The sequence below is a fragment of the Callionymus lyra genome, chromosome 19, assembly GCF_982586985.1.
Source record: "Callionymus lyra chromosome 19, fCalLyr1.hap1.1, whole genome shotgun sequence".
NCBI lineage: Eukaryota > Metazoa > Chordata > Actinopteri > Syngnathiformes > Callionymidae > Callionymus > Callionymus lyra.
Genome location: NC_141836.1, coordinates 1410263 through 1482351, shown reverse-complemented (window position 1 = coordinate 1482351; position 72089 = coordinate 1410263). Strand labels below are relative to the sequence as shown.

The window sequence follows — 72089 nt, the reverse complement described above, 5'->3', positions numbered from 1 at the left end:
AATATATCTTTATATATTATTATTAAACATGTTTAGAACCTCCCTCTTATAACATACAATTATTATTTAAATATATCTTTATATATTATTATTAAACATGTTTAGAACCTCCCTTTTATAACATAAATTATTATTTAAATATATATTTATATATTATTATTAAACATGTTTAGAACCTCCTTCTTATAACATAAATTATTATTTAAATATATCTTTATATATTATTATTAAAAATGTTTAGAACCTCCCTCTTATAACATAAAATTATTATTTAAATATATCTTTATATATTATTATTAAACATGTTTAGAACCTCCCTCTTATAACATAAATTATTATTTAAATATATCTTTATATATTATTATTAAACATGTTTAGAACCTCCCTCTTATAACATAAATTATTATTTAAATATATCTTTATATATTATTATTAAACATGTTTAGAACCTCCCTCTTATAACATAAATTATTATTTAAATATATCTTTATATATTATTATTAAACATGTTTAGAACCTCCCTCTTATTACATAAATTATTATTTAAATATATCTTTATATATTATTATTAAACATGTTTAGAACCTCCCTCTTATAACATAAATTATTATTTAAATATATCTTTATATATTATTATTAAACATGTTTAGAACCTCCCTCTTATAACATAAAATTATTATTTAAATATATCTTTATATATTATTATTTAACATGTTTAGAACCTCCCTCTTATAACATAAATTATTATTTAAATATATCTTTATATATTATTATTTAACATGTTTAGAACCTCCCTCTTATAACATAAAATTATTATTTAAATATATCTTTATATATTATTATTAAACATGTTTAGAACCTCCCTCTTATAACATAAATTATTATTTAAATATATCTTTATATATTATTATTAAACATGTTTAGAACCTCCCTCTTATAAACATAAATTATTATTTAAATATATCTTTATATATTATTATTAAACATGTTTAGAACCTCCCTCTTATAACATACAATTATTATTTAAATATATCTTTATATATTATTATTAAACATGTTTAGAACCTCCCTCTTATAAACATAAATTATTATTTAAATATATCTTTATATATTATTATCAAACATGTTTAGAACCTCCCTCTTATAAACATAAATTATTATTTAAATATATCTTTATATATTATTATTAAACATGTTTAGAACCTCCCTCTTATAAACATAAATTATTATTTAAATATATCTTTATATATTATTATTAAACATGTTTAGAACCTCCCTCTTATAACATACAATTATTATTTAAATATATCTTTATATATTATTATTAAACATGTTTAGAACCTCCCTCTTATAACATAAAATTATTATTTAAATATATCTTTATATATTATTATTAAACATGTTTAGAACCTCCCTCTTATAACATAAATTATTATTTAAATATATCTTTATATATTATTATTTAACATGTTTAGAACCTCCCTCTTATAACATAAATTATTATTTAAATATATCTTTATATATTATTATCAAACATGTTTAGAACCTCCCTCTTATAAACATAAATTATTATTTAAATATATCTTTATATATTATTATTAAACATGTTTAGAACCTCCCTCTTATAACATAAATTATTATTTAAATATATCTTTATATATTATTATTAAACATGTTTAGAACCTCCCTCTTATAACATAAATTATTATTTAAATATATCTTTATATATTATTATTAAACATGTTTAGAACCTCCCTCTTATAAACATGAAATTATTATTTAAATATATCTTTATATATTATTATTAAACATGTTTAGAACCTCCCTCTTATAAACATAAAATTATTATTTAAATATATCTTTATATATTATTATTAAACATGTTTAGAACCTCCCTCTTATAACATAAATTATTATTTAAATATATCTTTATATATTATTATCAAACATGTTTAGAACCTCCCTCTTATAAACATAAATTATTATTTAAATATATCTTTATATATTATTATTAAACATGTTTAGAACCTCCCTCTTATAACATCAATTATTATTTAAATATATCTTTATATATTATTATTAAACATGTTTAGAACCTCCCTCTTATAACATAAATTATTATTTAAATATATCTTTATATATTATTATTAAACATGTTAAGAACCTCCCTCTTATAACGTAAATTATTATTTTAATATATCTTTATATATTATTATTAAACATGTTTAGAACCTCCCTCTTATAAACATAAAATTATTATTTAAATATATCTTTATATATTATTATTAAACATGTTTAGAACCTCCCTCTTATAAACATGAAATTATTATTTAAATATATCTTTATATATTATTATTAAACATGTTTAGAACCTCCCTCTTATAACATATATATTATTTAAATATATCTTTATATATTATTATTGAACATGTTTAGAACCTCCCTCTTATAACATAAATTATTATTTAAATATATCTTTATATATTATTATTAAACATGTTTAGAACCTCCCTCTTATAAACATGAAATTATTATTTAAATATATCTTTATATATTATTATTAAACATGTTTAGAACCTCCCTCTTATAAACATAAAATTATTATTTAAATATATCTTTATATATTATTATTAAACATGTTTAGAACCTCCCTCTTATAACATAAATTATTATTTAAATATATCTTTATATATTATTATTAAACATGTTTAGAACCTCCCTCTTATAAACATAAAATTATTTTTTAAATATATCTTTATATATTATTATACAAAATGATTAGAACCTCCCTCTTATAATAGTTTTTAATTTATAATTTTTAATTCTATATAAAATGAAAATTCTATCCTTTAGTCAACCGCAACTTAAACCTCGACGGTGCTGCCATCTAGTGGTCATCTTGTTGTCTAACATGTACTATGAGTATCAACGAAAACATTTTCATTTTTATCTTCACACACATTTTCACCTGAAGAACAGGTGATGCGTTCAAGGTCAGTCTTACTTTCTCATATAAACTCAGATCAGAACATGTGTTTTTGTGGTGACGACAGAATAGAATAAAAAGAATGAAATAAAAAGAGATGAAGAAACTAAAAACTCATAAATTATAACTCAAATTAAAATGAAATAATACAAACTGTTATGAACCAGCTGAGATGTTCTTGTGCGTTTATTGATCTTCATGTTCAGTGATCAATGATGGATAATAATGATTCTTTTTCACTGCAGATGACACCACACTGTTACAATATCACAATATAAGTGTTGAATTTAACATTTGACATGTTTTATTGAGATGTTTTAAAATATTTCATTAGTTCATGAATCATTTAATTACACAGTTTCTACGATTAAAGGTTGAACTAGTATTTTATTTGTCGTTTATTTTTAAAAATGGTATATTTCCAACATGGATGGATTCACTACACGTGAGTTTTGACATTGATTAAATAATTCAAAAATGAATCTTTCTTTTTGTTTGTCTACTTCATTTATAGTTTTACAATGATTTGTACTAGGAGACCTTTAGGAGATAAAATATTATTATTTCGTCTAATATGTATTTATGTTTCTCTTGTCGTTCCTTCAGTGTAAACGTTGAAATGTTAATATGTTAAATATCTCGATGATTTCCATGTCGTTGACACTGATTTCCGTCAGTGTTTCCTGCAGGACGTCATGACCTTATGTTTGTGTTGGACGAGGGTCTGAAGGTAACACGGCTCCACTTACATCTGAGAAGCCACTAGTATTACCTTCCTGTGATGAGTCTCTGCTGTGAATGTGCTGAGCCGGGGATATCTCAGGGGGGTCACAGACATGCTTACTGCCCCCTTTTAGAGACATCACTTCTGCACGATCGATACCAGCTGCCACTCCACGCCAGAGAGCCTCCGTGTGGGGGGGGGGGGGGGGTCGGTGGACCCTGAGGTGGGGGGTCAGTGGACTCTGAGGTGGGGGGTCAGTAGAGACTGAGGTGGGGGGGGGTCAGTGGACCCTGAGGTGGGGGGTCAGTGGACTCTGAGGTGGGGGGGGTCGGTGGATCCTGAGGTGGGGGGTCATTTGACCTGAGGTGGGGGGTCGGTGGATCCTGAGGTGGGGGGTCAGTAGATACTGGGGCGGAGTCAGTAGTTACTGAGGGGGGGGGGTCAGTAGTTACTGAGGTAGGGGGTCAGTGGACTCTGAGGGAGGGGGCAGTGGACTCTGAGGGAGGGGGGCAGTGGACTCTGAGGGAGGGGGGGCAGCTGCACCAAGAGGTGAAGAAGGTCCTGCTGCGTCAGGCCTGCAGCGAAGATGCAGTTTGTGCTGCTGAAGAAGCTCCGGAGGTTCAGACTGTGACTCACAGAGAAACATCAGCTTCTATTCATCCTTGTATTGACCTTTTTAAAATAAGCTACACTTGTGTTTGTTGACACTGGAATAGATTCACGTGGGATTTTTATCCTGAACTTTACTGTTTTTTTAATGTTGACTCGTTAATAACATGTTTCACAAGATAAAGCAAAAGCAAAACTAGAAACACTATTAAGAAAATAATAATAATAATAATAATAATGATGATGAAAAATGTCCCACTTTGTTCAGGCTATTTAATAAATAAATTAATAAGCCAAATTATTACATTTAATATATAATATTGTTTAATCTAATTTGTGTTTAACGTTCAATCTTTGTCCATTTTTCTTTCTTTATCTCAACTTTCACCTCTGAGGGTCAAATCACGATCATATGTTGAAAACATTCATAGTATATGAATATATACTGTATATACTGTGTATACAGTATATATATATATATATATACTGTACAGTATATATATATATACTGTATATACAGTATATATATATATATATACAGTATATATATATATATCTATATTTACTGTATATACTGTATATACTGCATATACACTATACAGTATATATATATCTATCTCGTGTATCTAATATTCATGACATCTTGTCTCCAGGAGGCTCCATGTTAAGGCTGAGGCTCAGCGGCTCGACTGCAGGACGGGGCAGGATGTGGTGCAGTGAAAGCCTCCCCTTCCCCCCTGTGCTCCGGTCGCTGCTCATTTGTCAAGTTGCTGTAGAACCTGAATGGTGCATTGCTGCTAAAACAGAGTGAACAAAACACCTCCAGGGAAGAGTTCCAGGTGGAGGAACAGACTTCCTGGGAGCGACTCGTGCAGATGTGAATCTTCGCAGCTTCATGGTTTCATATTTCAGCACAAATAACTTATTGACTCGAGCGGAAGATTCATCTCGTGAAGCAACTCAACTACACAAACGTTTTCACGTCCATTCTATTCACGGCGTTGAAAAATTAAACTTCTGCAGAAATACTTTAATAATGAATGACATTTATACATTTATATGTTGGCGATTCAACACAAAGTACACACACTGTCCTGATACAAACACACACTTCACCTCATTTATTTTAATTTATTTAATACGATGTATTTCGATGCTTCCTCATATCTTCTCATGAATCAAAACCTTCTTTCATTCCGATCTTCTCTCTGGTCCTCCAGCTTCGACTGTGATTGACAGTTTTCGACTCCGGGCCAGAGCTTGATCCACATCATCATATTTAAAGAGTAGAAAATAATGAAACTCGTTTGTCAGAGAAGATTATTCTGGACCGGCTGAGGTCGAGCTGCAGGACTTTTATCATCTCTGTGATTTACATTCATTTCACCTCATGAATCCACACATTCTTCACAGAAGCACTTTCTTAGATCCGCTGTTATGTACCTGCATCTGTGATGATCCTGGAGCAGGTGTTCCTGGAGGCTCCACACACGAGGTCAGGAAAGACCCTCAGACACGGACTGACCCACTGAACCGATCCTTCCAGACCCACTAACCTTCTTCATCACAGGTTCTTCGCTCGGATCTGAGCCGTCACTCGGGCCTGAGTCAAGAGTTCTGTGAATTGATGTGTAAACCACGTAAGTTGCTGAGCAGGCGGATCAATGTGGCTATTATCTTCTGTGGACGGATCAATGGAGGCCGCGAGGAGCCGTGAGCGGCACCGACAACCCCTGAGAAAACACTGGGAATCATTAGTCGACGATTCAAGACGAGCCCAAGAATCTGAAGAAAAACGGTAGATTTTCTCTGAAGATCTGCGTCGTCATCGCCTCCCGCGAGGCCTGTTTCTACTGTTTCTGCTGTTTCTACTGTTTCTGCTGTTTCTACTGTTTCTACTGTTTCTGCTGTTTCTACTGTTTCTACTGTTTCTACTGTTTCTGCTGTTTCTACTGTTTCTACTGTTTCTACTGTTTCTACTGTTGCTGCTGTTTCTGCTGTTTCTGCTGTTTCTGCTGTTTCTACTGTTGCTGCTGTTTCTGCTGTTTCTGCTGTTTCTACTGTTTCTACTGTCTCTACTGTTTCTGCTGTTTCTACTGTTTCTACTGTTTCTACTGTTTCTGCTGTTTCTACTGTTTCTGCTGTTTCTACTGTTGCTGCTGTTTCTACTGTTTCTGCTGTTTCTACTGTTTCTACTGTTTCTGCTGTTTCTACTGTTTCTGCTGTTTCTGCTGTTTCTACTGTTTCTACTGTTCCTACTGTTTCTGCTGTTTCTACTGTTTCTACTGTCTCTACCGTTTCTGCTGTTTCTACTGTTTCTGCTGTTTCTACTGTTTCTACTGTTTCTGCTGTTTCTACTGTTGCTGCTGTTTCTGCTGTTTCTACTGTTTCTACTGTCTCTACTGTTTCTGCTGTTTCTACTGTTTCTACTGTTTCTACTGTTTCTGCTGTTTCTACTGTTTCTGCTGTTTCTGCTGTTTCTACTGTTTCTACTGTTTCTACTGTCTCTACTGTTTCTACTGTTTCTACTGTTTCTGCTGTTTCTACTGTTTCTGCTGTTTCTACTGTCTCTACTGTTTCTACTGTTTCTACTGTCTCTACTGTTTCTGTTGTTTCTACTGTTTCTACTGTTTCTGCTGTTTCTACTGTCTCTGCTGTTTCTACTGTTTCTACTGTTTCAACTGTTTCTACTGTTTCTACTGTCTCTACTGTCTCTACTGTTTCTGCTGTCTCTACTGTCTCTACTGTCTCTACTGTCTCTACTGTTTCTACTGTCTCTACTGTTTCTACTGTTTCTACTGTTTCTGCTGTTTCTACTGTCTCTGCTGTTTCTGCTGTTTCTACTGTCTCTACTGTTTCTACTGTCTCTACTGTTTCTACTGTTTCTACTGTCTCTACTGTTTCTGCTGTTTCTACTGTCTCTGCTGTTTCTGCTGTTTCTACTGTTTCAACTGTTTCTACTGTTTCTACTGTCTCTACTGTCTCTACTGTTTCTGCTGTTTCTACTGTCTCTGCTGTTTCTGCTGTTTCTACTGTTTCTGCTGTTTCTGCTGTTTCTACTGTTTCTACTGTTTCTGCTGTTTCTACTGTCTCTACTGTTTCTACTGTTTCTACTGTCTCTACTGTTTCTGTTGTTTCTACTGTCTCTACTGTTTCTACTGTTTCTACTGTTTCTGCTGTTTCTACTGTCTCTGCTGTTTCTGCTGTTTCTACTGTTTCAACTGTTTCTACTGTTTCTACTGTCTCTACTGTCTCTACTGTTTCTGCTGTCTCTACTGTTTCTGCTGTTTCTACTGTCTCTGCTGTTTCTGCTGTTTCTACTGTCTCTACTGTTTCTACTGTCTCTACTGTTTCTACTGTTTCTACTGTCTCTACTGTTTCTGCTGTTTCTACTGTCTCTGCTGTTTCTGCTGTTTCTACTGTTTCAACTGTTTCAACTGTTTCTACTGTTTCTACTGTCTCTACTGTCTCTACTGTTTCTGCTGTTTCTACTGTCTCTGCTGTTTCTGCTGTTTCTGCTGTTTCTACTGTTTCTACTGTTTCTACTGTTTCTGCTGTTTCTACTGTTTCTACTGTTTCTGCTGTTTCTACTGTCTCTGCTGTTTCTGCTGTTTCTGCTGTTTCTACTGTTTCAACTGTTTCTACTGTTTCTGCTGTTTCTACTGTTTCTGCTGTTTCTACTGTTTCTGCTGTTTCTGCTGTTTCTACTGTCTCTACTGTTTCTACTGTTTCTACTGTTTCTGCTGTTTCTGCTGTTTCCACTGTTTCTGCTGTTTCCACTGTCTCTACTGTCTCTACTGTTTCTGCTGTTTCCGCTGTTTCTGCTGTTTCTACTGTTTCTGCTGTTTCCACTGTTTCTGCTGTTTCCACTGTCTCTACTGTCTCTACTGTTTCTGCTGTTTCCACTGTTTCTGCTGTTTCCACTGTCTCTACTGTCTCTACTGTTTCCGCTGTTTCCGCTGTTTCTGCTGTTTCTACTGTTTCTACTGTTTCTGCTGTTTCCACTGTTTCCGCTGTTTCCACTGTCTCTACTGTCTCTACTGTTTCTGCTGTTTCTGCTGTTTCTGCTGTTTCCACTGTCTCTACTGTCTCTACTGTTTCCGCTGTTTCCACCGTTTCTACCATTTCTGCCGTTTCTACCGTTTCTGCCGTTTCTACTGTTTCTGCTGTTTCTACTGTTTCTGCTGTTTCTACTGTTTCTACTGTTTCTGCTGTTTCTACTGTTTCTACTGTTTCTGCTGTTTCTGCTGTTTCTGCTGTTTCTACTGTTTCTGCTGTTTCTACTGTTTCTACTGTTTCTACAGTTTCTGCTGTTTCTACTGTTTCTACTGTTTCTACTGTTTCTACTGTTTCTACTGTTTCTACTGTTTCTGCTGTTTCTACTGTTTCTGCTGTGTCTACTGTTTCTGCTGTTTCTACTGTTTCTACTGTTTCTGCTGTTTCCACTGTTTCTACTGTTTCTGCTGTTTCTGCTGTTTCCACTGTTTCTATTGTTTCTACTGTTTCTGCTGTTTCTACTGTTTCTGCTGTTTCTGCTGTTTCTGCTGTTTCCGCTGTTTCTACTGTTTCTGCTGTTTCTACTGTTTCTGCTGTTTCTACTGTTTCTGCTGTTTCTGCTGTTTCTACAGTTTCTGCTGTTTCCACAGTTTCTACTGTTTCTGTTGTTTCTGCTGTTTCTACTGTTTCTACTGTTTCAACTGTTCTACTGTTTCTGCTGTTTCTACTGTTTCTACTGTTTCTGCTGTTTCTACTGTTTCTACTGTTTCAACTGTTTCTACAGTTTCTGCTGTTTCCACTGTTTCTACTGTTTCTGCTGTTTCTGCTGTTTCTACAGTTTCTGCTGTTTCCACTGTCTCTACTGTTTCTACTGTTTCTGCTGTTTCAACTGTTTCTACTGTTTCTGCTGTTTCAACTGTTTCTACTGTTTCTACTGTTTCTGCTGTTCGTCTTGATGGTTCTTCACGTCCTCTGAACATCTTCATCACGAACAGGTGACAATAATAACAAACATTGTTCTTGTTCGACACTGTAGAAAACTGACCAGTAACTGTTTCCTTCAACTGAGAAAAATCTCAAAATTTAGGAAAATGTTGTCGGAACATGATCTGGATCTTATAATCCATGTGTTTGTTTCTTCTCGTCTGGACTATTGTAACAGTTTGTTTTCATGTCTAAACAAGAAGGATGTGTCTCGCCTGCAGTTGATACAAAACGTTTAAGATGTTTCTTAAAGGAGTCAGTAGACTGAATCAAGCGCAAAGAGAGAGAAGATCGTTCCAAAGCTTAGGAGCAACAGTCTGGAAGGATTTCTCTCCTCTGGTCCTGAGCCGTGTGCGTGGAACCATAAGTAGATTCTGATCCACAGACCTCAGAGCCCGAGCTGGGGTGTAAGTCTGGATCAGATCACTGATGGAAGGTCTGACCATGAATAGATCTGAAAGTAAGAACCAGAATTTTAAAATGATCCTGAAAGAAACTGGCAGCCAGTGAAGAGTTTGAAGGAGAAATGTGAGTTCTTCTACTAGAGCGGCTCAGAATTCTGGCTGCAGAGTTTAGTATGAACTGCAGGCGAGACACATCCTTCTGGTTTAGACACTATATAAACTGTTACAATAGTTATTTGAGTCACATGATTATATCATGCAGGAGCCAAGGTCTCAAGCAAGAACATGATTTGATGTTATTTATTTTGGAAGATAAATTAGGGCAGTGAAGCGCCAACGTATCTTTTTTATTACTCTAATGTATTATTATGTAGTAACTTTTATTTTTAAAGCAAATGCATCTCTCTCTCTCTCTCCATCCCAGCTGAGCCGCACACACACACACACACACACACACACACGCACACGCACACGCACGCACACGCACACGCACACACACACACACACACAATTGTATTTTTTATTTGATTTTATAAATATGGCCCGTATATGATAATGTAGTAACAAGTATATATGTGTAGTATTGTCCAGTACTTGACTCTGGTGTTGTGATAGTGTAGTAACAAGTATATATGTGTAGTATTGTCCAGTACTTGACTCTGGTGTTGTGATAGTGTAGTAACAAGTATATATGTGTAGTATTGTCCAGTACTTGACTCTGGTGTTATGATAGTGTAGTAACAAGTATATATGTGTAGTATTGTCCAGTACTTGACTCTGGTGTTGTGATAGTGTAGTAACAAGTATATATGTGTAGTATTGTCTAGTACTTGACTCTGGTGTTATGATAGTGTAGTAACAAGTATATATGTGTAGTATTGTCCAGTACTTGACTCTGGTGTTGTGATAGTGTAGTAACAAGTATATATGTGTAGTATTGTCCAGTACTTGACTCTGGTGTTATGATAGTGTAGTAACAAGTATATATGTGTAGTATTGTCCAGTACTTGACTCTGGTGTTATGATAGTGTAGTAACAAGTATATATGTGTAGTATTGTCCAGTACTTGACTCTGGTGTTGTGATAGTGTAGTAACAAGTATATATGTGTAGTATTGTCCAGTACTTGACTCTGGTGTTATGATAGTGTAGTAACAAGTATATATGTGTAGTATTGTCCAGTACTTGACTCTGGTGTTATGATAGTGTAGTAACAAGTATATATGTGTAGTATTGTCCAGTACTTGACTCTGGTGTTGTAGTATTTACAGACCACATTACTCTTGACGAAGTCGTAACTACTTTCATTTGTTTTTAAACCAAAATATGTCCAAACATCAACTTTAAAAACTGCTGGACTCACTGTATCCTCTCGTCCTCAGTCATCATTCTTCCTTTAGCTGTAGAGGAAGTAACGACTGCTTCCATCTAGAGGCCGGAAGTTGAATTGCAACACAAAAGTAAACAAATGTTTTAAAAAGATACAGAGCTACTGAATAAGAATATGATATTGTTAAGTGTCTCAATATTTTCTTACACACCTAGTTAACCTAGTCTAAATATGAAATTACAAAGTGAAGAAAAATAATTGCAGGATCATTGTTTTTCTTAGAAATGAAGAGAGGAAGTGTTCATGGTTGATTCCTCTCTTTGACGGCATCAGTGAGTCTCTGAAGGATCTAACGTCTCAGATGCAGCTGCAGCTCCAGGAATGCAGTTTGTGCATGAAGGGCTGGAGAAGTGCTGAGTCAGCAGATGCTGATTAATGGAGAAACGAGAGTTTAAGTTTCATATCAGGAAACACCTCACATCAGCTGCATTAGTGCTGCACCGCTGCAGAAATCCAAAAACGCTGATGTTTCTCCTGGAGCCACCATCAGCGTCCACTCAGTGTCCGGCCAAGTGTGAACGTCATCAGCGAGCGAGAGGACTTTGCAGAAGGAGAAGTTCAAGCTCATTGGTCGAGCAGATGATGGATGGTTTCTCTCACAGAACCAGAAGAATTGGCTTGATTGGGAGACGTTTCTTTTTTTTCTGTTTCCCAGAGCGCACTGCAGCTCACAGATAACTAGCGCTGCATTTTGGGAAGGTTGGCAGCAGAAGTGCACGTGAAGGGTTCGAGTCAAGGAGACTCTGAACAAACGTGGAGTCGACACAAGTCACTTCCTGGATTATTAACCGCCATCAACGTCGGGCTCGAGAGGAAACATGAGTTCGAATTATGAATTCACGCCCATTGCAGTGCAATAAATAATAACGTCGCGTGTAAGGAAAGCGTCCCACGTCGACTTATACGTCGCGACTCATTCCGCAATTTTACAACAACTCCATGTGGAACGACCTCTCGGCGACGCTGAAGCGAAACACACGTATGTTGAGTAAAATATGTTGAGATTCAGGAGAATTAAAATGATGCTGAATGTGTTCGGGGTCCTGAGATGAGGGGGAGGCGGGGGGAGGCGGGAGGAGGAGGGGGGCGGAGAGGGGGTGCAGGCCGACCCCGGAGTCCTCGTTCCCCTTTAAAAAGTCCCATCCCACTCAGATGCGCAGAGCTCATGCAGGATCTGCTGCGGCAGTGAGGAACACTGCTGAGCTGTGCAGTTTGTGCTGCCAGCGAGCGAGCGGGGGGGAGGAGGGTGAGCGAGAGGGGGAGAGAGAGAGGGGGAGCCGGTGCGTACAGGAGGAGGAGTGAGTGCAAACAATGTCATTCTGTTCAGGAGGCGATGCTGCAGTCAAGTTGGCCATCAAAGCACATCGGAGGAGAGACCGGAGCGAGAGGACACAACTTTTGCTGCTCCACCTGCACTTCACCGCCTGAAGGTACGTATTCCTTCGTTCTTCTCTCCTCACGCTGGGACGATGCATCACTCCAGCCTCACTCCAGCCTCACTCCAGCCTCACTCCAGCCTCACTCCAGCCTCACTCCAGCCTCACTCCAGCCTCTGCAGCAGCGTGTGATCGTGGCGACAGCGGCTGGAAATAGAAGCGAGTCAGAGAAGCTCTCGCTGAGACTTGAACCTAGAAACGTCTGCGCGTCTTCACCTGATTATGGGATGTTTTTAGAACAACCTCCGACGCGCTGAGAGCGTCCAGCGCTGCAGTCTCGACACGGCAGGAAGTAGAATTCTCCGGCAGCATTTAAAGCTTAGAATCGAGTGAGTGACGCTGCGTTTAAAAAAGTTTGGACGTTGAGATTCAACTTTCGTCGTCACTTATCAGGAGCTGTTTTTAAAACTACCGAGTGAACGATCGCCGTTTCAGGATCAGCTGCGGTCCAGAGGGTTTTGAACTCACATCCTTCTAGACAACTTGAAACCCACAGCCTTTGAGCAAGACTTTAGTTGAGAAGATTCTTGTAACCTTCACTTCCTGTTTGAAGTTCAAAGAAGGTGTTGTTGACGCCGAGGGTTCACGTCAGGTAACTGTGCTGAGACCTTGAGAGTCGGCCCTGCGGCATCAGCTGGTCCACCTGAGTCCAGACCCCCCACCACCCCCCCCTCTCGGTGCAGGCCCTGATAGCGAAGTGTTCTTGAAGCTAGCTCCTGACATCATCCAGGAACATCTGCAGTTCTCACTCTGAGGATCTGCTGCACAGCCGGGAGAGGAAATTGCCGCACTCACCTGATGCCCCCCCCTCTGTCTCTCAGAGGTAAAGTGGCCCCTCAGCAGCATGCTAGCATCCCCCCCCCCCCCCCCCCCCCCCCCCCCTCTGGTGAAGAAGTATGCAGCACATGCTCCACCATCCTCCTTCATCTCCCTGAGTGAAGAGAGAGAGAGAGAGAGAGGGGGGGGCGAGCAAGAGCCGGCAAGACAGCAACGATCCTGCAACGTCCTGCAGCAGCTATGCAGTGTCGGACACACACACACACACACACACACACACACACACACCAGCACACCCAGATGTTCTCAGACAGAGCAGCAGTCACGTGACGCAGGAGACAGAAAGTCAGCACAGGACAGTTCTCACACACACTCTCACACACACACACACACACACATTGGTGCATTGTCCCATTCCAGCACTCTGATGATGTAATCAATGCAGCAAGACTAGAACCTGCTGGGTGAGGGGTTGATCCCCCACCACCACCACACACACACACACGCACACACACACACACACACACACACACCTCACCTCGACTGACACAGTGTCAGGCCCGGCTGCTGATATACGACCCCGGCTAGCAAGGGTGAATCGATGACTGCGATTAAAGTGAACTTTATCAGCAGAGACGCACACTTTACGAACACACAATTTAAGTTACACACTCAAGTATAAGATGGTGAAACAATAGCATTTGTCTCGTGCAGTGAGCTGCGGTAGATTCATCTGGTTTATCTATCTTTTGATTTCTTTATTTTAACTAGTAACTATTTAAAGATACATTTTATCCACGAGTGTGTGTGAGTGTGTGTGTGTGTGTGTGAGTGTATGTGTGAGCAGAGAGAACAGACTTAACAGATAATATGATGACGCACCATAAAAGTTTAACTGTTCCATTTAAGCTTATTAGTAAAAATCAATTCAATTTTCTTAAGTTATGTTCTTGTTACAAGACACACATTTTTTTCATACTTATGACACAACAGTGTTTTAGATGAATACTATAATTAACACATTTTCTTCTAATAATAAGCTTTGTCTTATCAGTGAAATAACCAAAAATAATTACATTTAATTAGTTTTGATTTTTAAAATTTGGTTACAAGGAAAATAACATCTTAAACATCCTTTCTTATAATATTACGACTTTAATAGTAAGCATTTTGTACAGTTTAAGAACTGATTTAATTTTATATAGATATAGATATTTTTGATTAAACATATTGTTTCATCATACCGTCCATAATATGACGTTTAAAGTACGAATTGTGAGTAAAAATATAGATTAAGCGTCTTAAAGATATACTTGCATAAAAAGTATTAAGTCTGTGTTTCCAAGACTATCACAGCAGGTGAGTTTGGTTCTTACCTGTGAGCCTCAGAGACGAACGAGCTTCTCTTATATCTCTACAAATATATTAAAAAGTTTAAGAAAATAAAAATATTCAGAGAACTACACGGTGGATAGTAACCCGGAAGTAGAATCTCCATCCTCGAGTTCCGTGAGTTCACTTCCTGTAACGAGTTTAGATTTTATTTTATTTTCTTTAAATGTATTAAATTCTCACACGTTTTTCTACTCACTTAAATAATGTATATAACATCTAGAAAGAAGGAAAAAATGTTTTTAAATATTTCTCGTAATCTGTGCTGTTTAGCTGCTAGCTAGATGAGCTAACACACTTAGAGAAACATTTAGTAAAAAAAATTTTAAAGTTATAACTACTACAATAACAGGCTCTGATAGAAAGCGCTGCAGTCAAAAATGTTGGAAAAAAACAACCAAAAACGTAATATTTTTAATTAAACCTCTTCCTAGCAATTGACTTACTGAATATATTTAATAAACTTGTGAATATCACCTTCATAAACTAACATTTTAATGTTTGCATGTAATTTTTTATTCTTGCAACAACAGTCTCACTAATATTCAACAGTACGAACATCTTTTTGATTATTGCTGCTGATATAATATATTATTGGCTATAAAAGGCTGATTATTTTTCATGGCTGTGAGTTACGACTGCAGTGTTTGCTTCTGAATCATTGACATCATTTGAAAAGATTCTATTTGCTTGTCCGACCTCTTTGACCCCCACGTATATGAAGGGTCACCTCAATAATAACATTACCATCTTTGACATTGAACATCAGTTTCTAATGTCGTCGCTGATATTAACAAGAACTGGTGAATTAAACGTTCTTGTGCAGGAAGAACTGATGAGTCAGCAAACCCTGCAGTAGATCCTGTGACCTTCGTGACCTTCTGCTGCATTAAAAGAGTCAATACGAGGTCGTCGGTTCAAACGTTCGTGAACCTTGACCCTATATTCTCTTGATTATTCATCGCTTTTCATTGAGCCTTTAGTGATTCAGTCCAAATTAAAGCTCACTAATTAAACTCATGAAAGAGTCAATTATAAATAGACATTATTATTATTATTATTATTACATTTTATTATCAATATAATTATCATCATGAAGAATCAACTTTCCCAGATTTTCTTTTCTTCATCAAACATTTCAGGATCAAACTGTTTGAAATCAATAAATAAATGAATTAAGTTTTAGATAAACACAGATTTAATGTTTTTTTTTATCTTTAGTGTGTACTATAGACTTAAATTAACAATTCATTCATTCATTTTCTTGTGGCGGTCGTGGGACACAGGAGTCTATCCCAGTATCATAGGGCGAGAGGCAGGGGACACCCTGGACAGGACGCCAGTCTGTCTCAGGACACACAAAGACAGACAACCATTCACACACACACTCATACCTACGGAGAATTTCTTCAAGTTGTCAATCAACCTCTGTATGTTTTTGGACTGTGGGAGGAAACCGGAGTGTCCGGAGTAAACCCACACAACACGGGAAGAACAAACTAACTACACACACAAAGATCACAATATTTGATTTAAATACTTTAGCTAAGGTACGACGTTGAATCCACTATTTAAAATAAACCTTTTAATAACAAACTTTACTGGAATATTTAAGTGTATTTTCTCTAAATCTGGTGTTTTTTTAATTTAAACATGTTTTAAAAGGTTTTAAAAGAACTAATACATGTATTTTCAAACATGGTCGTGTACAAGAACGTGTTGATGTGATTCTCCAACATACAGTCTATTCTCAGGATCACGTATGTTGCACTTGTGTGAGAGAGTGAGTCACGCTCTGGGTTTCCCCCTCTGACCCTCTGCTCCTCCCCCTCAGGACCAGAACATGCCTTGACTTGTCGCTGCAGAGCCACAGAGAAGTCCATGTGCTCCAGTCCCAACAACAGCTGGAGCTGCTGGAGAGACTGGAGGAGCTGCTGGAGAGACTGGACCAGAGGGTGAGTGTGAGCAGGTGAGTGTGAGCAGGTGAGTGTGAGCAGGTGAGTGTGAGCAGGTGAGTGTGAGCAGGTGAGTGTCTTCTGAGTGTGTGATGATAACTTACAAGGAAATGCTTAGATCAGCACTTTTTTCCTGCAGCAGCAGTTACTGGAGATGAAACTTCATCATGACTTGATTCAAAGGCACATCAACACTGAAGCTTCTCAGGACAGAAGAACTAAAACATCTGCAGAGAACCTAGAGACCAGCAGTGACACACACCTGGTCACTGAACCATTGTTGAACCATTGTTGTGTTACACCTTCAACACAACAATAGTTCAGTGACACACACCAGGTCACTGAACCATTGTTGAACCATTGTTGTGTTACACCTTCAACACAACAATAGTTCAGTGACACACACCAGAACACTGAACCATTGTTGAACCATTGTTGTGTTACACCTTCAACACAACAATAGTTCAGTGACACACACCAGGTCACTGAACCATTGTTGAACCATTGTTGTGTTACACCTTCAACACAACAATAGTTCAGTGACACACACCTGGTCACTGAATCATTGTTGAACTATTGTTGTGTTACACCTTCAACACAACAATAGTTCAGTGACACACACCAGGTCACTGAACCATTGTTGAACCATTGTTGTGTTACACCTTCAACACAACAATAGTTCAGTGACACACACCAGGTCACTGGATCATTGTTGAACCATTGTTGTGTTACACCTTCAACACAAAATATTCAAACACAAACAAGGTCTGGAGACACAAGTGAAGGTGAAATGTGTCTCATCCGACCTTGAGGACACTTTCAATCAGGAGCAGATGTTTGTGTGTAACGTTGATCTACTCTGTGGATCTACTCCGAGTCTCTGATGACGGAGCTTCAGCTGCAATAACATTGAAAACATTAAACATTTGATTCAAGATTCAAAGCGTTGATTGTCAGGTACAACCATGACATTCTTCCTTTGTACCCCCAACTAAAGTGCACAGTATAAACATATATATATACATACATATATAAATAACTATATATACATTTGAAAGAACTAAAAACACAGCAACAAAAGTACACGTAGTGCATGAGGTCGATGTTAACTGTTGAGTCTGATGTTGGAAAGAAAATGTTTGAAGTATTTTCAAGTTCTAGGATTTAATAAATGATGGATTTTGTTCAACTATGTTCTGTAAAGTCATAAATCTGCATTTTTAAAACTGATCAAAAGTGACTTCACTGATTTTTACTTTTCATGATGACTAGTTAACTTGTTAACGTGTTAACTTGTGAACTAGTTCAACCACTGAGCAGTTATTATTGTCATGTGACCGCAGTGAGATAAAGTCAAATGAAAGAAGGTGCTGAGCTGTGTGTGTGTGAGTGTGTGTGTCTGTGTGTGTGTCTCTCTAAGTGTGTGCGTGAGTTTGCGTCCCTGTGTGTGTGTGTATCTCTGTGTGAGTGTGTCTCTGTGTGAGTGTGTGTCTGTGTGTGTGTGCGTCTCTGTGTAAGTGTGTGTCTCTGTGAATGTTCGTTTCCGTGTAAGTGTGTGTGTCTCTGTGTGAGTGTGTGTCTATGTATGTCTGTGTGTGTGTGCGTCTCTGTGTATGTGTGTGTCTCTGTGAATGTTCGTTTCCGTGTAAGTGTGTGTCTCTGTGTGAGTGTGTGTCTATGTGTGTCTGTGTGTGTGTGCGTCTCTGTGTGAGTGTGTGTGTTATCTGTGTGAGTGTGCATCTGTGTGTGTGTGTCTCTGTGAGTGTGTGTTTGTGTCTCTGTGTGAGTGTGTCTATGGGAGTGTGTGTCTGTGTGAGTGTGTGTGAGTGTGTCTCTGTGTGTGTGAGTGTGTCTCTGTGAGTGTGTCTATGTGAGTGTGTGTTTGTGTGTGTGTGCGTCTCTGTGTGAGTGTGTCTATGTGAGTGTGTGTTTGTGTGTGTGTGCGTCTCTGTGTGTGTGCGTCTCTGTGAGTGTGAGTGTGTCTCTGTGTGAGTGTGTGTGAGTGCGTCTCTGTGTGAGTGTGTCTCTGTGTGAGTGTGTGTGTGAGTGTGTGTTGAATGTGGTTCTTAACTACTACATAAATGGTGTCGTTGTTACACTAAGACGATTACGTTGCTGAGGAATGAGGATTAAAACGACTTGTTTCTCTGAACAAACATCAAAAGTATTTTAACTTGTAATGATTCATATCTTTATAAACCTACAATAATGTTTATTATTGATCCAACAATTCTACTTCCTGTTTTAAATGTGTTCAGAAAACTAAATAAACTAATTTATACAAGAAGAATCTTTATAAACAAAACATTCATACAATCATTGTGTTACATTGTTTAAGAGATATTAACACTTTTGTGTGTTTTTATTCTTAAAATAACTTCTTTATTTCAAGTGTTGAATAAAACATTATTATTATGATATAGTTGAATTAAATGTACACTTTATTGAAATACAAGCACTAAACTAATGATGATAATAAACATATATATATTATGCATAATAATAATGTAATTATTATCATTATGATGATGAACTATTTGCTTCAGGGTTGTTAGTATTGATCATGATATTATGGGATGTTTGTTCACACCATCCATGTGATTTACCTCCTGGATCTGCTGAGTCATCAGAAGCAACATAAACATCTCATGATGTTCTTCTTCTCTGCAGATCCTTCATCGTCGTCCTGGTGTTTGTGTCGTCAGCACCTTTGAAATAGAAGCTCAGTGAGAAGAGACGACACTGATAGCAACGGTATGTTACATCAACACATGTCTACACACATGTACACTATACACACACACACATATATACACTATAGACACACACATATACACTATACACACACACACATATATACATTATAGACAAACATATATATACAATATACACACACTCATATATACACTATAGTCACACACATATACAGTCTATTGACACACACACACACATATATATACACTATAGACACACACATATACACTATACACACACACACATATATACACTATACGCACACACACACACACACACACACACATATACACTATAGACACACACATATACACTATACACACACACATATATACATTATAGACAAACATATATATACAATATACACACACTCATATATACACTATAGTCACACACATATACAGTCTATTGACACACACACACACACATATATATACACTATAGACACATAAATATACACTATTGACACACACATATACAGTCTATAGACACTCACATATGCACTATAGACACACACATATACACTATATACAAATATACAGTCTATAGACACACATATATACACTATAGACACACACACAGTCCAAAGACACACACATATACACTGTAGACACACACATATAAAGTCTATAGACCCACACATATAAAGTCTATAGACCCACACATATACAGTTTATAGACACATATACAGTCTATAGACACACACACATATACTCTGTAAACACATATACAGTCTATAGACACACACATATACACGATAGACACACACACAGAGTATATACACACAAACACATATATACAGTCTAAAGACACACAGAGAGTTTACACACATTCACACACATTCTATAGACACACACACACAGTCTATAGACACACACAGAGTTTACACACACACAGTTTACACACATTCTATAGACACACACACACAGTCTATAGACACACACACACAGTCTATAGACACACACATATATACAGAGATAAATCTAAGTTCTTGGCGGCAAACATGAGTCATGGTGAGTCTATTTTTAGTTTGTTGTGTTTGTGTTGCCAAAGTTGTTTCAATCAAAGTCGTGCAACACAAAGACTCAGGTGTTTGTTCATCAGATGGTTTGCTTCACTTGAACTTGAACCACGACTGCAACTCATATCTATCTTGTTTTCAAGCACCTGTATGTGGATGTTTAATATATGTTCTTGAATATCTTGTTTTCAAACACATGTTGATGTTTAAATATATATTCTTGAATATCTTGTTTTCAAGCACATGTTGATGTTTAAATATATATTCTTGAATATCTTGTTTTCAAACACATGTTGATGTTTAAATATATATTCTTGAATATCTTGTTTTCAAACACATGTTGATGTTTAAATATATATTCTTGAATATCTTGTTTTCAAACACATGTTGATGTTTAAATATATATTCTTGAATATCTTGTTTTCAAGCACATGTTGATGTTTAAATATATATTCTTGAATATCTTGTTTTCAAACACATGTTGATGTTTAAATATATATTCTTGAATATCTTGTTTTCAAGCACATGTTGATGTTTAAATATATATTCTTGAATATCTTGTTTTCAAACACATGTTGATGTTTAAATATATATTCTTGAATATCTTGTTTTCAAACACATGTTGATGTTTAAATATATATTCTTGAATATCTTGTTTTCAAACACATGTTGATGTTTAAATATATATTCTTGAATATCTTGTTTTCAAACACATGTTGATGTTTAAATATATATTCTTGAATATCTTGTTTTCAAACACATGTTGATGTTTAAATATATATTCTTGAATATCTTGTTTTCAAACACATGTTGATGTTTAAATATATATTCTTGAATATCTTGTTTTCAAACACATGTTGATGTTTAAATATATATTCTTGAATATCTTGTTTTCAAACACATGTTGATGTTTAAATATATATTCTTGAATATCTGGTTTTCAAGCACATGTTGATGTTTAAATATATATTCTTGAATATCTTGTTTTCAAACACATGTTGATGTTTAAATATATATTCTTGAATATCTTGTTTTCAAACACATGTTGATGTTTAAATATATATTCTTGAATATCTTGTTTTCAAACACATGTTGATGTTTAAATATATATTCTTGAATATCTTGTTTTCAAACACATGTTGATGTTTAAATATATATTCTTGAATATCTTGTTTTCAAACACATGTTGATGTTTAAATATATATTCTTGAATATCTTGTTTTCAAACACATGTTGATGTTTAAATATATATTCTTGAATATCTTGTTTTCAAACACATGTTGATGTTTAAATATATATTCTTGAATATCTTGTTTTCAAACACATGTTGATGTTTAAATATATATTCTTGAATATCTTGTTTTCAAACACATGTTGATGTTTAAATATATATTCTTGAATATCTTGTTTTCAAGCACATGTTGATGTTTAAATATATATTCTTGAATATCTTGTTTTCAAACACATGTTGATATTTAAATATATATTCTTGAATATCTTGTTTTCAAACACATGTTGATGTTTAAATATATATTCTTGAATATCTTGTTTTCAAGCACATGTTGATGTTTAAATATATATTCTTGAATATCTTGTTTTCAAGCACATGTTGATGTTTAAATATATATTCTTGAATATCTTGTTTTCAAGCACATGTTGATGTTTAAATATATATTCTTGAATATCTTGTTTTCAAGCACATGTTGATGTTTAAATATATATTCTTGAATATCTTGTTTTCAAACACATGTTGATGTTTAAATATATATTCTTGAATATCTTGTTTTCAAGCACATGTTGATGTTTAAATATATATTCTTGAATATCTTGTTTTCAAACACATGTTGATGTTTAAATATATATTCTTGAATATCTTGTTTTCAAACACATGTTGATGTTTAAATATATATTCTTGAATATATTGTTTTCAAACACATGTTGATGTTTAAATATATATTCTTGAATATCTTGTTTTCAAGCACATGTTGATGTTTAAATATATATTCTTGAATATCTTGTTTTCAAACACATGTCAATGTTTAAATATATATTCTTGAATATCTTGTTTTCAAGCACCTGTATGTCAATGTTTAAATATATATTCTGGAATATCTTGTTTTCAAGCACATGTTGAAGTTTAAACATACATGTTCTCTAATTCCAGACTAACTGCTCAGAAGCACAACATGTTTCCTCGGCTGCTGTGAGTCCTTCTCTGGCAGTGTCTTAGCTGGTTGTTGTGAGGAGTGAGAACGAAGCAATCAGCAAGTATACTGCCGCAGAAAGTCTTGACAATAACAAGCAAACGCCTGAAGAAGAACCTGCTGGTGACGGCGATCCTCTGCTGCCATCTATCGACCGAAGACACGCATCACACCGTGTTCGACAAAACCTGAATTAGTCATTTTTCAACTGAACGTTTTTCATTCATCACTTTCTTCTCTTTGGAATGATGTCCTTTTTTACGGGATTTTAATGCAAAATACGCCAATAAAGTCAATTTAATTTAATGTTAATCGATTGTTATTCCTTTATTCTTCCTACATTGTTCAATTTGTTTTTCAATGAGTTGTTTTCAAGAAAACCAACACATATTAGAAACAACAATAACAAAAACTAAACTAAACAAAAATAATAGTATCAAATAAAAATGCATAAAATAATAAAGCAATAAATAAAACCTAAATCATTCTAAATAGATCAACAATACAAATGTATAGCAGGACAATCTAGTAGATTTTTTTAAGCACACAGTTAAGTTTATTAAAAAGAAAGTGGGATTAAAGAAGTCATTAGAAACTGTTTAATCTATTGAAAGACCTGAACTCAGTGGGAAGGATAATAAGAGTCATATTCTCAATAAAGAAGTTTGTTTACATCTCAAGTTGAAGAAGTCAAAGAGCCTCAATATGAGGAAATGTATAGCATTTAATTGTTTGTTTGTTTTTTTAATCATATAATTCAATCAATTGTAAATATTTAACTTAATTTCTTTTTTAATCATTCAATCAAAAATTTGAATATTTTCAATATTAATACTTTTTTTAAACACAGAATTTGATGTTGATATTTAAATACATGTTCTTAATGCACTGTTTTTTTTATTGGTAGCGCTTTAATGCAATATAACAATGTTGGTATTATATACATTTTTATATTAGATTGTAAAAGCTAATAATTCCACTACACATGAATAACTTCTATTACGAGTCATGACTGTGATGTGTTCAAGTGTGATAAGGAAGGAAGAGAGTGAGCATGAGTCAGCTCCACGAGGAGACGATATTAAACAACTATAGAAACAAAGTACACCATTGTTATTATTAAGTTAAGAAGAGGAAACCAGCAGACAAATAAAACCTTAAATAAAAAAATCGTATTAAGTGTCGTTAACTTTGAAATATGAAGGTGTTTCTGAGGAAGAAGAAGAAGAAACTTTAAGAAGTTTTAAGTCGTGGTTTAAGTTCCGGTTGTTGCTCAGAGGTGGTAAGAAAAGAAGAAGAAGGAGGAGGAGGAGGAGGAGCAGCAGGAGTGAACATTTTGTTTTCACCTCCATGAGTCTCGCACTGACGCCTCAGATCATGGAGCGGCTGGAGCGCGTCTAGCCTCGTGACGTCACAGCATGAACGCCACGGTCGTGATGTTCTCGGAGAAGGTGCTGGTGCTGGGCTCGTGCGCGCTGTCGCTCGTGGGCTCGAGCCTCATCATCGTCACCTTCCTGCTGTGGTCGCACCTGAGGACCACCCCGAGGAAGCTGCTGGTCTTCCTGTCGGTGTCCGACCTGCTGTCCGCGGGCTCCTACGCGTACGGCGTGTGGAGCGACTTCCGGTCAGACTCCACGGACTGCGTGGTCCAGGGAGCCATCTCCACCTTCGCCAACACCAGCTCCTTCTTCTGGACCGTCGCCATCGCCGTCTACCTGTACATCTTCATCGTGCGCTCCAGCCAGAGGGTCGCGGACAGTCTGCAGCTGTCGTTCCACCTGGTCAGGTGAGCGCGCGCTTCGACACCAACTATTTCTGACAGAAGTGACGGAGAGAAACCATTGTGTTGCTCTTTTTGTGTTTGTTTCTTGATGGTGTAGTTGTTGTGCAACAACCGAATTCTTGTTGGTTAATGTGCGAACACAAAACACATGTGTTTACTAATGTGTGTGTTTATGAAAGTTGTATTTGTTGTGTGTGCAGATGCTTGTATGTGACAACATTTGTGTTTTTATATTTGTGTTGAGTCCAGAGTAGATTTGATGCAGCCTGAGATGATTAAAACGACATTATTTAACGTAATAAAACAACATTTAAATGCCACACAAGTCAAATGGAAAGAACACAAATCAAAACTAACTTTTAAATAGTTATAAATGCTGATGATACCGAAGCTTTTATTTGTCACTTGTCGCTGATGATAACTTTAAGATGTTTGTTGTGATGAAGTTGTGTTTACATCAGATCTCTGGACGAATGGATTCAAACTCGTGGCTGGGATTCAAACCTTCCTCACACCGATGACACTGTTGAGTGAAATAAACAATGTGAACCATGTTGAACATTCGACGGCAGCGAGAAGTAAAAACAATGAAGTCTTTTCTCTCCTGAAACAAACAACAAACACTATTGTGAGGAAAAGTTCCCGTAAACAAGTCGACTTCATCTAAACTAGAAACTAGTGTTTTATACACTTTACTAACAGTTTCAACTGGATAAATATTCAATACTTGATACAGTTTTTTAAGCCAGAAATGAGGAGGAAATAGTTTCATTAACAAGAACAAATCTAACCTGAGAACATGTTACAATCAAACATTCAATATTTATCATTAAATAAATATTTATAAGTATAAATATACTTTTGAAAATGAATTTTTTAATATCAATATTTCGTTTTTAAACTTTTGAAGACAATAATATAACTATAATTAAACCAGATTATGTTAATTAAGACAGAATAAATACATGTAAATACATTTTCTAAACAAAAACAAATCGTCACACGACCGACTATTAATAAACTGTGCGACCAGAAGTATTTGTAGTGACGATGAAGTTTCAAATCCTCTTTTCAACATCTGCTCGCCAGCATCAGCAGACGATTCACAGGAAACAAGAGTTGCTGTCGTCACGTAGCTGCACGGGAACTGAGACATTCCTGAGCCAGAGTAAAATCTTCTATGACGTGTCGTTTTAAAGTCGTCAGGTCAACATTCTTCTTCTCCAACAAAGTCTCTTGTGAAGGTGCCCAGAGGTCACGTGACCCTGAAGATAATCCGTCACATGACGAGGTCACATGTTCCTGAAGCCCCTCCACTCAGACTTCTTCTCTCCTGCAGCTGGGGGGTTCCTCTGGTCATCACCGTGGCCGCCGTGTGTCTGGGCAAGATCGGCTACGACGCCTCCGAGGTGTCGGTGGGCTGGTGCTGGGTCCGGATCCAGGCCCGGGACCGGATCATGTGGATGCTGCTGACCGGGAAGATCTGGGAGTTCCTGGCGTACCTGACCCTGCCGGTCCTCTACATCCTGATCCGGAGACACATCCACGTCGCGGTGAGGAACAGCGTGTTCGTGGCTCGGATGATGTCGCGAGATGACCCCTGACCTTGTGTCCCGGCAGCACGCCGCCCTGTCCGAGTACCGACCCATCCTGGCGCCGCGGCTCCAGTCGCATCCCTTCGCCTCCATGGCCGACGTGAAGCTCACGCTCATCCCCGTCATCTTCATCGCGCTGAGGATCTGGAGCACCGTCAGGTTCCTTCTGCTGCTGGTCGACTCCCCGGCCCGACAGAACCCGGTGCTGGTGACTCTGCACGTGAGTTGGTTTTCTGGTCCACGACCCACAGACGTGTGTCTAATGCCTCACACACACACACACACACACACACACACACACACACACACACACACACACACACTTCTACAGGGCATCGGAAACACTCTCCAAGGAGCCGCCAACTGTGTGATGTTCGTGTTCTTCACTCGACCCGTCCGACAACGACTCTGCTCCGCACTCTGCTGCTGCTGCGACGCTGAGGAACCTGTTCAAGGTGCTGAGCACGAGGTCTCCAGAGAAGAAGAAAGATGACGACAGATGACGACACATGACGACCGATGATGACACATGACGACCGATGATGACACATGACGAGCTCAGAAGAACGTCGACTCCTCGTCGTTCTTGACGGAGGAAGATTGACTTTTGTTGTAGATACTGTTGTTCGACTCTTTTGTTTTGTAGAAGAAGATTATTTTCATCCTTTTGTACGTTAGTTTGTGAAGAAATAAAAGTGAGAAGAATATTTCTAATTATTACTGTCTGAGAGGGGTTTTATTTTGAAAATACTCAAAGTAGTGCCTGACTTTTGTTAAAATGCTGTTTTTGGTCATGTTTATATTTAAAAAAAAAAAAATTAACAGGTTTTTCTAATAACTAACAGTGAACTAGCAAAAAACACTGGAAACACAAACTCAATCTCATCTTGTCAATCAGACAAAAATTGTTTTTTTTCCAATAGCCAGCAATTTTTCATAAACAATAAAAAATAAAAAATAAAATAAGAAGAAGAACATAAAGAGAAAGAACAAGATGACACAATCTAAGTCTAAAGATAAAGATAAAGAACATAGGTCAAAGAAAAACAACAACAAAGGATACAAAGACTAACATAGAACAGAACATCCAGATACTCTCACTCCTGCCCCCGAACTCAGAATTGTACAATTTAATAGCCCGAGGAATGAATGAGTCCCTGAGTCTATTAGTGTTGCACCTGGTAGGAGCATTCGTGCTTCATCTGCTTCTCTGCTCACTGATGACAGTGTTCAGAGGATGATGTCATCATCATGATGGACAGTAGTTTGTTCAATGATCTCAGCAACTGTCACCAGTGAGTCCAGCTTCATTCCAACCACAGAGCCAGCCCTCCTGATCAACCTGTTGACCTGTTGACCTCTTGACCTGTTGACCTCCTCTTGGACACATTTCCACCCCAACACACCACAGCATAGAACACTGGCCACCACAGACTGGTAGAACATGCAGAGGAGCTTCTTGCAGATGTTAAATGATGGAAGCCTCCTCAGAAAGTACTTCTACTCTGAACCTTCTTACATACATGGTCTGTGTTGCAGGACCAGTTTACTGTCCAGCCACACAAATACATGATACATAAGCACTCGTAAAATCTACAACATACAGTATATCTTGAATTCTTATATTTCAAAATACAGCATGATTTATGTATATTATAAGCAGATATCAATATAAATACAAAATATGTTTATTAACTCTTTACATATATATATATATATATATATTACTCTGATGTTATTGAAATATAACCAGTTTATCTTTCATATATTTATTCAGAAATATTATTTTGCTCGTTTATTTAAACACATTTATATTTCGTTCTGTCTGCAGATTGTTGTCACGATGTTCACACAACAATTAAAACTAGTGAAGGTGAAACTCTTTCTGGACCATCGTGTGGCAGAGAAACCAACAGCTGCTCATGTTGAGATTTTCATGGATTAAATATCTTCTACATAAAGACAAATGATGTCACTGAGAAAGTCTTGTTATGAAGTTTTATATTAAACCTTCAAAGCCCCTTCAACGCCTGTTTTGCCTTGTGTTGTCTCAGGGTCAAAGGTGAACGACCTCCACCACTGTATTTGTAGCTATGGAAGCCAGGCAGTGGTTGACCTTTGACCCTGAGAGAACACAAGGTCAAACACGAAGCTGCTACAATCCTAGTGCACATGAACAGAACCTGACTCTTGACCCAGAGCTGATGAAAACATTGTCCCGACAAACATCAAAACCTGCTCAGTTCATTTATATTTAAATATAATTGTGAAGTTAAAACAAAAGAAAATCAACTTTGTGGATTATTTTATGAAGGTTTTGACACAAGAGCTTAAGTTAGAAATGAAACGTTTGTGACGTCATCAGCTGGATTTAACAGGTTCTTTACTTGATAGACTTTATATTCAGGGATCCAACAAGTGTAGTTCGGGTTATATATATTTATTATATACAATAAAAATCAATATCGTCACCATATAAAAGATGAACTGACTTTTATTTCAGGCATTTATGATTATTATTTCTCGTTACTGAGGTGACAAACCACCATGCTTGACCAATCACAGCAGAGTGGGTGTGGTTATGTGGTTCAGTGGGCGGAGCTTAAGATCATTTTCTAATGTCAATATTTAATAAAACACACACTGATGATACAATAGAGTCACACATCACAACAACACACACACACACTGATGATACAATAGAGTCACACATCACAACAACACACACACACACTTATGATACAATAGAGTCACACACCACAACAACACACACACACACTGATGATACAATAGAGTCACACATCACAACAACACACACACACTGATGATACAATAGAGTCACACATCACAACAACACACACACACACTGATGATACAATAGAGTCAAACACCACAACAACACACACACACACTGATGATACAATAGAGTCACACATCACAACAACACACACACACACTGATGATACAATAGAGTCACACATCACAACAACACACACACACTGATGATACAATAGAGTCACACATCACAACAACACACACACACACTGATGATACACTAGAGTCACACATCACAACAACTCACACACACTGATGATACAATAGAGTCACACATCACAACAACACACACACACTGATGATACAATAGAGTCACACATCACAACAACACACACTGATGATACAATAGAGTCACACATCACAACAACACACACACACTGATGATACAATAGAGTCACACATCACAACAACACACACACTGATGATACAATAGAGTCACACATCACAACAACACACACACACTGATGATACAATAGAGTCACACATCACAACAACACACACACACTGATGATACAATAGAGTCACACATCACAACAACACACACACACTGATGATACAATAGAGTCACACATCACAACAACACACACACTGATGATACAATAGAGTCACACATCACAACAACACACACTGATGATACAATAGAGTCACACATCACAACAACACACACACTGATGATACAATAGAGTCACACATCACAACAACACACACTGATGATACAATAGAGTCACACATCACAACAACACACACACTGATGATACAATAGAGTCACACATCACAACAACACATGCTGATGATACAATAGAGTCACACATCACAACAACACACACACACACTGATGATACACTAGAGTCACACATCACAACAACACACACACACTGATGATACAATAGAGTCACACATCACAACAACACACACACACACTGATGATACAATAGAGTCACACATCACAACAACACACACACTGATGATACAATAGAGTCACACATCACAACAACACACACACTTTAGTTGTCTTTGATCAACAAAGCAAACATTGTGTTGATTCATGTTTGTGATTGAATCAAACTTTTCAAAGTAAAGTTTTGTGTTTTATTGAACACGTTGTGTGAGGAGACAAAACAACCTTTGCTAGGATTTCATCATTCGTAAAAATACTCTTCTATTCTGGTGTCACAGCGACGGCTAAATTTATCTGGACTCGACGTCACAGGAGTGTGTGATCGACCATCACATGTGCTTCTTCCTCTGAAACCTGATCTCCTGGTGAACTTGTTCTCCTGCTGTCGGCTGAGCCTGAACCCACTGAACCACTGGATGGATGTTGAAATCATACAATAAAAATATTTATTCTTAACTCCAACATTGTGTCATAATGTAAGGTTTGAAATGTGTTTTTTTAGTTTAATGATATTTATTTGAGATATTAATTTAGTTTTGTCTCATTTTCGGTAATAAAAACGTAAAAACAACAAATACAAATTGACACATGAAATAAATATTACATTCATTTGTATGTTTGGCTTAATCAAGGTTGTCACATAATAAAACGTTTAAATGTATTAAGTTGTTGCTTAGCAACACGTTCGATGACAGTCAGCTATGCTAACGGTGAACATGTGTGAGCTCAAGAAAATGAACACTATAATTGGTGAGTAACGACCTGTTATCAACTGCTATAGTTGATAACAGTATTTAACACTCAAATTCAACTTCTCTTTCAATCTTAAAACACATTTTTCTTTTGGGTAAAACGATCGTTTTTCAGCCGTTAGCATAGCTTGCTAGCTTATTTGTTAGCATAGCTTGCTAGCTTATTTGCTAGCTCTCTATTTTTAGTTCGTTAGAGTTGGCGAATATTAAAAACAAGTTATTTAGAAAAAAGTGCCACTAACATGGTTGTTTAAAATGAAAATGAAACTTGCTCTTTAATAAGATGTCCGTAATATTTTAAAGGAGAAATATGAGTAAATATTATAAATGCTACATTTGAAATAAAAGTGATGAATGCAAACATTGAGTGAATAAATTATTCTATTATTATATATGAAATATAATTAACATTAAATCATAGTTTAACTAATCATTGGTTCATCTTAACAAAAATATAATAAGTTCCAACATGTGTCGTGTGTAACAACATGATCACAAATCATTACTATAATATACTATATACTATATATATATATATATATATATATTATAATCAAAGTTTAGGTCAATTAATAAAGCTTTACTCACAGAATAATTAAGAACAAAAAGAATAAAGACGAAGATAAAAATGTAACATTCACAATCATTTACATATTAAAAATTGAGTTTCTTGTTTGATCAAAAATATTGAGAACATTGTGAACAAATATATTGATATATATAAGTTAAACGTGAATATAAACCTATATATAAACAGAGGTCGACGATGGCGTGACTGAAGAAAAAAAAAGCGATGACGATGCGTTAAAACTGCCGCGTCAGCAAACATCACGTCCTCTAGGAAGTCCGTGGTGAGGCTTGACTTTGAGGAACCTTCATCAGGTATTTATGAAAGAGCTGCTGGAACTCTGCCCGATCAATCCATCGAGGTGTTCGATTTCATCCTCACGTGACGTCACACTGGACTGCGATCACGCAGGTGAAGGTGACGAGTTATATTCTGAATTAAACATGTTTCTAAAGTCGTGACCACAGGAGAAACTTCACTATTATTTTGATTAAAGTTCTTTGTTTGTTCAATATAATTGAGCTGCAGAGATGCTTCAAGCTACTCTGGGGCCCTGAGTCAACTCTCATTTGGGCCCCTAGCACCTTCACACCTTCACACCTTCACCACAACTCCAGAGTCACCAGAGTCACCAGAGGCTACACTGTGTGTCGCTTGTTCCAAAAACACATTTGACAAATAAAGTGTTTAGTCATTTATTTTAGGTCGAATTGTTACAACAAATCAAAATTAAATGACATTACATTAGAATCTTGGAAAATGAAATCCAATAAATGAAATACTATATAGTAGCTAAAAAACAACACGCACACACACACACAGCCAAACACACTTACATGCGCACAAACACAAAAACACATTCACATGCGTGCACACAAAAATAAATAAACACACATGCACACACACCCACACTCACTCAAACAGGCAAGCACGTACACAGACACACACACACAACATTTAGATTTTAGATCCTTCCTTGTTTTTCTGGTAACAAAGTCATTGATGACATCATGACAAACGTCACAGCAACGTTGTGTTTGTCAAACCTTAAAAATACACAATCAAATGTTGGAATATTTGATGTTGAAAACACAACATTCAGAGAAGTTTATGACTTCATAGATAAGAATCATAAATTATTAACATGTCATTATCTGTTCAAGTGTCAGCGGAAACACAAAGTGTGAAACTGTGTGTGTCGTGTCCAAAGTGCACAATTCCTCGACAGTCTCCGCGAAAGTGACGACAACATGGCAGAGACGCAGGAACCGAGGAAGACCGTGGAGAACGAGGGGGTGAGAGTCTGACTTCATGTTGATCCTCAGAGACGACCAGGTGTGTGTTTGTCGCTCAGAGGTTGACGTCGGTGTTGCTGTCGGCGACGCTGATCTCCGCCTTCGGCTCGTCCTTCCAGTACGGATACAACGTGGCTGTGATCAACTCTCCGTCCAAAGTAACCGCACACTCTCGCACACTCAACACAACCATCACGTGTTTGTGAAGAAATGATGAGAAGATCTTGTGTCGACATCATAACTGAGTTTTTAGCTGTTTTTTTATTCAGCGTCAAACAAGGAAACCATTGTTTAATAAACGTCAGAATCTGTCAAGACGTGTCAAAAATCTGGATCAAAACTGTTGATTTTTATCAGATATAAACCGTGAAAAACTGCAAAAGTCATGTGATTTAAAATATGTTATGGTTTCATTTACACGCTTGCATCGTACGAAAGATTCTGAAAGATGCAAAAAGAACAAAATGACAACAAAAGACTTTAACTCGACTCATACTTGAGAACTTTAACCAGATTTCGTTCTAATCGTTCCCTGGAAAGAGACGAAGAAGAACGATTGACTTCTTCACTGTTGAACTAATAATAAAGAGTCGTGACGACCTCAGCCTCGTCGTCCTCATCAGTTCATGGTCATTCTGAGCTCAACAAGTTCTCTGAAGGATCATGTCGCACCTGTGAGAGTCAGGACTTGAACAAAGAGAAGACATCAGGTCTGGTTCAGATCCAATAGATCCAATCAATCTTTACATATTTTGAAATGAATGTTTTGTCACAAAAATGTCTAATAATTACAAGTGGGTCATTATTATCTTCTTCTCCTCAGTTCATGCAGGACTTCTACAACAGCACTTACCTGGACAGGTACGGCGTGGCGATGGAGGAGCACCTGCTGACCCTCCTGTGGTCTCTCTCCGTGTCCATGTTTCCCTTCGGGGGCTTCTTCGGCTCCCTCATGGTGGCGCCGCTGGTCAACAGGCTGGGCAGGTAAGGTCCGGTGGCGGCAGGTTCTTGACTCGTCACGTCCGCCGTGTCCCTCCAGGAAGGGGACCCTGCTCTTCAACAACGTCTTCTCCATCGTTCCCGCCATCATGATGGGGGTCAGCGAGATCTCCGGGTCCTACGAGGTCATCATCGTGGGCCGGTTCATCGTGGGCATCTGTGCAGGTCAGGACCAGTCGGACCCTCGTGTCTTAAAACAGGTTTATTCTGGTTGAACCTCAGACGAGCCACCGAAGATCTTTGGTGCTCACGGTCTCTTTGGAGGCTCAGCAGACCTGAGGTCAGATCACGAGGAGCATCTGAAGGAACATGTGGCTCTGAAGTGAAATGTGATTTAAAGATACAACATTTATAGATGTTTGATTGAACAACTTTTCTTGACCATTCTTGAACGTAGTTCCAGCAACATTTAGTGAATCTCTGTCAAACATATTTCAAACATGTCTTCAAAGACTCACAATAATGGACAATAAAAAACTCCCTGGAGCAGGACTTGTTGTGAGAGTGTGTATCAAAGCCTGCACTGTCCGCACACCCTCACAAGACTCGTTACGTCAGCTTGAAAATGGTCTTTTCGGTTCAGTAAACAAACGATGATGTTCCTTCAGGTCTGTCGTCCAACGTGGTCCCCATGTATCTGGGAGAACTGGCCCCCAAGAACCTGAGAGGAGCCATCGGCATCGTCCCTCAACTCTTCATCACCATCGGCATCTTGAGCGCTCAGGTCGTGGGCATCAGACACTTCCTGGGCAACAGTTCAGGTGTGGGTTCAGAGGTCACGACCCGTGACGGGGACTCAAGACCATCCTCTGTTCAGGCTGGACCCTCATGCTGGGCCTGACCGGGATCCCGGCCCTGATAGAACTCCTGCTGCTGCCGTTCTGCCCGGAGAGTCCCAGATACTCTCTGATCCAGAAGGGGGACGAGGCCTCGGCGGAGAAAGGTTTTTACATCTGAACAAATCTTCTCTGGGGGGTCTTCATGTTGTGGTGTCAGCTCTGAGGCGTCTGCGCGGCTCGGACGACGTCAGCGAGGAGATGCTGGAGATGCGTCTGGAGGACCAGTCTGAGAAGGCGGAGGGTCGTCTGTCGGTGGTCTCGCTGCTGTCCCAGCCCTCGCTGCGCTGGCAGCTGGTCTCCGTCGTGGTCCTGAACATGGGTCAGCAGCTGTCCGGGGTCAACGCGGTGAGTGAGACCGTCCGGTCGCTCCTCGTCCACCTCTCACCTGGTGTCGCTCCCTCAGATCTACTACTACGCAGACAACATCTACTCCAGCGCGGGAGTCGAACCCAACGACATCCAGTACGTGACGGTGGGAACCGGAGCCGTGAACGTTGTCATGACGATCGCTGCGGTGAGTTTTATTCTCATCACACTTGAACCAAACTTCATCTTCAACTTCTCTGACAGGTTTTCATAGTTGAAGCTTCAGGCCGGAAACTACTGCTCCTGCTTGGATTCGGGATCTGTTGCGCTGCCTCTGCGCTCCTCACGGTGGCGCTCAACTTCCAGGTAAAATAAAGAAGATACATTTTTAGTGTTCTCTTACTGCCATCTAACGGTCAGTGTGTGTTACTGCGCCAATGAGTTGCATCTTTTTTTGCAGCTTCTTTATCACATTTTATTAAATGAATGATTTACTTTCATGTCATATTTTCTGATGTTTCTTCTGCATCATTTAGTTACCAGATGGTTCAACTGAAAACACAAATGAAGGGCTTTACAATGGAAGTGTCGTAGTCATAGTAACACTTTCTTCATAATATTGAATTGAACATTTCAAACTGATTTTTTTCTTTTCTTTAAATTGTAATGGATTTTTCGCGTTTAATCTTTTTTTTTAATAATTTAATTTATTAGTTTATGTCTTGACACAAATAATTTGTTTTCTATAAATGACTGAATTAAACTATTTGAATATTTTTTAATGAATTTTAATATTTCACACGTTGACACAGTTTTATATTATAATTATAAAATAACGTTTTCTAAATTCAATATTTTTTCATTTGTAGCCTTTTAAATTCAATATAAAATATAAAATATAGGTATCATGATGCCAGACAATATTGAATTTAAAAGGCTACGAATTAAATATATTTGATTTAGATTTTTTGAATTATTGTTATTATTAGAATTACAATATTAAACTCTATATATGTGTAAAAGAAAATGAATTCATTTAACAAATATTCAACTTATTCTATTCTGAAATGATTAAATTCAGTTATTTTTGTTGTTACGTTAATGTTAACTACACAATATTGTGATGACACTGAGATACTTGAGTTGCTACACAACTTTGACATCTTCTCCTGTCGCGACCCCAGGACAGCGTGACCTGGATGCCGTACATCAGCATCACCTGCGTCATCATCTACGTCATCGGACACGCCATCGGCCCGAGTGAGTCTCAGCCGCCGCCGCCACGACGGCGTTGGCAGCCGTGACAGTCTGGTGTCGACGACAGGTCCGATCCCGTACGTGGTCACCACCGAGATGTTCCGGCAGTCGGCCCGACCCGCCGCCTTCATGGTGGCAGGATCAGTGCACTGGCTCTCCAACTTCACCGTGGGCCTGGTGTTTCCCTTCATGGAGGTGAGTCTCACCTGGACTCAGGTGAAGGAGCATCATATGTTTGAGAACAAACACATCATCATCAGACTCTAAGATTAATGACATTATTTTCTTACAGTCTCTTTATATGTTTTACCGAAAATGTTTCTGGAAAGTAAAGAGAAAACTTTCACTCTCAGGATTATTAGTTGAAGGTTCAAGCAGACATTTAGCCTAATACTTATAATACAAATGATCTTCTCTTCAATATTGGTTCGAATCATTTGAATACAATACGTTTCTGTTTTTGAATAATAGTTTTAATGAGAAAAAAATGTTTTCTTATATAAAACCTCAGTTTATCAGATTGAGTCAGTTTTATTGACATTATTTGGTCTAAAATGCTCCTAAAAGTCTCTTAACTCGATAAAGTTTGTCGACTCATGAGAATCTGAAGAGAATCAATTCTTTATGAAACTACGAAGTAATACAAACATTTTACAGACGATTCATGGAAAATGCTTTTATTTCAGGTAAGTAAGTAAGTTAAGGTTATTAGTAAAGATGTTTCTAGACCAGGGTCACAAAGAACTTTAACAATCAGATTCTGATCCACAGACCTCAGAGCCCGAGCTGGGGTGTAAGTCTGGATCAGATCATGAAGGTCTGACCATGAATAGATCTGAAAGTAAGAACCAGAATTTTAAAATGATCCTGAAAGAAACTGGCAGCCAGTGAAGAGTTTGAAGGAGAAATGTGAGTTCTTCTACTAGAGCAGCCAGTGAAGAGTTTGAAGGAGAAATGTGAGTTCTTCTACTAGAGCGGCTCAGAATTCTGGCTGCAGAGTTTAGTATGAACTGCAGGCGAGAAGATCCTTCTGGTTTAGACACTAAATAAACTGTTACAAGAGTGTCAACGACACAAACACATGGATTATAAGATCATGTTGTTTCATTTAAGTTTATAGATTTTTCTCACTTGAAACAGTTTGTGTCCGTTTTGTTCAGTGTTGAACGAGAGACGTTTGTCAAAAACAACACCAGGTTTCTGACTTTGACAGACTGACCTCAGTCACTCAAGCACGTTCCTCTGCTGCAGAGAGGTGTGGGCTCCTACAGCTTCATCATCTTCTCCTGCGTCTGTCTGGCCACGCTGATCTACATCTGGCTGCTGGTCCCTGAAACCAAGAACAAGACCTTCCTGGAGATCTGCCAGATGTTTGCCAGCAGAAACAAGGTGGAGATCAAGCTGGGCGACGCAGATCTGAAGGAGAGACGAGAGAGTCTGCAGGAGGGCGGCAGGGTCACGGCCTTCTGAGGTGGGAACGGAAGTCTTCACGCTGGGGGACGTCGTCAGGTCTTTCAAGTCTTGTTTTGGTCCAAGGATCGTCTCTCGAGCTTCTTTTTTATCGCTGCAGTAAAAAGCCAGAGAACCTGCTCGAGCCAAGAGTTGGAACTTTCTGTTCTTTCACTGAAGAACTTCATGGTCCAAATGTTTTTATCACCTGTAGGGGAAGTTTTTTTCTGTACATATGTTAGTTCATTTAATTTATTTTGTAATTCTTGTAGTTTATTTATAAAGCACTTTAGTGAGGATTTATGGAATAAACCTCGATTGTAGATTTTACTTTTAAACTGTAAACGATTGTTGAGAAAAATAACAAATTAGTGAAGCTTTGTTAAGGAAAAATACGTTAAATGAAGTTTTAAAATACATTGTTATGTTGATGTCAAAAGTGCACATATGAATTCAGCACCTTTGTATCAGATCATAAATGTGTTTTTAATACGATGTTGATGAAGTCATGCATTGATAAATGTGTATTTTTGTTAATGAATGTTAAACGTCATCATTTAAAAACACTTGTTCCAGACGCTTGTGTTCAGAGACTTTATTGATGACACTGTAAACAATGTGCGGATACATCTTGAAGATAAAAAATTCTTAAATATTGCTGCAGGACTTTTCTCCTCCTCAGCTGACATCACGGGAGCAGCTGCTCAGGAACATCTGTACTGGCTGTCCAGCTGCACGCCTCCGTAGAGACTCAGTTTGGTGGATCCCCAGCTCAACACGTTCCCCACCGTGGAGCTGTTCTTCTCGCAGGACATCTGGTCCCGGATGTCCGCCATGGTGAGCACATAGTCCCACACGTTGACGTCCGTCATCTTCCCGGCGAAGGCGTCGCCGTTGGAGATGCCCAGGAACCCGTCCTGGTCCTTGCCCAGGATGAAGACGCCCCCGGGGGTGACGCTGTAGCCGCTCTTCAGGTAGCGCTGCTCCCCGACCATGCCGTTGATCCACAGGTCGGCGCCGCCCGTGTGCGACGACCAGGTGACGCAGAAGTTGGTCCAGCCCTGAGACCTGAAGTTGTGCGGCAGGTTGACGAACTCGTTGCCGACCCACAGTCCCACCTCGCGGCCGTCCCGGTCGCCGGTGATGGAGATCATCAGCTCGTTGTCGTTGCCATTGCTGGCGTAGGAGAGGACGGTGTGGACGCCCTCCACCTGCGGCAGGACGTGCATGCAGGCCGTGAAGGAGTCCAGGTCCATGCGGTGCTCCAGGCGGGCCAGAGCGTAGCTGCCGTAGTCCTGCACCTCGAAGTTCAGCACCAGAGGGAACAAGGCCCGGGACTCTTCAGGTAAGAAGGTCACTTTAATGTCAACTCTGGAGCAGCTTAGGTCAAATTTACTCACCGTATTTTGTGGGTCTTGGTTTGTGACCACCTAGAGATCGAAGACACTTTAGTAAGTCTCCATCATAGAGACGTCCAATACAAAATACATCATTCATGCATTGCATCATGGGATCTTGATGTATTAGTTGACAAGTGTGAGGATTTTCTGTTTATATTTTTAATTAAGATGCTTTTATTTTGTCACTTCCTGTTGTCCCGCCAGTCTTCTAATGACACGCGGCGGTCAAGACGCCTGCGTCCATCCAGACCTTTGAGTCGATCAATGATGTTTCTGCTCTAGTTTGTAGTCGTTATTCTCGTTGGATGTGTTTTGTTTCTTTGACCCTTTGACCCTTTGACCCTTTGACCCTTTGACCCTGACCCTGTCCTGAAACCTTGTTTTCTTTGATGTTTTTCATGTTCCTTTTCCTTTCCTTCTGTTTCCTGTTTATGCCTCAGTTCCAGGGGCGCTTTGGTTGTTGGATGTTTGGACATGAACAGACATTAAACTCTAGGTTTCTTTGTTTAGTATTTTTGTTCATATATTGTTTGGACTCAGTGATGATGTTGTTTTAATTGTATTGTTGTCTTTTGGTGACTGTCATCTGCACATGGGTTTGACATTTATATACAGTATATCGTGACAAAAACATACAACAAAATAAAGAAATCTCATTTTTAATGAGTCCAGAAGAAAAGAACTGAAAGACTATTTGAACCGAAGCGTTCGTTACAAACCTCAGCGAATCAAGACGAGATGTTGGTCTATTTATAGACAAACGTTATTATTATATTTGTTCTAACTACAGTCGTACCGGAAATCATGTTCTTTCCAAGCGACGTGATCAGACCTTCGATCTTCTGAAGCTTCGACTCGATCTCATCCTGTCGACAAAAAGCTGAGGAGACATGGTCGTCATGACGTTATTATAGAGTTTTATATCATCCACAGACGCCGAGACAAACTCACTTCCTTTCCCGAGGCGTGGCAGGAAGGACGACTCCACCACGCGCTGGTTCAGGGGTTGGGCGATACGGTAGTCGTTCCACAGGGTCTTGTTGTCCATGTCCATCAGCGTGCTCTCCAGCTTACGGATCTGAACAGTGCAAAGTGTGAGAATCCACTCGAGGTGGAGAGACTGGTGGTCAGAACCTGGTTGTGCGAGAGGGTGATGGGCGTGTCGAACACGGTCCACAGGATGCTCTCGTAGCAGGGCGGCGTGGTCAGCGAGCCCTGGTACCTGAAGAAGTGGTTGAGGTTCTCGGGCAGCATGGAGCGCACGTCGATGCTGGAGATGTTCATGTTCTGACCTGAAGAAGAGTTTTTCCTTCGTGACGGAGACTCTGACCGACGACGCCGTCAAAACTCACCGGCGTACTTGATCTTCTCCAGGTTGGAGATGAAGTCGCTGTAGTAGGTGTTTTCAAAATGGCCGTCCTGTGAACACAACACTTGAGGTGAGGACCTTCATCTACTCCGGGTACTCCTCTCTGCTCTCCTGTCGTCGTCTCTTCAAATATTTATGTTTCCTGACCAGACTGTTCCTGTGTCTCCCTGAACTTTTAAACCTCAACAGTTCTCTGTGGAATCATTCCGACTGGATGACTGAACGTTTGCAGCTGCAGATGTAACAAATGTTTTCTGCTTCAAAGACTGTTTGTCTTCCGTCGTAAAGAAACATTGAGTGAACGACGTACGTCATAGAAGAAGGCGAGGACTGCCAGCCCGTCCGGCTTATCTCTGGCCTCCGTGAAGCTCTTGTACTTGTCAGAGTTGTAATGGACGACGTGGAGCTGGAAGAGAAGCGTGTTGAACTATGAGTCACGATCGTATTTGTGGACAAACAACATCACCGGTCGTGGTCGTCTATCAAACCATCAACAACTAACTTTGATCTTGAACGTACAATTTGAGCCCAAGACGAGCAAATACTTTGATCTTAGTTCAATTCATTTGATCTAGAAATATTTTTAAAATCTTTTGATAAATTTGAAACAAAAAACCCTTTATGTTCTTCACTGATCAGAAATCTTTTTTCATTTTGGTTTTATTGTTTAATATTGTATTTTATTAGCACTTTATCCCTTTTTATGTCGTGTTTTTTACAATTATATTCACCTTCCCGTTCTCATAAAATTACAATAAGGAATAATATATTTTCTTTTTCTGTATTTTAAGCTCTAATTGTATTTTTTAAACAATTCAACACATACATTGAGACATTAAATAATCCTCTAATAATGTTGAGAAAAGTGTTAAATAATAAAATCACGTTTCTTTTTCTATTTCGATGAAAGCCTTTTATAAAAAAAGTATTTCCCTCATTGTGTATTTGCTCTAAAATAAGATACACAAAAAAACGGATCAGTTGCTTTTAACTTGTTTTCTTTCACTAAAGTAAAGTTGTTTCTTTGTCTCTGTGTAGTTTTACGGTGTTTTCCTGAGGGTTGAGCAGCTCGTGGATTAAAGTAAAGCAGGCTCTGCTGAAGCTTCTTAAATATTTCAAGCACCTCCGCCATGTATCGGGTGCCGTCCAGGGTGTGTTCCGCTCCGCTGGCCTCCAGGTCCCAGCCGCCCCAGTGCAGGTGCATCTGGACCGCGGTGTACGTGCCCGGCAGACCCGAGGTGATGCTCATGGAGGCGGGCAGGTCGATCTGGACTGAGGGACAGGAGACATCAGAGGCGTCTCTGGGGTGTCTGGTTCTGGTGTTCTGGTCCTACCCGAGTGACCGTTGTTGGACATGAGGAAGTTCCCTCTCTGCGCGTCATACCCGCGGAGCTCCAGCTGCAGCATGTCAGGGTTGTGTCTCACGCTGCGTCTCTGGATGTCGATGGGAGACTGTTTCTCACCCCCGCAGGCTGGGTACTTGTCTGCCCAGTGCATCTGGTCCAGAGCCCCCTCTGAAGGAGTGAGCTGGTCAGACCTGGAGCTCAGGTTAGAGACATTCTCTTGGATTCTCTTGAATAAACTAGAAAACTCTTTTTAAATTCACACGAAAATCCGATTTTAAGGTTTATTTCTCAACTTTGAAATATATTTATTATCCTTCCATCCTCTTTTAATGTTCGACCGGTTTTAATATAAACCTTCTTAACCATGTTTTAAGTAAGTAAAGTAAGTACGTAATTTTTATTTGTATAGCGCTTTTCTAGACCAGGGTCACAAAGCGCTTAAACAATCAAAACAATATTCAATAAATAATTTAGTATATTTCCCCTTGAATTATCGACGATCCCTTCATAACAAAGGTAGGAAGGTTAGGTTTCGGAAAAAAAGAAACAAACTAAACGAATCTAAAGCCTGAATGTAGTTTTTTTCAGTTTCAGTTTTAAAACGCTGCGTAAAGACTCACTTCAACAGTAATATTAAGAATATGAACAAAACTTCGATCTACGATGAAAAAACATTGTATTTCTCAGATATATTAACATTTTAAGTCAAACAAAGTCATCTGCGACACTTTACGCGCGAGAGGATCCGCTGCGCACTTTTACGCACGAGCACGAGCCCGTCACTGTGGACGCACGAGCTGGAGATCGAGTTCGGTTCACCTGTGTAGGTCCAGTGGATCCCGTCGTGAGGGATCCCGGCGCTGACCACGCAGACCAGCAGAGCCGAGAGCAGCGCGAGGACCTCCATCTCTGAGCAGATCTCAGCTCGCGCTCCGGGGTTTTGGGTTTAAGGAGAGAAGGAGGAGAAACACGCGTCACCAGGGAGGGAGTGATGGTGTGAGAGAAGGAGAGAGAGAGTGAAGGAGAGAGCGAAGAGAGAGGAGGAGAGAGAGAGAGAAGGAGAGAGTGAAGGACAGGTCTGAGGGTGGTGGCAAAAGTCAGGGATTTGATTTGTTTATTCTTCTCAGACCCAGGTGTTGGCGCAGGAATCCACTCCATTCACGGTTGGACCAGGTTTATGAAGCAGTGAATCACCTGCAGGTCACGACTCGTCCTGTGATGAAGTCGCAACTGTCAACAGGTCCCGGAAGTCCTTTCAGCCCGAAGACAAATTGCAGGATGGATTCGTGACGAGAGCTGGATCGAGGCCAGAACATCGTCCAGATTCTTGTAGGAAACTCCCAGAAACACACCTCACACTGTTGCAACAACACACTCACGCCTGGTGTGAGTCTGCTGTGTGTCTCCATGAAGACCTGCTGATCCACATCTAAACCCTCATCATGATGGCATCATCCATGACGTCTGGTCTGCTCTGCCCTCACGAGTCTCCAGGAGCTCTCAGGTCTGGAGCTTCTGCAGCAGCAGCACCAGAACCACAAGATTGTTCTGCAGCAAATCACAGGCTTCTCGTCCACAATCACACGTCTGAGCGTCTTAATGATGTTATTGTGAGGAAGAACCGTCACTTAGAGTCTGACACACTTGAAGGAACTTGTTATGGAAATACTTCAGGAACTAATCTTAGAGCCTCATCTGTTCTTCCATCCATCTCATCTGTTTATCTGTTCTTCATTCCATCTGTTCATCTGTTCCTCCATCCATCCATCATCTCCTTATCCATCCATCTGTTCATCTGTTCCTCCATCCATCCATCATCTCCTTATCCATCCATCTGTTCATCTGTTCCTCCATCCATCCATCGCATCTGTTTATCTGTTCATCAATCCATCTGTTCATCTGTTCCTCCATCCATCCATCATCTCCTCATCCATCCATCATTTGCCTGTTCCTCCATTCGTCCATCCATCATCTCCTCATCCATCCATCATTTGCCTGTTCCTCCATCCATCCATCCATCATCTCCTCATCCATCCATCATTTGCCTGTTCCTCCATCCATCCATCCATCCATCCATCCATCCATCCATCATCTCCTCATCCATCCATCATTTGCCTGTTCCTCCATCCATCCATTCGTCCATCCATCCATCTCTTCATCCATCCAATCATTATTTCCCTGTTCATCCATCTGTTCATCCATCCATCCATCCATCCATCCATCCATCCATCCATCCATCCATCCATCTGTTCATCCATCCATCTGTTCATCCATCCATCCACTTCTGCACAAACTAAAAGATGACGTAACTGGTGGTTAAGTCCAGTGAAATGAGCTCCTTGGCAGAGGTATGTGTTTCCTCAGTGTTTTTGTAGTTTGTGTTTAAAGAGTGAACGAAGACCTGTCACTGAGAGAAACATTCTAATGATACGATTGATGGACAGAATAGAAATTGATGTTAAACATGTTTCAACATCATGACGTGGACAGAGGTGTGTAGATGATTGTGTTGCAGCAGGACTCTGTGAACACATGTGTGTCTATGAAGGGAGTCGACTCACAGCTGGTGTTGTGTTGAAGCATGAAAGTCTTCATCTGGAAACTGTTGTCGTTTAAAACACCTCCATCAGAACATTTGCCAGGACAGTAGCACCCGAGTGTCACCTTTGACTCGTCAACATGTTCGTGCTACAAGTCACAGCTGCTGTCATGGTTCAATTCCCTACACCCTCGGAAGCAAATGGTCATTATCTGACCTCAAGTATGTTCGTATGAAGGTGAGATACAAGTCAGCAAAACATGGAGATGTTTTCTCGTGCTATTTATTTATTAAGATAGATATTTGATTTCGTATCAAAATGCAAAGTTAAACCTTTTATGTTTACATTAATATTAATACTATTACTACTACTACTACTACTACTACTACTATTACTACTACTACAACTACAACTACAACTACAACTACAACTACAACTACAACTACAACTACTAATACTACTATTGTACTATTTCTTTCTCCTTGCACTTTATTTTCTTCCAACTGCGCTGTTGTGAAAGTGTGTTTCCCCTCTGGGGATGAATAAAGCCTTTCTATTCTATTCTATTCTATACTACTACTACTACTACTACTACTAGTACTACTGTTCTTTCTCTTTATTTCTCTTTGTTCTTGTTCTTATTTTATTTTTATTTTTTTTGAATAATTGCTGTATTACTGTGTCTAATTGGAAAAAAACATTTAAATTTAAATAAAGCTTAACCTAACCTAATCTAACCCACTACTACTACTACTACTACTAATAATAATAACAATAATAACAATAATAATAATAATAATAATAACAGTAATAATAATAATAATAATAATAATAATAATAATAATAATAATAACAATAATAATAACAATAAAAGTAATAGTAATAATAATAATAATAATAACAATAATAATGACAATAATAATAATAATAATAATAATAATAATAATAATAATAATAATAATAATAATGTATTTTAGTATTTATTCTAACTTTCAAGTGCATTGTAAAACACTAGATGGCGCTCTAATTCCAGCTTCCAAGGGCACTGCAGCAGGTTGTTTGAGGGACACATGATGATAAGCTGTAACAACAAGAGTTGAAAGTGGGTGTGATGCTGGTTTGTCACGTGACTACACGTGTGAAATCATACATAAAGAAGTAATAACTATATACACAGCATAGACTGGTGAAGCTTCGATAAAGACATAAACATGTGAAGTGATTTATTGACTCGTGACATAACTGGCATCTGCGTCACGTGACCACACATCTACATTTAAAACATCGAAACATAGAATAAAACAATATTTCTGATATAACTAGAACTATTGTGTCAAGAAAAACATCACTATCTAAGCGGTGGCTGAAGATGTATCGCAAATTGATCTTTAAAAATAGAAAATAATCACCATTTAAACCATTTCTGTTCGTTTTATAATTATCTCGTGTTTATATTTTAAGGCCGTTACTGTGAAAGCAGGAGCGTGTGATGACGTCGTGACTCCTTCTCCTGCATCGACTCCTGCCTGACTCCCTGCACGTACTCATCCTGCGTCACTCTCCGCAGTCCCTGCCTCATCTTCCGCGACAGAACTACACTTCCCGGCATGCACCGGCGCGGCGTGCACCGGCAGCATCCACGCGCTGTCACCCGCCGCACCACGTGACGCGCGCTCAGCCAATGGGCGACGCGTCTCGGCCTGGTATCCTCGCGCGCGCCTCGTCAGAAGCTTCTTCTTCTGCTGCTGCATCAGAGACGAAGCTGCTCCGCTCAGGTAACTCTTCACCTTTACGAGCCTCTACTCCGGGTACTCTCGTGGAAACGATGTTCTTCATCCTCGCGGTCACGTCTCTCGAGTTTTCAAGGACAGTCTCTTAATTCATTTTTATCCTCCATCGCGTCGGTGCTGCAGGAGCAGGAAGTCTATTTTTACTCCGGCTCGTCAGCTGCAGTCTTGACCACATTTAGAAGTGAAGAGAACCGGCGTCAAGTTGCAGACTTGCTCAGAGGAGCGAGGGATTCGAACCATCCTCGTCGATATACAGTTCAAAGGTCAGAGACCAGGGTCAGGGTCGTGGGTGTGTCCAGGAGAAGTGACAGTGATGGTGAAATAAATCGAGATTTCATCTCCGCGAACGTCTTTCGTCAGAAACATCATTTATTACAACATGATGTTACACACATCCTCCTCAACGACTCTGTGATGACTTGCATTAAATATCTTCGTTGAAATATATGTTTATTTCTGTATTTAAAAAGTTGTGTCATTATTAATTTATATATTGGCGGCCATTTTGTCTTTCATTCCTGCTGAGTCACTTGATTTGAATTCCAGGTGAAAATAGAAAAAAAAACACTAATAATAATGATTGTAATAACAATGAAACAGACTTTATATCGATATAGTTGTACGAATAAACTAACATTCAACATGAGCTCCACCCTGAGTCTCTCATTACCGCAGTAACTCATTTTCTTCTGGATCTTCTGGTCCAGTGATGGATTGAATCACTGAAGGTCTCCGCGACCCTTCCGTGACCTCCAGGCTTCTGTCTGAGGTGATAACGGCGTCTCACGGACGTCCACGTCTTCGCTGATACGTCTCTTTTGTCTGAGCCTCGACTCGACCACGTTATCAAGACTTCCTGCTTCACTGGTGCAAGAGTTTAGAAATCTTTAGAAATCTATTCTGTTGAGTCTTTCATAAGACACGCCTCCTCGGACTGAGACTTAGACCCAGACCAGGATCACATCAGTCCGTCCAGCGAGGTTCTCACGACAACATCTCGTCGTCCTTAGATCCACGTTCAATATTCAGTCTTTGTCGTTGAACTTTTTCAAGGTATTGTCGCTCGTGTTCCTCTGGGAACGATGATTATTAACGTCTTTCTTTCTCTCCTCAGACCCGGAACCATGTCCATCCTGAAGATCCACGCCCGAGAGATTTTCGACTCCCGTGGAAACCCCACGGTGGAGGTCGACCTGTACACCAAGAAAGGTACTTGTTGTCGTGGAGACGCAAGAGAATCTTCACCTCCTTATTCTATTATTACTAAAGTTTTGTTTAGTTCTGTACTAGTTATTATTATTATCATTATTATATTATTATTATTAGTTTATTTACAGTGCAATGTCATAGAATACATGGTTAAAAAAGCTTTTAATGACTTAGAGATTATAAAAAAAAGAAGATCCAAGTTTCCGTACAGCAGTTTTAATAACTACAAGATGAATGAAACGTTATTTAACTTCACTTTCAAGTCACGATCCAGAGACACGAACACGGGAAATGAGTTTCTTCAAGTCCTGGTCCTGGAGAGGAATGTTTGGCTTCACTTGAGGCTAAAAATAATTTCCTCAAAACCAGTGAATGATATCCTGGCTCCGCCCACTCACCGTGTTTGCATTTAATATCTTTGTTTAAACTTAATATAAAAGGATTTTAAACCATTTTCACGCTTGAAAAACCTCTATTTTTATTTAAGTGTTTGTTATTTCTTGTTTAATATTAGTATAAAGTGAATTAAAACCATTTTCACAGTTGAAAAACCTCTATTTTTAATTGAATTGTTTGTTATTTCCTGTTTAATATTACATTTAAAGTGAATTTAAATAATTTTCACGCTTGAAAAACCTCTATTTTTAATTCAAATGTTTGTTAGTTCCTGTTTAATATTAATATAAAGTGAATTTAAATATTTTTTACGCTTGAAAAACCTCTATTTTTAATTGAAGCGTTTCTTATTTCCTGTTTAATATTAATATAAAGTGAATTTAAAATCATTTTCACGCTTGAAAAACCTCTATTTTTAATTGAAGTTTATTTCCACGATTTGCTGTTTTTCTCTTAAACTGGTGAGTGACATGTATTTGATCAAAGATGAAGAATAACTTCTTCTATATCATGAAGTAAATGAAACGATATCAAACGAGGAGCGACACATGTCACTGCTGTTATATAAGAGCTGAAGCTGCGACTGTTGCTCCGAAACAAAAGAGGAAGTGAAGCCGATCGAACGTCCCAGAATGTCATTGAAGTTGATCAGTGACATGGAAGAGACTCTTTTGCATCGTTATCCTCTTTGTTCGCAACAAATAACACCGTTTTTGTTTGTTTCATCGTGTGTTCGTGAGGTCGGTGGGTCCGCACTGGTCGTCATGGCAACAGCAAGATGTCAGCGGGGTTATGTAACCATCGTCTCCGTTACAGTCGTTCAATATTTAATTCCATGATGGTCATGAATGAGCCGCTGGTGCTCGAGAGAAAATCATCTGGTCGAGAACGTTCGTGAACAGCTGATCCGAGCTCTAATCCTGCTCCAGCGGGTCGACGAGCTCGATGAATAGATTCTGCTGAATCCTCGTCCTGCTCGTGTCTGGACTGCAGATGCTCCGCACATGCTCAGTCGGGTCCAGGTTACATCACAGGGACCATTTCATTCTCATGAGAGTGAAGAGGAAACCACACCAGTGACCCTTGACCTCCACCGTTTATTCATCTGTAAAATACTATTATACGTATTATTTTTTTCAATTATTCCTCATTTTGTAGCAAATGTCTAAATATTTCTACACATAAATCCATATAAATACACAACTTACAAGTACTTGTACATGACATAAATATCTATATAAACATTTAATAATAGGAATTATACAACGACATACATGTCCATCTAAGAAAATAAATATCTAAAAAATGATATACTTTAAAATATTTAATACTAGATACAATTTTTGATGCGACAAGGATGAAAGAAGAAAAAAGGAAATTAATATTTGTATTTAAAAGACAAATGCAAAAATAACCTCCGTTACAACAATTAACAGAACCACACGTGAAATATTTATAATAAGAAATTAACTTTGAAAATTAGTTTTATATCCAAATATAAACATTCTTGTGTCAGTATATATGGTTTGATAACCCTATAAGTACATAATAATTACAAATACATACTGCATTATTGTTATTGTTCCAGTAAATGTGAAGCATATATGAAGTTGATTTAATTAAAACCATAAAAAATATGATTTTTATAGATTTATGTCGTTCTCAGTTGTCACTCGTTTTTTCACACATTTATATTTGTTTTATTTTTTATGTCTCCAGACTGTTTAACCAAAGTCTCTCCAGTATGAGATCAAAAGAAACATATTTGGTGTTTCATTCTTTAACAGTAAACATGATTTAAAATCTAAACTCGCTTCACGTAAATACGCGTTACCTGGTGTCCCCACAAGGTGGCAGCAAAGTCCGTGTGTTGCAGAATCACCAAACTTTGAGAGAAAATCTTCATTTAACAAGTTTCATGATCTAAACTTTGAACTTGATGAAGCAGCTCATGTATCTCGTCAACTCAGGTCTGTTCAGAGCCGCCGTGCCCAGCGGAGCCTCCACCGGCATCTATGAAGCTCTGGAGCTGCGCGACAACGACAAGACGCGCTACCTGGGCAAAGGTGAGTCACTTCGCGTCGTCCTCACTTTTACGAACCTTTACATCCTCGTCTCTTCCTGGTCCATGCTAGGAGTGAAAAGAGCAGTTAAATATATCAATGAATTCTTGGCCCCTGCCTTGTGTAACCAGGTAAATCACGTGTGGATCATGTTTAGATCATGTTTAGATCATGTTTGGATCATGTTTAGATCATGTTTAGATCATGTTTAGATCATGTTTGGATCATGTTTAGATCATGTTTGGATCATGTTTAGATCACGTGTGAGTCATGATTAACTGCAAGTCTAACTCTGAGAATGACTCGTGGAGCCTGTGACGACCACAGACGACGCATGTTAACAATAATGTTTGTTGTGTGTTTGTTGTGTGTTTGTTGCATGATGCTTCTGCTTGTTCTTCACAGGAGTTTCTAAAGCTGTCGATCATATCAATAAATCAATCGCTCCTGCTCTGGTCAGCAAGGTATGAGCGTCTGTGACTCACTGACTGATGTGCTTCGAACTAACTTGACTTTAATGAAGTGATTCATGTTGTTGTAAATCTTTGGTTTTCATTCACGTTCATGTGTTTAGAACGTCAACGTTCTGGAGCAGGAGAAGATCGACAAACTCATGCTGGACATGGACGGAACCGACAACAAGTGTAAGAAATAAATGATAAATAAATGAATAATGTAAGAAATGTATAATAAAAATATAACAAACATTAGAAATATTTAATGAATAAATTACTTATGTAATAAATATATAATAAATATTTAAAAATGTAAGATATATATTATAAAACTAACTAATGTTAGAAATATATAATACATTTTTAGAAATGTAAGAAATATATAATTAAAATAGAACAACTATTTAATCAATAAACGACTAATGTAAGAAATGTATAATACAAATATAACAATGTTTAATAAATATTAATGAATATTTAAAAATGTAAGAAATATTTAATGAATAAATGACTGAAGGAAGACATATTTAATAAAAATGTTACCAAATATTAGAAATATTTAATGAATGCATATCAAATATATAACAAAGAAATATAAGATATGTGTAAACATTATAAAATAATTGTGAGAAATATTTAAAACGTAAGAAATGTATAAAAATGATAAAACTAAAATATAAATGAGATATTATTTAATAAATAAATGGTGTTTATGTGAAACATTTGTAATTGTTTTCTTCTTCCATGTTCTTCTTCAGCTAAGTTCGGTGCTAACGCCATCCTGGGCGTGTCTCTGGCCGTGTGCAAGGCTGGAGCAGCAGAGAAGGGAGTTCCTCTGTATCGTCACATCGCTGACCTGGCTGGCAACCCTGAAGTCATCCTGCCTGTCCCTGTGAGTCTCTGACAAGATTTGTGTCTCACCGTCTCACTGTCTCACTCCTCTGCTGTCACACTGACTTCCTGTCTCGCTGTCTCGCTGTCGCCTGTCTCGCTGTCTCCTGTCTCCTGTCTCCTGTCTCATTTCTCACTGTCTCACTGTCTCGCTGACTCACTGTCTCACTGCCTCACTGTCTCACTGTCTCACTGTCTCACTCCTCTGCTGTCACACTGACTTCCTGTCTCGCTGTCTCCTGTCTCCTGTCTCCTGTCTCATTTCTCACTGTCTCACTGTCTCGCTGACTCACTGTCTCACTGCCTCACTGTCTCACTGTCTCACTGTCTCACTCCTCTGCTGTCACACTGACTTCCTGTCTCGCTGTCTCCTGTCTCCTGTCTCCTGTCTCCTGTCTCCTGTCTCATTTCTCATTTCTCATTTCTCACTGTCTCACTGCCTCACTGTCTCACTGTCTCACTGTCTCACTCCTCTGCTGTCACACTGACTTCCTGTCTTGCTGTCTCGCTGTCTCCTGTCTCCTGTCTCCTGTCTCCTGTCTCCTGTCTCCTGTCTCATTTCTCACTGTCTCACTGCCTCACTGTCTCACTGTCTCACTGTCTCACTGTCTCACTGTCTCACTGTCTCACTCCTCTGCTGTCACACTGACTTCCTGTCTCGCTGTCTCCTGTCTCCTGTCTCATTTCTCATTTCTCATTTCTCACTGTCTCACTGCCTCACTGTCTCACTGTCTCACTGTCTCACTCCTCTGCTGTCACACTGACTTCCTGTCTTGCTGTCTCGCTGTCTCCTGTCTCCTGTCTCCTGTCTCCTGTCTCATTTCTCATTTCTCACTGTCTCACTGCCTCACTGTCTCACTGTCTCACTGTCTCACTGTCTCACTGTCTCACTGTCTCACTGTCTCACTCCTCTGCTGTCACACTGACTTCCTGTCTTGCTGTCTCGCTGTCTCCTGTCTCCTGTCTCATTTCTCATTTCTCACTGTCTCACTGCCTCACTGTCTCACTGTCTCACTGTCTCACTGTCTCACTCCTCTGCTGTCACACTGACTTCCTGTCTTGCTGTCTCGCTGTCTCCTGTCTCCTGTCTCATTTCTCATTTCTCACTGTCTCACTGCCTCACTGTCTCACTGTCTCACTGTCTCACTGTCTCACTCCTCTGCTGTCACACTGACTTCCTGTCTTGCTGTCTCGCTGTCTCCTGTCTCCTGTCTCATTTCTCATTTCTCACTGTCTCACTGCCTCACTGTCTCACTGTCTCACTGTCTCACTGTCTCACTGTCTCACTCCTCTGCTGTCACACTGACTTCCTGTCTCGCTGTCTCGCTGTCTCGCTGTCTCCTGTCTCCTGTCTCCTGTCTCCTGTCTCCTGTCTCCTGTCTCATTTCTCACTGTCTCACTGTCTCACTGTCTCACTGTCTCCCTGCCTCCGCTCTCCAGGCCTTCAACGTCATCAACGGAGGATCTCACGCCGGCAACAAGCTGGCCATGCAGGAGTTCATGATCCTGCCCGTGGGCGCCAGCAGCTTCAAGGAGGCCATGCGCATCGGAGCCGAGGTCTACCACAACCTGAAGAACGTCATCAAGGAGAAGTACGGCAAGGACGCCACCAACGTGGGAGACGAGGGCGGCTTCGCTCCCAACATCCTGGAGAACAAGGAAGGTGAGGCTTCGACGTTAGGTTAGAAGAATAATAACTATTATCATTATTAGTATTAGTAGTAGTAGTAGTAGTAGTAGTAGTAGTAGTAGTAGTAGTAGTAGTAGTAGTAGTTTTATGAACAAGAGTGATAATAAAATAAAAAATGTAGTATTTATGTGTATACATCTGCATATACTATATAATGTTGTATATTATATAATTTTGTTTTATAATGATATTTATACATAGATAATTATGTTTATCTATAAAATATTTATTTCCGTTTCTGTGTAGAAATATAGATAGACAAATTGGCACAAATTAAGGAATAATTATTGTTTATTATATTATTTTTGTCTAGAATATTTTGTTTAATTTTAGCTTCACTTTTATTCATCTATTTAGTTTGTTTAAATAATGACAAACGTGTTGAAAAAAGATTAATTTATTCATTACGTTGTGTCACAGCAAATACCAGACAGAAACACCTGCTGTCGTAAAGTGTAAAGTAAGATTCGCTAAAACGTTTAATGTTCAATAATTCTATGTATTTAACATGTAATTATAATATGTTATAAAGTTTTACCTTACCTTACTGCGTTTAAACATGAATGAAGGCACATGTAATGACACGACTCAGCGGCCAGAGGGCGCCATATTGAAATTGTAAAGTCAAGCATCTGTCAATCACGTCCAGCTCTGGAGCTGCTGAAGAACGCCATCGCGAAGGCCGGCTACACCGACAAGATCGTCATCGGCATGGACGTGGCCGCCTCCGAGTTCTACAAGGGCGGCAAGTACGACCTGGACTTCAAGTCGCCCGACGACCCGAGTCGCTACATCTCGTCCGACAAGCTCGCCGACCTGTACCGCGGCTTCGTCAACGACTACCCAGGTGTGTTCGCGGTTACATGCATCCTCGTTATTGTCTTATTGTTATTATTTATCTATCATCGTTTATGTTTTTCTACTGTCGACTCGTTTGTTCGACTCTGTGTTTATGTGGCTCTTGTGAGGTCAAAGGTCACATATAACTATTTTATTTCTATTATTCATTACTAGTCTCTGAATAAGTTTATAAGTTGTTTGTGTTTATTGATCCTGAATATCAAGATAAAAACAATATTTGTGAGAAAATGTGTTTATATCGGAGGATTTTATAATGAAAGTTCATATAATAGGATCTTATTTTAACACCTTTATCTTGATTATAAAGTTTAAGCTGCTTTATTTTTGCCCAACGGCTCAGAAGGAAGTTGAACCTTGAACTCTTCTTCTTCTTCTTCTTCTTCTTCTTCTTCTTCTTCTTCTTCTTCTTCTTCAGTGGTTTCCATCGAGGATCCGTTCGACCAGGACGACTGGGAGGCCTGGAGCAAGTTCACGGCGAGCACCAAGATCCAGGTGGTGGGCGACGACCTCACCGTCACGAACCCCAAACGCATCGCCAAGGGCGTCGCCGAGAAGTCGTGCAACTGCCTCCTGCTGAAGGTCAACCAGATCGGCTCCGTCACCGAGTCCCTGCAGGCGTGAGTGAGCGAGCGGCGCCGCCGTCCGAGCCGGATCTGATCATGTGACGTGTCTCAGGTGCAAGATGGCGCAGAGCAGCGGCTGGGGCGTGATGGTCAGCCATCGCTCCGGGGAGACCGAGGACACCTTCATCGCGGACCTGGTGGTCGGACTCTGCACCGGACAGGTGAGGATCGGGTGCTGTTGCCGTGACGACGTGTTGACCTGATGAATGTTTCAGATCAAGACTGGAGCGCCGTGTCGGTCCGAGCGTCTCGCCAAATACAACCAGCTGCTGCGGTGAGTTCAGGGGCGTCAGGAGGATTCATGCATGAGTCGCGTCCAGAAGCTAGTTTGATTATATCTATAATAATATAATCATATATATATAGTTACATCTATAATAATATAATCATATATATATAGTTACATCTATAATAATATAATCATATATATATAGTTACATCTACAATAATATAATAATGTATATAGTTACATCTATAATAATATAATAATATATATATAGTTACATCTACAATAATATAATAATATATAAAGTTACATCTATAATAATATAATAATATATATATAGTTACATCTATAATAATATAATCATATATATATAGTTACATCTATAATAATATAATAATATATATATAGTTACATCTATAATAATATAATAATATATATAGTTACATCTATAATAATATAATCATATATATATAGTTACATTTATAATAATATAATAATGTATATAGTTAAATCTATAATAATATAATAATATATATATAGTTACATCTATAATAATATAATAATATATATATAGTTACATCTATAATAATATAATAATATATATATAGTTACATCTATAATAATATAATAATATATATAGTTACATCAATAATAATATAATAATATATATATAGTTACATCTATAATAATATAATAATGTATATAGTTACATCTATAATAATATAATCATATATATATAGTTACATCTACAATAATATAATCATATATATATAGTTACATCTATAATAATATAATAATGTATATATAGTTACATCTATAATAATATAATAATAATATATATAGTTACATCAATAATAATATAATAATATATATATAGTTACATATATAATAATATAATAATGTATATAGTTACATCTATAATAATATAATAATATATATATAGTTACATATATAATAATATAATAATGTATATAGTTACATCTATAATAATATAATAATATATATATAGTTACATATATAATAATATAATAATGTATATAGTTACATCTATAATAATATAATAATATATATATAGTTACATCAATAATAATATAATAATATATATATAGTTACATATATAATAATATAATAATGTATATAGTTACATCTATAATAATATAATAATATATATATAGTTACATATATAATAATATAATAATGTATATAGTTACATCTATAATAATATAATAATATATATATAGTTACATATATAATAATATAATAATGTATATAGTTACATCTATAATAATATAATAATATATATATAGTTACATCAATAATAATATAATAATATATATATAGTTACATCTATAATAATCATTGTGTCATCTTGTTCTTCCTCTTTATGTTCTTCTTATTTTATTTTTTATGTAGTATTTTTTATTGTTTATGAAAAATTGCTGGCTATTGGTAAAAAAACAATTTCCCAAAGGAGACCTCCTGAGGGATCAATAAAGTTTTACCTTACCTTACCTTACCTTATAATAATGTATATATAGTTACATCTATAATAATATAATAATATATATAGTTACATCTATAATAATATAATAATATATATAGTTACATCAATAATAATATAATAATATATATAGTTACATCTATAATAATATAATAATATATATAGTTACATCAATAATAATATAATAATATATATATAGTTACATCTATAATAGTATAATAATATATATATAGTTACATCTATAATAATATAATAATATATATCGTTACATCTATAATAATATAATAATATATAATGATATATAGTTATAGCTATGTATAATAATATAATAATATATAATGATATCTATCTTTACTAATATAATAATATATAATGATATCTATCTATAACTATATAACAATATATAATGATATATAGTTATATCCATCTATAATAATATAACAATATATAATATATCTAACTATAATAATATAATAACACAATCATCGTAATATATTATAATAAAACTAAAATAATATATAAACACAATTATTATTATAATAATAAAACAAAATAAATAGTCATTTTAAGAAAATAACACGATAATAATTAGCAAAAATATGTAAATTAAAACATTGATCATTAAAAAAAACTATGGAAAATATTATAAAACAATAATAATTTAAATAAAATTAAACAATGATAATTATAATATAATTATAATAAATGAAACTATTATAAATGATAATTATTACATAATAACACAATAATGAACAAGATAATAACATGACAATAATAATTATAATATAATAACAGAATAATAAATAAGATAATAATTTTAATATAAAATATAATATAAAAGGATACATTAATCATCAAAGGACCATTTTAATAGATAAAAAATAACAATTATAATAACACAATAATACAAATGATAATAAACACCATAGTGATATATCAACACAATAATAATTTATAACACAACAATAATAATAAGTTACAAATGTAAAGTATTTGTGCAAAAAAATTACAAATAAACCTGGCTTGAGGTTTTTGTTGTAGTTGCAGTGTTTCGCCTGTAGGTGTCAGTCATGAAAAGAAACAACATTTATGTTGAAATTTAAAAAAATTAAGTTTTATTGGCGTTCAGGAGATAAAAAATATGATGGATGTTTATTTAACTATGAATTATGTTTATTTAACTATTAATTATGTTTATTTAACTATTAATTATATTTATTTATCTGAATTATGTTTATTTAACGATGAATTATGTTTATTTAACAATTAATTATATTTATTTAACTATGAATTATGTTTATTTAACAATTAATTATGTTTATTTAACGATGAATTATTTTATTTAACGATGAATTATGTTTATCTCTGTGACTCATAATATTTTATAAACAACTGGTTTCATCGTCTCCAGGATTGAAGAAGAACTCGGCGATAAAGCTCGCTTCGCTGGTCAGAACTTCAGACACCCCATCTGAGCCGTGCAGCCTCGTGTGTGTTCATCACCCTCACACACACACACACACACACACACCCTCACACACACAAACACACCTGAAGAGCTGTCGGATCAAACGCGGCTCCGATCCGAGTCCGGTCCAGACGCAGAAGCTCCTGAAGCTCCGGTGTTGCTCGTCCTCCAGCTTCGTCTCTGATATAATGTTTTTGTGTCGTCGTAAGTGTGCGAGAGAAGGTTGTGTAGCTTCCTGTGAGTCCTAGTGATTGTTGTGTTCACCTCTTGTGTTACTGTACTGCAGAAACTACAATAAACAACATAGTTTGTCGTCATGATTGACGTGAACACGTGTCCAAGTAAAAGTTATTGTTGTTTCAGACAAAAACTATGAAATAAAGTCATAATAATGTAATTATATCATAAAACAAATTGATAAAGTAATAAAAGGAAATAAAATTATGAAAAAATGTGATAATATCAAATAAATTGACATTAAATAATGTGACAATATCTTGAAATAAACCTGTAATAATATTAAATAATTTGATCAAATTAAAAAGATATAATTAAATAACTTAATAATAAATTGATATAATATATACGACAGTATCTAGAATAAGAAGAAAATGATAATCAAATAAAATGTGAAAATATGATGAAATATTGTAATAATATCGTGAAATAATGTAAAAATCAAATAAAGCATCTTTTCTCTGGTCGCTCTGAGCTTCCGTACAAGTAGTTCCAGAGATCAAAGAGTGATCAGGTGTCAATCAAGAGAAGAACGTCACCAGGATGACGGTGTGAAGAACCACGTGACGACATAAAGACATGAAAGTCTGTCAAAACAAACACAAACACAACGAATGAACGAAAGAAAGTATAAAAGATAAAAACTCAATAGTTTAAAATAAATAAAGAACAAGACAAGACTCGAGCTGCTGCACAAACAGGTACAACAACAACACAATAAGAGACACACAACACACAAGTGTCAAAACTATCGTAAATAAACGTGTATTTCACGGAGACGTCTTCTCTTTGTGTGACGTCACCAGGTTTTAACGTGTGTGAGCTACATGTACACACAAATACACACAAACCTCACATCATTGAAGTCTGTTCAGCGGCGCCACGGGGGGCCTGAGTCTGTGTCACGTGACCTTTTGTTGACAAATGACTGACAACAACCCTTAGATAGATTGACATGTGACGTCACGTCGGAATATTCTCAACATTTCCCATCATCCAATAGTGATGCAGCGTTTCTTTTGTTTGAATATGGCGCCCTCTGGTCGCCGGGTTGTGTCATTACATCAACCTGCTTTAATGCAGCGACATTATAGTTTAATTACATGTTTATAAAAACAATGATTCACTTCACGACAGCACGTGTTCCAGATGTTAAAGTTTAATTACATTAGTTACTCAGTGATGACACAACAAAAGTAGTTTTAAATAATTAGATTATTCTTCAACTATAGTTAACAACGCAACACAATAAACCTTTTATATGTTCACTATTAAAGGTAAGATAATTGAATTAAAAAAATATATATATATATTTTAATTCAATTATATTAGCCTATATATATATATATATATATATATATATATATATATATGAATTAAAATATATATATATATATATATATATTTTAATTCAATTATATTAGCCTATATATATATATATATATATATATATATATATATATATATATATAATTGTATTGTACTAAAGTAGGAAAACAACAGTAGTAGAAAAAAAGTTAATGAGAAAAAATATATGTATTTGACTTTTTGGCTGCTAATTTCTCATTGTATACTTTTATTTTCTTTTTCAACTGAGTTTTTTAACCAATATTTCATTCCAATGTTAGTAATAAATAAATAAATAATAATAAATAAAACAACAGATGAAACACAAACCCTGGAGTAGAACAAATGACCTTCTATTATCACTGAAGATACTTCACTCTGAAGATACTACTCAGTTTAATTAATAATCAGGTTAGGTAGAACTTTATTGATCCTCGGGAGGTCTCCTTCGGGAAATAGTTTTTTCCAATTAGACACAGCAATTTTTTCCAATTAGACACAGCAATACAGCAATTAAAAAAATAAAATAATAAAATAATAACAAGAACAAACAGAAACAAAGAGAAAGAACAAGATGATACAATCTAAATCTAAAGACTTAATTAATTTAAATAATAATTTAAATATTAAATAATTTAAGTAAAGAATATTACTAGTGATTATTAATTATTGATCCAACAAAACAGCCTGATATTTGTTCAATACTCTAAGGTTCAGGGAAACATGGATCACATCTCAAAATCAAAGTATAAATATTTATTGACAAGTTTTTGTCGTTTGATAGGAAGAAAGAAATCCCAGTTGTGTCCACTGAGGGGCGACATTTCACCAGGTGAACTTTGAGGACCCCCTAACTGTTCTCACCCCGACAAGAAGAAGAAGATGCTGTCATGCTGAGGGTCTCTCACCGTCTGAGCATCACAGCCTCGCTTCATCTCCTCATCGGTGGCATCGATGGTTTGTAAACACGGCTCGGCCACACGGTGACTGACACACCTGAGCTGCTGCTATTGTTGTGTCGCTGCCTCTCCTCCAGCAGCCACAGATGTTGTAGAAACACCTCCAAGGTAAGACTCACCTGCTCACCGTCGTCTCGCTTCATGTTCTGGAGCCTCAGAGAGTTTGAGAAGCGGCTGCGAGGCTCCTGTGAGGCTAATTTGCTTGTTAGCATCGGCTAGCTAGTTAGCCGCTGTTTGTTAGCGGCTAGCATGAGTGCTTAGCACTGATTGAAGGATGGGTTCAGTATCTGGGTCCAAACTGCTCGTTGACATCTGCTGGCGTCTTATCACCACATGCAGGATGAATCTCACTGTCGAATAGATCCGACAACATGTTCAATGTATACATTCTATAGTCTAATGTTTACGTTTAATCTACAATGACCCAGTGCTGGCTGCATGTTCCAGGAAGTAGTCGGTGCCCACTCAGCTATTGTCACTAGCATGTGAGCTAACAGTGCTAACTTGCTGTCTTTGTGTGTCACTTACTGAGCATCCTGTGCGAGTTTGGTTGGAGTTTCGACACCAAATGTGAAAAGATGTGAGGATCTGAGACGAAGATGGTGTTATTATGAGATGAATAAAAGCTTCTGTTGGCAGCAGAACATCTTGAGAGAGATGTAAACAATGTAAACTTTTAAATGTTGCACATAAACCACACAATGTTTACATGAACCTGTCAAGTTGACTGAGAATATATCCAGATATCAATGATATGACTTGATCCAACTTATCTTAAATTAACTTTTGTGCACTTTTACAATGTTTTACTTTTGTTTATTATCACTGGTCTGACGTCAAAGACTCGGCATCACATTCATATATTAAGACAAACCTGTAAAACAAACAGTTTAAATGTTAGCTATTAAGATTAAGATGATGGATTAGTTTTAAGACACTTATTTACACTATTTATAGCCCTTTAAAATAACAGCAGTTCATTTAAAACCTCAAAAGCTCACAATACATTTTTCATCTTCACAATATAGTTTTTTAAAGGAAGTTTTTATCCTGAAAGTTGAAAATATCTCAAGTTCATATTCATGCTTAAAGTGCATCTTATCGCCATTTTACTGTCAAATAAGGATATGACTTCACGATAAGTTCATCTGTAATTTATTAACTGCTCAAGCCTGTGGGGATTTACTAGCTATTTATTGAGCCTTGTTTCAACTCTCAACCGGGTTTAAGAGTGTGACTAATGTGTCTGATGGAGGACATGTGACGTCTCAGTTCCACCCAAGGTAAACATCCACAGCACTCTCCATGTTTCCTTCGCTGCCGTCTTCACGCTGCTCCGGGAGAAGCTCAGTGTTTTTAACTGGGATCATAATGAAAGGAAGCTGCTGTCGACGTACGTCTCGCTCGGTTATTTCAACTGCTGATTTGTTTTTCTTCTGCGACTGTGGCTCGTTTGTTTTGTGTCGTCTCGTCTTGGCTCAGCTCGCAGTAACAAATGGGTACAAGCAGCGTTCGAAGAATGTTGGAAGTTATTTTCAAACATTTTTCCTCTCAAAATAAAATGAAATATTATGTGTTAAGTGATAAATGATGTAGTGAAACATATTAGAGCCACATTGCATCATTTCTGGATACATTTCCTGGTTGGTCCTCAGAGGTCACAGCAGGTCAGCGCCTGTAGTTCTTACCGTGCTTGACTCAGTGGCGCTGAAGCAGCTTCGGTTTAAAATGACTTTGACTCACACCCACCGACACACCCCGACTATCGAGTGTTAATCTCGCCGAGTGTCTGAAGCAGCAGCCGAGGAATCGTAAGAGAAGTTTAATAACCCTGCTATTTTTCTTTCAACGACTGATGTGGCGGGCTAATGGCCGACGCTCAGGAGTGGCGAGGAGGTGTAAAAAGCCAGGATGGACGATGGGAAATAAATTCTGCTCTGACTTGTCTCCGACATGTTCATTCTTTATGAATGAAATGACCTCTTGTACGGCTCATCTCCATGGAAATGTTATGATTGGTGAATCCTCGTTTTGCCGGGCTCTCTGCGGTGCCGTAACCTGTCACTGGAGGAGACGGTTGCGAGTTTAAAGGAGGTATTTCACAGTTAAAAGAAGGTGATTCGGCTGATTTACTGACTTTATGCAGCGTTGGAAGTAAAGCAGGCCTTGCGTGGAAATGTTCGCTGCCAACAGCAACACAGGAACTCCGGGTCAATCAAACGTCTCGAACCCGAGTGTCGCCCCGATGTCTTGCTGTGACCGAACCATTGCTGAAGAGGTGCTGAGATGTTAGTCCAGACACCACTGCCCAAACACACACAGTAGCCACCAGGTGTGTAATGTCAAGAATGTGTTGATGCGTATCACGATACAGTGACAGGCTTTTCCTTGATTTTCTGGAACTCCTGTGTTGTTCTCAGTTTTATCTTGACCTTTAAAGTATTTACTTTATTAAATAGTGCTTTGATTGTTTAAGCGCTTTGTGACCCTGGTCTGGAAAAGCTTTATATAAATAAAAATTACTTACTTCTTACAACGATACAATGTATTGTGATATCTTGTGATACTGAAGGAACAAGGATGTATTGAGTTTATTTTAAAGAATTACGTTTCAGGAAAACTGTCCTAGCATAGTAAACACACACTGTTATTGTATTAGATTAGATTAGATACATTTTAATATGCTTATTTCAAACAGGAATGTATTTCACAAGAGAAGAAATTCAAGTGAAATCAAATTAATTTTTTCACATTAATTGTTCAGTAAAAGATAGAAACACTGCTGTTGAATATTGAAACAGTATTGTAAAGAATATTCAAGTGTATTGATATTTTCTTAGACCCTTTGTATCCATGTTCACGTAGATTAAGTCTGTGTGTACATAATAATGCCTATGTCAGAATAGAATAGAAAAACAAACACTAGTCTAAATAGAATTTAGATAGATATCTTTTATCTTTACATTCATGCAGGGAAAGTAGAGATTTGGAACTACAGTCTTGGATAAGAACCAGCAAGTGTGCTTCATAATCCTGCTGATGACATCATCTTGAACGACTCTTTCTCTCTTCACAACGTTGATCTGGGATTGAAGATATCGGGCGGTTACACAGTCCGATGATGGCTCCGAACAAAGGTGCGATGTTCTCTCAAAGAGCTCTTGATGGGCCAGTCAAGTGGCGTACATTCATTAAAAATAACAATCTGTCAGCAGCGCACATCAAGCCGCGCTTATTTGATTGTTTCATGCACGATGTTGTTCAGTTGCGCTGCCACGAGCTGCGTAATTGGCTGCAGCAGATCCTTGTGTTGTTGTAAGATGTTGGACTGACGTGCACCGGGCGCCCCGATACAATCCTGGCACCCCCCCCCCCCCCCCCTGACTGTTCCTGAAAGTCAGAGTAGGAAGATGTGGCGAGTCTTTTGTGTTCTCTGACAGCCTGGCGTCACATTTCATCAGAGGAGATCCAAGTTTCGGCTTCATATCTCCTCCCGGTTCCAACGAGGCCCGGCTCGGCGGTGGTGCCAGGAAAGATGGTATCAGCGAATGCTGCTGGTGTTAACAATATCCAGCTGTCTGAGGACATAATGCTGCGTGTGTTTGATGCACACGACGCGATGCTTCTCTCGGCCTCCGCCGACGTCTCTCGCTTCATCCCGAGTCTCTTCTGATGTTTACAGTTGACCTCGTGCCTGGGTTAGTGTTGTGTTGCTGCTTGTGAGTCACTGTACGAGTGTGTTGTGCAGCACAGAACCAGCCAGGTTGTGTTTCCGGAGCTGGAGGAAGTTATTTTGCCGGAGGAGAAGATCTGTGTCATATTTCTAGAACAACCACGATGAGAGTGTGCAGAGAATCCTTGTTGCAAACAGTCGCAGATGCAGATGCAACTTTTCTGTGGCTGTGTGTGAGAAACCGCATCGTGAGATTTGTGTGTTACATGTGTTTCTGTTGTTGTGTAGCATCTTATTTAATTGTTTCTTTCTAATGACCTGAGAACTGACTATGTGAAGATGTTTTTTAATCTATTATCGAGTTTAAATTACGGTAACAATATTTCAGTGAATACAGGTTTTAAATTCCTTCATCGCCAGCTGAGAATTTTATTATTTAGGTTGTTGTAAAAGTGTCGCCTTATTATTGAATACGTTGTTTATTTCCAACATGAAACAAACGACAACAAAATACAAAGAATAAAGCAGTGGCCAAAAATGTGTAGGTAGAAGTAAAACCTATAGACCTTTTTTTTACTAATCTATTAATATGTATATCATTTTAATTTAATGCACTATTTCAATAATCACCAAGGAATATTATTAATAATTGTTACACAGTAGGTATTGTAATAATAATTGATTGTTGTCTTAATAATGATTGTACATTTCTTTTGTATATCTTACGCTCAACAATACAGATATGTTAGTACTAGTGATGAATACAGTGATTTATAATCCAGTATTTATCTTGTTTGCACAGTGAACAGGTTCAGTACACAATGTTGAAAAGATGTTTTCATTAACCGTGTCAACTAGAATTCTGTGTTAAAGCGATCATTTATTTGAACTTTACCGTCACTTAGTCAAGCCTACATCGACCTGCTGGGTTTAAATAAAGAACAACAGTCAGCCATTTGCCACGGCGGCGAGAGGAAAGTGAAATGGTGTGCAATCAGCCGGCTGGCCCCCGAGGAGAGGGAGTGGAAGTGGGGGAGAGAGATGATGATGATGAGGAGAAGAGCTTTGTGGCGGAGTGTGTCAGTGTTGATTAGGTAAGATATCGCCTCATGTAATGACACGGCGTGGTGCTAGTGGTGCAGAAAGGCAAACAATGGATGCCAGTGTTTCCCTCTGTGCACCCCCTACAGCTGAGATGTTTGTTGAGACGTGGAATTCTTCCTCATCTTCAGACGAGTCAAGCCAGGAGGCTTTTTTTTTCTCTTTGTTTTTGTGGCGCAGATGAAAGAAAGGATGTGATTAAAGTGACGCAGCCCGATTGAGTCTGTGATGCTTCTGTCGGAGGCTTTTTGTGTCGCCGTCGACGCTGATGCGTTCAGGCTCACGTTTAACCTGCTTAGCTAAGCTATTCCCTCGTGTGACATTCAAGGACCAGTGCAGTGAAGTGAATCATAAATAAACAGACGATGATGAAACGCCCTGGTGGTGGGTTATGGTAATGTTGGAGATGAAGTTAATCATGTTTATTGAAGGTTGGTGAAGACTTCACACCAGATGACAAATAAATGACTTGCATCTCAACTACCGTAGCAACTCGTGCTATCAAGTGCTTACTCTCCTTGAGTAGCTACTGTTTAACGGTGTACGTTTTGTATTTGGCGCAGGACGTTGCTGGAGTAAAAGGTAGTAAATATTGGTAGAATAAAAATGTCACGGACAGAATCCAGCTTGAATAACATCTCAGAAAGAAAACCTAATGGAAGCCAGAAATAATAAAAACTCTCTTCACAGAAAGGTTTATAGTCTTTATCTCTCGGCTCGTTGGTTTTGTCAAGAGCTGAAATAATTGTATTATTTTAAATTTGATTGAATACACGGTTAGTTAGTCACAGATTGTGTGATCGTCTAAACTATAGATGGATACAGTCAGTTTTAATAACTTGATAGATATCAACTGTTTTCTTGGCCTATAATCTGTTTTTATTAAATGTAATCTTACATTTTTAACACAAACAATCTTTTGCTACCAACGATGAACTTCCTTTTGTTGCATTAAACCCAAAATAGTATTGTCTTTGTTTAAAAGATGGTAGATATTACATTATCAAAACCCTCGGTACCTCTTTATTCAGCTCGTATACATGTTTGATTCTAAACGGTCCTGCTTTATTTTACATTTTGCATGTGAACACGGAGCTGGACTCGTGTGTTTCTACTCCAGACTAACTTTAACTTGTGACGTCTCCATTATTCATTTGTATTCTCTTGACGTTCTTGTCAAAGCTGAAGCCAGACCAGGTGTGTTTCTTCCGATGGTTTCAGCTTCTTCTGTTGACATTCTGGCTCCGGCTGGACATTGATTAACGCTGGCGGTGAAACTACAGTTCACGCCTCGAGACTCTCCCCCTCCGTGGCCTCCGTGACTAATGCTCAGTCGTGTTGTGAATGTGCAGGACACCCGCTCCGGTTTCTGATCCATGACCATGTTTCAAAGAAGACCATAAGCTGTCATAGCCTTGAGGAAATAACCCGGTGACATTGTGGCACTCCTGCTCTCACAAAGCCTCCAGTGTTTGTCCTTGCTCACCCTTGCAGGCGCGACGCACCTCTTTAGCCGCTGATCCTCCAGTTAAGGTGCACGGACTAGACGGACTGGGTTTAAGGACGGGCCTGCATGTACCCCGGGTTCCGGCAGACGGCACAGAGAAAATGAGTTCTGAGGATTGGGTTTAGATTTGCCACTGTAGCACTTCCACTCTGATACACTCTCGCCAGCATCAGGGGAAGGCTGTCAGCGAGAGCGAGCGAAAACAGCGAGGCACAGCAGAGCTATCTAATAGATCAATTTGTAATAAATCTGTTGCCTCAAGCTGTTGTTGTTCAGCTTCTACTCAGTAAAAGGTGTCTGCGTTTCTCAGGCAAGAAAACGCTTGTCAGGCCGGCTACACAGCTTTCACAGAAACACGCCTTAAGCACAGTAAATTATTTTCTCTCGTCTTCAGTTTACATAGTTGAGACGCACGGCTCTCTTATCGGCTCGTTCCCTCGGTCAGAAAGGTTGCTTTATCAAGTGAGTGACAGCTCATCTCACCGCTATCGTCGTCCGTTATCTGAAGCCATCATTTATCAACATTGATTCTACTGTTGGCAAATGTTGTTCTTGGCCAGTGGGAGGTTAGCGTCGGATCAGAACCGTGCGCTCTATGTTATATTTATGACCACCACGGTGTGTTCTTTAACGCAACAAAAGACCAGAGCCCTGCGTGGACCCGCTGGGACTCGTCTCCTCCTCCTGCACCAGCAACCATATGGACCATACTAATTGTGTTTTATGCCGACCATTTTCCAGGATCCACCGGGGACTTGTGGGAGCGCCGGAGCTGTAATGTCACCAGCAGTGGGTCGCTTCATGAAAGAAACATTAGCGGGCGAGATGAGAGGACACGAGCGATGCACAGAGTCAACACAATTATTGATTTTTTTTTTAAGGAATAAAATCTATTTTCCTTTTCCATTTAGATTTCTGTGGCGGTTCCCTCGAACATAGAATATGCATTATTACTCTTGTGATAAATCACAGCAGGTGGCCTCAGGAGAGAAATGTACTTGCATCAGATTCACAAAGATGTTGTAATGTTTTTATTTTGCCGAAGCCTGTTTTATCCGAACACAAGCGTTGATGCTGGATATGAAAAGTGTGTGAAAAGGTTGATTCGACTACATTCCCGGTTGACAAGCCAAGTGTAGGAATAGAAAGCACACGTCTCGTAACATTTCTTGCAGCTTAATTGTCTTCTTGTCGATCTCAAAACTACGCTATAAAGTCACTCTTTCTTTGTTCAAGCAGATGCTTTTCTCCTCTTTTTGTCAGCGATGCTGCTGGCTGTAGATCCACTGAAACTGCTCTCACCGGCTTTGTTTTACGACTGCGCTGCCGAGGTTTAATGTTGAATATAAATGTGACATTGACGGTGTTTTGGGTCGTCCTTCACAGTGTGTGGATCGTGTCAAATCAGTGTATTTTCTAACATGCCTGTGATCCCCGATCATGAATAAAACGCCGCTCGTAGTGAACAAGATCCAACACTGGAGCGGAATGTTGGCTCAAGAGAGTGTGTGTGTGTTTGCAAGTGTGCGTTTCATTGTGTCGCCGCTAACAGTTTCTTGTAATTATTGAAATGGATGTTTGCTGCGGCGCTGTAAATCTGAAGAATCTCCCGTTAATAAAGCAGCAGAGGCAGACGAGTCGTTAGTCTGGGAAATAAAAGGCAATCAAGCCTCAGACATCCTGTTCCTTTTGCTAAAATGAAGCGGCAGAAAACCCTAATTAACTGTGGGGATGAGCTGCTCTTACAGCTCCTGGTGCTTCTGTGCCAGAGCTAGCTGCTAATGAAGACGCTCGGCTGGAGCCACTTTGCAACCTTTTGCTCTTCCTTCCAGCCCTCTATATCTGGCCGGGGTATTGTCTTCTCCCCCTTACCTTCGTCCTCGTCCCTGACAGATGGTTGTGACCAGTGCTGGAGGAGAAGAAGGTGTGTTGCCTGTAGAGGCACAGAGTGAGCAAGATGATGGTCTCTCTGACGGTTCTTGTTGAAGATGTAAAGCGAGAAGGAAAGCTTGAATCTTTCACCCTATTAGATCCATAGATTCTTTGTCAAATGACATATTAGACGGAATAGTGGGATCAGTCGGTTGAAGTCTCTTTTATCCTGGGAGTGGATTCATCGTCTCATATTTCAACATCATGTGCGGTTGATTTGTATGATTTAATTAATTCAGGGATGTCAATCAAATGTTTTATAAATCCTGATCCAAACACAAACAACTTAAGGTGCTATACACACACTATAAGTAATTGATTTCCTGCAATTATTGTGTTGTTTTCTTTTATTACCACATCGGTAAAAATAGTCTCCTCTGCAGATATAACACAAGATGATTCTGCTCATCTGTGCACACATCAAATATGATTGATAGTTTGAAACCGGAGCTCTCCTCAGCCACCTGCTTCCTACTATTTACCTGTGAATCCCTTCTGTCTGCTGGTGCTTTGTGTGAGGACGGCTGCAGAGTTCCCCTTCTGTCGCCTTCTCCTCTCTTTGTTATAGCAAGCAGCCCCCGAGCCTCCGGGGACAAACAGACAAACAGAAGACGGTGAGAGAGGTGAGGACCGGCCCCCTCGATTCTCCGTCTATCCGTCTCCCTGGCGAGCACTTTGCCAGACAAGTTTCCCGACACTCAAAAGCGGCAAATCGACTCAGTGTAGAATTCACTGTCACTTAACTAAGCTGGGGCAGAGCAGCGCACCAGGAGTCCAAATCCTGCTTTCCAGTCCCTCTAAGCGTTCTCTCAAATGAAATTTGAAGTCTTGGGCTCAGTAGAAAAATGCTAACTTGTTCTCCTTGATGACGTTAATTCACGATTCACTCTCACACTCACAGCTGTTGTAGGTTATGATGAGCTATTGTCTTTTTATCAGCGGTTATGCAGAAGATGGTGTCAATGTGGTGCTTATTACATGTCAGTTAACATGCAATAATGACATATGACGAGCAGCTCATGAATCTTCCTTCTATTCTATTCATGGTCACTTTCATTAACATCGTGACAACATTATAGATGGATGTCAGTATCACAAAATAACAATGATAAAAAATCCGATTGTAAACGTGTCTATACCTGATATTGAAGTGCACGTAGTTAGATCATTGTAAATGCACAGATGGACACAGATTTGTTCGTGTCGGAGACGAGACGAAGGCGACTTGAAAGACAAAGTACGGCTGCAGGTTAAAGAGAGAGATTTAAAGATAGAAGCTGATTTATTTGTGGTGCTTAAGAGGGAGCATAAATACACTTTACACATGCCGTAATAATAAGTCATTCATGAGGTATTTCATTGCTGCAGGATAAAATATGGACGTCTTATCGTGTTGGTGGCTGAAGACGACTGTTCTCGTCACAATAGATCCATCATCAGAATTACCCGAGACCCTTGAGAACCTGCTGCCCCTGCTCTCCTCTTTAACGCCCCATGAATGAAGCACTCGCCCCTTCCTGGATGAAACTAGCTTTCATCTCAAACGCACACATTGTGCTCTTGCCTCTCGCAGCCGACTCTTCCCCCTGGTTTTTGTCTCGCCACTGCAGCTGCTGCTGTGAAAAGGATGACAACCGGCAGTGAAAAGGAAAAAGGGGACATGTTGTCTTCCTCCCCTGACTCCTTTTCTTTCTCCACCCTTCAAACAGACACACTGCTGCCTGCGTTACACACACCTTGTGTCTCCGTGTGATAACATATGAAGGGAGTCAGTGGAACGTTGTGTGTGGATTAAAGATGCATTTAAGGTGGGGGTCCGTCTTGGACCGGCTTTGTTCGTGAGCTCTCGGGAGGGATTGGCAGACGTGTCCTAATTGTTTGTGACAAGTGTAATGAGAAACAATAATGTGTGAACACTGGACCCTGGAGATTGCAATCTGGTGCGTAGGGGACGACTGTCCAAGAGATGCGTGACCACATCTGTTTGTCTCTCCAGCGTTTAGATGGAGGTGACCTCCTGCCCACTCACCGGTCGCCCCGTTTCTGATCCTCCCAACGATCCCTGAAAACCTCCCCGACGTCTTGAATGAATCCTCCAGTGTGCGAGCGTGTTTGACTCTGGTACTTGTTTTCGGCAAATCTCTGCAGCGCCACCTGATTTGACTTGGTAATGGGGCATTGATGGGTCTCCAGGGGAAATGGGGAGAAGGAGCAGAACCAACAAATGGTATTGCTGTCATTTGTGCAGGCCTGTGGTGGCCCAGGGTTGTTATGACGCATGGAAAGTGAATAATTCACACACATCATGAACCTTTAACATCATTTGTTTTGAGCACAACACTGTATTTCATGTTACAAGTCCATAAAAAGGTAGTTTTTCAACCAGTGTTGCTGTGCAATTACTCGACCAGGAAAAATCTTTAATAAACCTTTAGAAAGACAGACGTGTAGAACTTGTGAACATCTAAAGGAGAAACTAGCTTAGTAAGACAAAATTAAATCCACAACAACGGATACATTCCTAAGAAATGGCAACTAATGGTTAAATTGGATTTTAGGTGATTAAAAATGTGCTGAAAGGTGAAATAAAATGAATTGTAAATATTGCATAAATGTATTTATCAATCGAGCCCAGTACATGTCTGCTCTCTCTCCATGTGCTTCCCCTAAGAGGCAGAAAGAAACAAAGTGGATTTGTATTTTCCTCCACCGCACTGAGAAGCAGATTTTTCTCTCCAGCACGGCAGATTATTTACATCTTTAGCAGAGCTCATTGCTCACTGAATATTGAGTTCAGTGTGCAGCACGTAAGAAGCCGAGCCAGCAGTTGTAGGGAAGATAAAAGCAGCCACTCTGTTATTTGAAGCACATTTCTGCTGTTGATGTAGCCACTAACCTAATAATTCATTGTGCCCAGTTTCTATCACTCAGCGCACTCCCACACACACACACACACACACACATACACTCACAAACACAAATTTCCCTGGACAGTGGTGGGAGGAGGGGGTCTATTAATATAAAACAAGTGATTCAAAGATGAAACGCTGGTCTCTCTGCAGCCTCAACAGATGATTGTGTTGCTAACAAAAAGCCGGGTCTGCCTCCTGCACCCATCACTCTCTCTCTCCCCCTCTTTCTCCCTCTTTCTCCCTCTTTCTCCCTCTCTCCCTCTCTCTCTGGTCCGGGCATCTTGTTGGTCTTATCACTCCAGCTAGTGCCGCAATTAATATTAATGTGCTCTAAAGTACGCTCCAGCAGTCCTGCCGGTGTTGTGTGTCTGTGTGAGTGACTCGGGAGGAAGAGGGCAATAATTCGCCGGCGATAAGAATCTGGGCAGGATATGACAGTCGTCATGTCAGCTGTCGCAGAACTGAATGTGGATCAAGACAATGCGGCTGAATAGCAACTAAGCTGGAGGTGTGAGCAGCTCCCAGCATCCTCAGCAGCCCAGGCTGGAAACCTTCTATTTATTTAGTCATGTCGTAATAATGCTTGACCTTTTTCCAAGTGCATGGTCCGACCTTTAGTACCTCCCTGCTTTGCATGTGTGTGTGTGGGTGTGTGTGTTCTCTCACTGAGGGATGGAAACAAGCTCGTTCTTTGCAGGGAGCGTCACGCTCTGCCAACTGCAGGAGTGGATTGTTCCAAATTAGTATGCATTAGATGGTTAGTGCAGAGCATTTAATTATGTGAGATGGCTCTGAACTGTCTATGTTATGATTAGCTCAACACGTTACAACCGTAATCGCTTCTTTTTTCACACAGCTGGAGGAGAGGAAAAGGTAAAGGGGAGGAAAACGGAGGGTGGTGCAGGCGTTTGTGTCACTATATAAACTATATGTGTTGAGTTGAGTCCTTCAGGTGTGGACAGGATCATGCATTAATAATCAACGATCAAATGCTCTTCACTCAATAATGAATCACCAACTGGTTCTGTTGTACAGATAAATTGTTTATAAATTAATAAAATACAAAACAACAAATGGTTGTAAGCGATAGTGTTTCAGAAAATGAGGTTAACTGTAACAACTGCTTAACTGACTGTTACATTTGAACTGTTTAAACACATCGTCGTCGAGTGCAAACGTTACCATCATGATAAACTACACACACACTTGTCATTATGAAATTGAAAGCTAGTCAGTAGTTAAAGACGGTCACTGTGGAATTTAAAATAGATTAAAAAATCATTTGAGGAAGACATTTTTTATTTTTTATTTGCTTTGCTTTTTCTCTTTGTTTCCCTGTTAAAAACCAGGGAGAACTTCCTGACTGAGATTGACATTCAGTCAACA

At 38.4% G+C, this 72089-nt stretch overlaps 5 protein-coding genes across 6 annotated transcripts in view; 4 read left to right on the top strand and 1 right to left on the bottom strand.

Annotated features, from left to right (window-relative positions):
- The first annotated feature begins 23975 nt into the window (after positions 1-23975).
- On the top strand, positions 23976-26726 carry gpr157 (G protein-coupled receptor 157). Its single transcript, XM_087781241.1, has 4 exons — positions 23976-24417; positions 25754-25967; positions 26035-26229; positions 26341-26726. The coding sequence occupies exons 1-4, from the start codon at positions 24050-24052 to the stop codon at positions 26500-26502; spliced, it is 939 nt and encodes a 312-aa protein (XP_087637367.1). The 5' UTR covers positions 23976-24049; the 3' UTR covers positions 26503-26726.
- A 5405-nt stretch (positions 26727-32131) lies between these two features.
- slc2a5 (solute carrier family 2 member 5) lies at positions 32132-37688 on the top strand. The gene is made up of 12 exons (XM_087781846.1): positions 32132-32357; positions 32417-32515; positions 33181-33341; positions 33397-33521; positions 33965-34117; positions 34174-34299; positions 34353-34540; positions 34599-34709; positions 34766-34867; positions 35686-35761; positions 35826-35953; positions 37010-37688. The coding sequence occupies exons 1-12, from the start codon at positions 32313-32315 to the stop codon at positions 37226-37228; spliced, it is 1533 nt and encodes a 510-aa protein (XP_087637972.1). The 5' UTR covers positions 32132-32312; the 3' UTR covers positions 37229-37688.
- A 99-nt stretch (positions 37689-37787) lies between these two features.
- On the bottom strand, positions 37788-42335 carry ca6 (carbonic anhydrase VI). The gene is made up of 10 exons (XM_087781845.1): positions 42142-42335; positions 41311-41490; positions 41100-41248; positions 40287-40382; positions 39960-40026; positions 39742-39899; positions 39559-39685; positions 39404-39487; positions 38608-38637; positions 37788-38546 (listed from the first exon to the last, which is right to left on the bottom strand). Exons 1-10 carry the CDS (start codon positions 42227-42229, stop codon positions 37912-37914), a joined length of 1614 nt encoding a protein of 537 aa, XP_087637971.1. The 5' UTR covers positions 42230-42335; the 3' UTR covers positions 37788-37911.
- Positions 42336-45621: 3286 nt separating this feature from the next.
- eno1a (enolase 1a, (alpha)) lies at positions 45622-57365 on the top strand. Of its 2 annotated transcripts, none has more exons than XM_087781073.1 (12): positions 45622-45637; positions 46767-46861; positions 49228-49323; positions 49726-49784; positions 49895-49964; positions 50534-50667; positions 52107-52329; positions 53006-53203; positions 53633-53834; positions 53893-54001; positions 54056-54114; positions 56979-57365. In XM_087781073.1, the coding sequence occupies exons 2-12, from the start codon at positions 46777-46779 to the stop codon at positions 57040-57042; spliced, it is 1299 nt and encodes a 432-aa protein (XP_087637199.1). In that variant the 5' UTR covers positions 45622-45637; positions 46767-46776; the 3' UTR covers positions 57043-57365. The 2 variants fall into 2 exon arrangements, with proteins under 2 accessions (XP_087637199.1, XP_087637198.1); XM_087781072.1 differs by lacking the exon at positions 49726-49784 and adding an exon at positions 49393-49451 and having other exon boundaries at positions 45623-45637.
- A 2144-nt stretch (positions 57366-59509) lies between these two features.
- rerea (arginine-glutamic acid dipeptide (RE) repeats a) overlaps positions 59510-72089 on the top strand; it is a 132147-nt gene continuing 119567 nt past the window's right edge. The window contains exon 1 of the mRNA XM_087781067.1: positions 59510-59686. The gene's annotated coding sequence lies outside the window, so the exon portion shown is untranslated. The remainder of the gene's footprint in view (positions 59687-72089) is intronic.

Excerpts from the sequence above, each read along its gene's own strand:
- ca6 (XM_087781845.1), bottom strand. The coding sequence starts at position 42,229 with ATGGAGGTCCTCGCGCTGCTCTCGGCTCTGCTGGTCTGCGTGGTCAGC. Across the intron at positions 40,383-41,099 it reads GCACCCGATACATGGCGGAG|CTCCACGTCGTCCATTACAA; the intron begins GTGCTTGAAATA and ends CTTCTCTTCCAG. Across the intron at positions 38,547-38,607 it reads ACCAAGACCCACAAAATACG|AGTCCCGGGCCTTGTTCCCT; the intron begins GTGAGTAAATTT and ends TCTTACCTGAAG.
- gpr157 (XM_087781241.1), top strand. The coding sequence starts at position 24,050 with ATGAACGCCACGGTCGTGATGTTCTCGGAGAAGGTGCTGGTGCTGGGC. Across the intron at positions 25,968-26,034 it reads GGAGACACATCCACGTCGCG|CACGCCGCCCTGTCCGAGTA; the intron begins GTGAGGAACAGC and ends GTGTCCCGGCAG. Across the intron at positions 26,230-26,340 it reads CGGTGCTGGTGACTCTGCAC|GGCATCGGAAACACTCTCCA; the intron begins GTGAGTTGGTTT and ends ACACTTCTACAG.
- eno1a (XM_087781073.1), top strand. The coding sequence starts at position 46,777 with ATGTCCATCCTGAAGATCCACGCCCGAGAGATTTTCGACTCCCGTGGA. Across the intron at positions 53,835-53,892 it reads GTCACCGAGTCCCTGCAGGC|GTGCAAGATGGCGCAGAGCA; the intron begins GTGAGTGAGCGA and ends GACGTGTCTCAG. Across the intron at positions 54,115-56,978 it reads AAATACAACCAGCTGCTGCG|GATTGAAGAAGAACTCGGCG; the intron begins GTGAGTTCAGGG and ends CATCGTCTCCAG.
- slc2a5 (XM_087781846.1), top strand. The coding sequence starts at position 32,313 with ATGGCAGAGACGCAGGAACCGAGGAAGACCGTGGAGAACGAGGGG. Across the intron at positions 33,522-33,964 it reads CATCGTGGGCATCTGTGCAG|GTCTGTCGTCCAACGTGGTC; the intron begins GTCAGGACCAGT and ends ATGTTCCTTCAG. Across the intron at positions 34,868-35,685 it reads CGGTGGCGCTCAACTTCCAG|GACAGCGTGACCTGGATGCC; the intron begins GTAAAATAAAGA and ends TCGCGACCCCAG.